The sequence below is a fragment of the Pezoporus occidentalis genome, unplaced genomic scaffold, assembly GCF_034315485.1.
Source record: "Pezoporus occidentalis ecotype Australia unplaced genomic scaffold, CSIRO_AGI_Poc_V1 ctg196, whole genome shotgun sequence".
Taxonomy (NCBI): domain Eukaryota; kingdom Metazoa; phylum Chordata; class Aves; order Psittaciformes; family Psittacidae; genus Pezoporus; species Pezoporus occidentalis.
In genome coordinates, this window is record NW_026913811.1 from 1,332,270 (window position 1) to 1,404,007 (window position 71,738).

At 41.5% G+C, this 71,738-nt stretch overlaps 2 protein-coding genes across 3 annotated transcripts; one reads left to right on the top strand and one right to left on the bottom strand.

Annotated features, from left to right (window-relative positions):
• Positions 1-4,076: 4,076 nt before the first annotated feature.
• On the top strand, positions 4,077-21,499 carry LMNB1 (lamin B1). The gene is made up of 11 exons (XM_062617435.1): positions 4,077-4,512; positions 8,843-8,999; positions 9,828-9,953; positions 10,937-11,107; positions 12,320-12,445; positions 15,855-16,075; positions 17,030-17,255; positions 17,819-17,923; positions 18,272-18,391; positions 19,104-19,217; positions 20,515-21,499. Exons 1-11 carry the CDS (start codon positions 4,160-4,162, stop codon positions 20,554-20,556), a joined length of 1,761 nt encoding a protein of 586 aa, XP_062473419.1. The 5' UTR covers positions 4,077-4,159; the 3' UTR covers positions 20,557-21,499.
• A 13,412-nt stretch (positions 21,500-34,911) lies between these two features.
• Positions 34,912-58,470, bottom strand: MARCHF3 (membrane associated ring-CH-type finger 3). Of its 2 annotated transcripts, none has more exons than XM_062617438.1 (4): positions 58,180-58,470; positions 55,934-56,141; positions 40,370-40,579; positions 34,912-35,689 (listed from the first exon to the last, which is right to left on the bottom strand). In XM_062617438.1, exons 1-4 carry the CDS (start codon positions 58,350-58,352, stop codon positions 35,531-35,533), a joined length of 750 nt encoding a protein of 249 aa, XP_062473422.1. In that variant the 5' UTR covers positions 58,353-58,470; the 3' UTR covers positions 34,912-35,530. The 2 variants fall into 2 exon arrangements, with proteins under 2 accessions (XP_062473422.1, XP_062473421.1); XM_062617437.1 differs by having other exon boundaries at positions 34,914-35,689; positions 55,934-56,304; positions 58,180-58,259.
• Positions 58,471-71,738: the final 13,268 nt, after the last annotated feature.

Here is a 71,738-nt window from a genome sequence, read left to right on the forward strand (position 1 = left end):
TATTACTATTTAGAGCAGCAATTAGAAACACATGTATCATGCTGCACCTACAGCTGTCTAACTGGCTTTGGTTTGGTATTTCTGAAGATAAAAAAAAGGGAGGGGTATTGCTGTTATCCTATGTGCTCATATGACGAGACTCCAGATTTTACTATCTTTCTGAACAGCTGCAGACACTCCCATACTCCCCCCTACTGCTGCAGCAACATCTCAAGGGAAAAATAAGATTCTGTTTCCTAGCTGCTCTGTCCCCAGGAATGGTCTCTAGTCAGCACTGGATGAGCAAGAAATTAACATCTTGACTTGCCAGAAGTTTTCACAGCACTGAAGTAAAAACTTAATTGGACTTTGGATTAGGCCCTGGTATGGTGTCATGGATGTACAGCTGGTTTTGTGCTCTGACATTATGAAAATGCTGAGCAAAGTTTCACTTGTTTTACATGGAATGTAGCTGTCCCGAGCAACACCCCTGCTACGCACAGCAGGACTGTAACTGTTTACTCTGTAACTCTTGCTGTTACAAAGAAACATTTCCATTCATTTTGTTTTGTTCTGCCTCTTGAAAGCAGAGGGGGCAGGATTTACTTTGATTCTTCTTTAGCAGACATTCCCCAAATGGAAATAAACAGTATTTTCTGATACTCGGATTTGTCCATTTCTTCTTTAGAAGAGTCGTGCTTAAATCCCTGATGTAACCCTCAGTGTACTGACAGATTTGCAGAATGTATTCACCATGATTCTTGTTCACTTTAAAAGTAAATAGTGTATAAATAGAATTTATTTTACATATATATATATATATATATATATATAAGAAAATGTCTTTCAGTAAATGGTTCATTTACTGGGAATTACAGTCTATGCTAATTTTCCACAAACTTTTCCAGATTCTAAAGTTTGTTTATTTAAATCAGTGTAAAAAAGCAAACCAACAAACCAAAATCAAATCGCCTTTCTGTTAAATGCTGCATGTTAGAAAGCTTTTCTTTAAACATGTCTCAGTTGGTGAAATACCTTCCATGTTTAGCAGAGGCAAGTCTAAGTGTAACATAGCCTATTGTGTCTAGAAGATGTGTGCATGCCAAATACGTACAATTTCTGTAGATTACAACGGTATTAAATTGTAGCTATGGAGGTATTTCAAAGCTGTGTTGAAGTACGTGTGATGTATTTCACAGATCAGCTCCAAGAGCTGTAAAGTGTTGTCATAGTAAACTGAAATAAGATGAAAATGTTTTGAGTCAAGTTGTTAGCTGCAGTGGTAAACATCACATTCCTTTGGTTTTCTGAGGTAGAGAAAACACTCCTGGTTCCTGTAGGCAGCAGCCTGGAGGCATGGGAATGTCAGTGCTCAGTCCTCGGTGACTGCCTGGTGCCTCAGATCAGTGAGTGACCCCTCTGCCTGACTTAATAAGGGCACTTACAGGCTTTTCTATACAAAGGAAGTATATCCCATATGCGTGCTGTATCAGGCCCAAGCTGCCAAGAGTGAAGAGGAACAATGTTGATAGTCAGTTTCACAAGTAAAGCGTCTGATATCAGCCGAGGCACTGTGTGAAGGCCAATTCTTTTCTTACTTTCTCTTTCAGACTAGTAGAGGAAGACAAATTCAATCACACAATTAGCAGGAAGAAATCTCAGTTGTAAGCAAATGGCAGAGAAATCTGATGGCATGGTTACTGAAGATTAATTTACTCCAATATGGAAGTCAATCTTGCCTTTGAAACCACACAAAAGATTTTATATTTTGATAATGAGATTTTAATAAATTCAACTGATTTTTTTTCTTTTTTATTAATGTGCATAGGAAATGCTACATCAACATTAATTTTTTGATTAGGTGGAAGTAACAACCTAAAAACACAGACTAGTGGAAAGTAAGCATGGAATTGGGGAGACAAACATTTTGGTTTTCACCAGTAATTATTACAAGACACTAATACAATATTTGTTTCCATCTATTTTTTATGCTACTAGCCAACCTAGTCTGCTAAGTAAGCCCCATCGAATGTCATCCTACGTGGTAGGCTGGGAGGCTAAAATGCAATAGTTTCAACAAAAAAGAAATTAAAGCTTGAGGCTTCTGAGGAGAAAGGAAGGCCTTCTTACACACAGTTTGGATTTTAAATACATTCTTTTGATCTAGGAGATGAACTGAAACATACCCCACCCGTAACACTTTGGGAGAGAGGAAGAAAAAAAAGCTTTGCTTCAGGCACACTAACTACAAAACGATATCGGGTGGGGTGGTGAGTGGGGGTGGGTGGGGAGGAAATAATGATCATGTATATTTCTCTAATGAAAACTCAGTGATTTAAAACCCAGCACCAAATTAAATCCTGGGAGTAGACAGAATCAGAATCAGCACTAAATACCTCAGAGGGCTCAGTTCTTACAACAATAAAATCTTCCAAATTTTGTCTGCCTCTTGTACTGCCTGTAAATACAGATCGTTTTTTTCTAGTGCCAGCTGCAGTGTAAAACTACCTTGGGCTATAATCCTACTTTGTTGACAATTTTATGTTGCAGCAGGTGCTACAGAGTTGGTTGTTTTTTGTTTTTTTTTTTTGTGGGTGTTTTTTTCCTTTTCCTCAGCTGTTGTCCCTCTTTTTAGCCAGCTTTACTATTTTCCCAAAGGGCTGGAAAACAGCAAATTGTAATAGCAGGCAGAGGAGGAAAAAGGAACAACAGATGATGGTTTGTGTCAACAAAGGCACCATGTGGGAAAAAGGCTATAGTTGTATACACCCCTGTGACAGGAGTACTTGTTTTACCTTTTTGTTTGAGGGGGTGTCTCTTATTGGTGGAAATGTGCAAAAAATGTTCTGCTAAACTAGCTGAAAGCAGAATGAATGTCCATAAACTGTGAAGGGGCACCCAGATCCCACAGGGGCGATCTCAAGTCTGGTGGAAAACTACCTGGTTTCTGGAATCTCGTAAGTGCTTCTTCTAGAAGGATCCTTACTAAAAGACTTTAAGGAAATGTAAGTAGTAGGAAACCTTAGTGTTTTCCTGCTGACAAGCCTTCTCTACAGGAATTTCTGTGAGGACAATTGGGTTTACACCTGAGATTTAGAACTCCTCACCGTGTTCCTCTTCCTGGTTTCTACTTTCTGATGTACAGCTGCAATGCACAGTGGTCCCTCACATAAATGGACCCCCAGAAGATACAGCCAACATTGTAGCTTGTGAAGGGACAGTGGTTATTTAAAAGCTATAAATCAAAAGCTTCAGTAGGCTCAGTTCCACACTTATGAATGTGGCTTTTTCACTCCTTGCTGTTGCAGCACCAAACGATTCATGTTTTTCCTGGAAAATTAATGTTTAACTTTTAATTAAGGACACAACATCTCACTCACAATAAACCCTTAGGAGCCAGACTGACATCAGATAAAGACTATTAAAATACTAACACTGAAACCTGGGTTGAGCATTTTGAATATTGCAACGAGTATTAATCTGAGGCAGCTCAAAAACGAGCGCTCAGGCACTTGCAGGACCAGGAGTTTTCAAATTACAGCCTACAGAAGAGGAAGAGTAAATGCGGGCTAGGAAACGTTTGGCGCAGCAAGATCACTTTTCTTACCGAAAGAGAACATCTCCCCCGGCCAGAGCACGGGAGGCCGGCGGGGAGGTGAGCGAGACCAGGGGTGCAGGCCCCGGGGGCTAGGGGAGTCCGCCTCGCCCTGCGGGGCGGCGGAAGGCGGCCCGGCCGCAGGGACCCGCCCGGGCCCGGCTGCCTTTGTCCTGAGCCGGGAAGAGGCAACAAAGGAAGGCGCCGCCGCGCGCGGCCCCCTCAGCAGCACCGCGGTGTGGGCGGGGCCCGCCTCGCGCGCCGGCTGACAGTTGCGGACGGTGGCGGGTTTTGAATTGAGTCTCCAGCCGGCGGCGGGACGCGGCGCGCGTCCCGCCTCGGATCGCGATTGGTCTGCGGCTGGTCACGTGGGCGCGGGGCTGGGCGACAGCCGGCCATATTGGACCGCGGCGCCGAGCGGAGCAATTGCAGGCGGGCATCGTTCGTGTTTCGCGGGAGGCGGCGGTAGCTGGGTTGCTGTTCGCTCGCCTCCCGACCGGACCTGCCGGTGTTGGTGTGCTTCTGTCACTGCTGCGGCGTCTCTCGCCCGGTCTCCCGTCTTCCCGCTCCTCTCGCCTCTCCGCCATGGCGTCCGTCACACCGCTGGGGTCGCGGAGCCGGGGCTCCGCGGCCTCCCTGCAGCTGAGTCCCACGCACCAATTACGGCTGCAGCAGAAGGAGGAGCTGCGGCAGCTGAACGACCGCTTGGCCGTCTACATCGACAAGGTGCGGAGCCTGGAGACGGAGAACAGCTCCCTGCAGCTGCAGGTCACGGAGCGGGAGGAGGTGCGCGGCCGCGAGGTCGCCAGCCTCAAGGCGGTCTACGAGACCGAGTTGGCCGACGCCCGTCAGACGCTGGACGACACTGCTCGGGAGCGGGCCAGGCTGCAGATCGAACTGAGCAAGCTCCGCGCCGATTATGAGCAGCTCCGGGGCAGGTGAGAGAGGGTACGCGTAAAGGAGATACGGGGGAGCCGGCGGCCGGGCTGAGCGGTGCCCGCCGTAGTGGCAGTTCCCGCCCGCCCGTCCCGGCTTTGAATGAATGAGCGAGCGGCAGCGCTGCCCTGCTCCGCCCCGGCGGGAAGCTTTGGCCCGGCCCCCGGAGCGCCGCCCCGCGCCTGCCGGCTTCGCCTGCGGCCGTAAGGATGGCGGTGCCTGTCGCCTGGCTGCCAGAGAGCCGCCGCCCGTGTGCCCCGCTACGGAGACCAAGCTCTCCGCGTGAACGAGTGTTGGCGGCACCCTCGGAACTTAGCCCGGGTTCATCCTGGGTTTGAATCAGGGTGACCCTTCACCACCACTCTCCTTACAGACAGATGACCCTGTCCGTTTGGTTTAAGCCGCTTCAGGAGGAAAAATGCAGAGTGATGACAGTTTGTATAGTGGTTTTCTTGGGTCTAGGCTTTCTAAATGTCCTTTCTGAAAGATGTTAATATCATAATAAAAAAATTACGCGAGTAGGTAACAAGTAGGAATTTTCTTAAACCAAAATGTAACTATAAATGTATTTTGCTAGGTATTTAAATGTAAGAAAAGGTAAATTTGCGACCAGATATTCTCAGGATTGCAAACTTTGGCACAATGCCAAGATCTCTACCCTTGCAATGAACTGATTTATGCTACTAGATTTTGCTTCTTGCACATTTGACTTGATTCAGTTGTTGATTTGCTTCCTTGCTTGTGTTTACCTTAAATTTGATTTCTGTGACTGCTGTAGCTTTCCATTAGCAAAAAAAGAATCTTCTGTTTGTTTTTTTTTCATTAGTGAAGCCCACCTGCCATTCTGGTCTTAGTCTTGAGATCACAAATGTTGTGTAAGGATTGATGTTGAAAAAAAAAACAAGTATAACTTGTTAATTTTGATTTTTCAGTTAAACACATTCTCAGCCATCATTTTTCATAATGGAAAAAGATATGTGTGAACCAGCATAATGATGTTTTCATATGTCTGCAGACAGCTCCAATATAAACTTGGGCTCTTATTATTTAAAAAGAAAACCCCAACAAAACTATTGAGTTTCTAATTAGTGAGTCTAGTTGTTCTTGTGGTTACTTCTTGGTGCCCCATGAAGGTCCTACATCAAAGAGATTATTGACAGTGACGGAGTGTTTATGGTAAATGTAATTGTGGCAAGGAACTAGTTTTATGCATTTTTAATGTTGAAGAGATTATTTCTCTGGCTCTTTTGCTTTGTATCTTCAATTGGTCTTCCTTCAATACTCTTAAATGAATTTCTTCAGTGGGATTAGACAGTGAAAGGAATATCCATAACAGTATGAGCCTGTGGCTTGAATTACTGTGCAAGTGTGAGGCATTTTGCAGCTGGTACCCTGAGCGAAGAACTCAGAAGAACAATGTTATCTTAATGCAAGCAAAGTTGTAACAGCTGTTGCAGGGTTTCCTGTGGTGCATATTTGGTGTGCATAAGAGCTCGAGGAGCTGTTTGAGGAAGCAGACGTGAAATGTTTCAAAGCATGTGTTCGTTATTGTAGGTGATTTTAGGAAGGTGAAGATTGCTGGCAAGAGAACTGCTGAGCTTTAATCTGAAACCTGACAGTCTTCTAATGTGCACTGTAAGAGAGCACCCAGAGAAATAAGGAGGAGACTGATACTCTTCATGGTAAAAATTACTAGGTGTAAGGGTGATGTATATGTTGTATACATTTAAAGTTTGGTTTTTCTAATTCACAGGGGCGTTTCTGATCTTATTTCACTTTCCCATATTCCTTTAGGGTTGGAATGACACTGCTGAATTGAGATTTCATCTGGCTGTCAGCGTTTGAAGTGTTGAGCTCCAGTTTCTGTTTCTTTCTGAGAATGAGACGGCCCATCCAAACACATAGTTAGACAAATCTTAACACTAATAGTGCTTAATTTTAATCAGTCTTCCCCTCTCTGCTTCTGTGACTTCACTTACATTAAATGTAGGATGGCTTCACAGTCATCTTGTTGCAAACAAGCCAGAAGGGTACTTTGGTCTGATGAAATTTGTAATACCGAATTTAGTGGTACAAGCAGTGTATTGGGTTTTAATCATATTGTTGTTTGTCCATATTATACATCTTTTTCTATCGTGCTCCAATTGCAAGAGCTCCTTTTCAGCTGTCTACCAGTTTGTAATTGGTAGAGGTATTTGCATTAAAAAAAAAGTAAGTTTACTTGGGGAATCTTCCTCTTTTGAAGTCCAAGATAAGGTAGTTAACTTAGGGTTGTGTGTGAAGCAGCACACTGCAGCCTCTGTGTGTGCGACTTTCTGGTTTTAGGATCCAGCTTGGTTTCAGCATGAAGTCTTGTGAGAAAGCCTGTCTGAAGCAGCGTCTCCATGTTTTGAATAAAGTTTTATCCAGGAGTGATCAAATGACAAAGGCCTGATGTGGGCCTTCATACCTCCCTAATAGGTAATGGAGATTTTATTACAGATGTACCATAGCAAGACACATTTCCTTCCCTCTTTTTTTATCCTCTGCTGCACAGCTTCCTTGCATAGTGAAGTTCGTACAGGCCTGGGTGGGAGGGAAGAGACAGGGCAGAGATCAGTGAATAATTTTTAAGAGCTAGAACTAGGAGTCCACATGATCAAAACGTAAATTCTGTGCTTTTGCCCTATCTGTGGACCTAACTGCTCTGAACGGTTGGGTCTAAGCAGGGGTATGTAAAATGCTATGGAGGGACTGGGTAGTGTTGAGCAGCAGAAATGAAAAAAGTAGTTGAGGGTAGAAGAGTATTTGTGTGTGTCTAGGTTCTTGCAGTCTACCCGTTTAGTTAAGTGTGGTGTTTACTCACCAGGAGCCGGATTAGCTGGAGCTGAGTCTGTTATGTAAAGCCTGCCATCTTCTGGCTGTAGTGCTGAAACGTTACTTTTATGTCGACAGGTGTTTTTTTGCAAGTCTCTCTTGAGGATGATGTTAATTACATATGTTGCATGTATCTTTTAAATTTGAGAATCTTTCCTTTTAAAATTGCGTGTTTATTTTTAGTACTAGTCTCATTTCACTGAGAAGCATTCCTATTTCTTATAGGCAATAGAGTGATTAAAAATAATGTATTAATGCTTTGACAGTTTTGTTAAGAGTCTTCATCCAATTTTCGGTCTTCTCAGTTTAGTGTTGTGAATTCGGGGGGGGGGGGGGTGGGTGGGTTTACTTCTGCAAAAAATGTAAAAACTGAAGAATGTGCTAGCTGTGGTCTTACTGAGCCTGAATCTGTCCTTTCCCATAAAATCAATTGTTGATTATAGACATCTAGAACTGATGTACGTTACTGCCCTTAGTAGGGAAATGTGATTATCCCAGAGAGAAAAAGAATCAGCTTCAAGGTGGAAGGACTTGTGTTACACATTTAAACACAACTGCTTGTGCCAGTATTTTGATTACTGAGTATTATTTTCCTTTTCCCCATTTTTGATAGTAGCCTGTCGTAGAATTATTTGTGAGTAATTAATAAATTCAGGCTGAAGTGTGTGGTTTTCTGTTGCAGTACTTTTCTCATTTGACTGATTTGTTTGCATGTGCTGTTTTGGGGAATAAACCTCTAGACACTGACTGCTTATATAGGAATGAAAAATAATTTGAGTATTTTGAAAATCTTGTGTGTTTGCTTTTGTAAAGGAGGACACCTGTACCTCTGCACCAGTGCAGTTTCAGTAGTTCAGCATACTGTTGTATAGGCAGGATTTGGGTTTCTTTCCTCAATGCTGTGTAACTTTGCCACTATGCATGATTAGAAAGCAATTTTCAGTGATACAGCTTCTGCTTATGAAGGACTTCTTTATAGACAGGGAACATAAAATCTTCATTGAGAAGTTGATCTGTTAATTAGAAATGGGCTTATTTGCACAAGTTCTTGAGTGGATAAAAAACTATGAAGTTAATTTACTGCTTTCCACCCTATGGAAAGAGCCTTCTGATGAGAGAGCTTATTTCTTCCTACTAAGATACTGTTGAAGGTAGGCTGTTTCAACGGTGGCTAGCTAAAGAGAAAACAAGAGAAGCCTTTAATAAACAGTTTCCCCTTTCTATGTGTCTCAGACTTGTTTGACGCTCTTGAATTTCCCCTATATTTAGATTTCTACAGCCAAGTGAAATGCTAAGCTAGTGCTTGTCAGATGAGAAAGCAGAAAGGAGTTGATTTTAATTAGGTAAATTAAGCCAAGACAAAGTGTTTTTGTTGTGTATCTCAATAAGATTCAGATTGCACCTTGTTTTATTACTTAGTAGTCTACTTTGGGAGCATTTCTAGACTTTCTTACCACTTTCTGTGATTTATTGCAGCTACGAAAAAAAAGAAACAGACCTCAATGCAGCTCAAATAAAAATCAGAGAGCTTGAAGCAGCCCTCAATTCTAAAGAAGCTGCACTGGCCACAGCACTTGGTGATAAGAGAAGCCTGGAGGAAGAAAATGATAATTTAAGAGATCAAATTGTACAGGTGAGAGGAAATATTTAACTACCGACCTTCTTTCAGCAAATGAGGTACTTTTAAATATAAAAATCTATAGTGAGAGCTGACGTTCTGGCAAAATGCAGCCTTGTAGCCAAAAAATGAATGCCAGCCTTCCATCTAGTCACAACTAGAACAAACTGGTTTACTGTCAACATTGGAGGCAGTAGTAAGTAGGTGTCTGTCCAGTACTGTTCAGCTTATTAACAACATGAATGGTGGAATAGACTGCTTTTAAGATTTTGACTCTGAAATTGCAAGGGATGTTACTTGTGTTGAAAGAAATGGGTCAAGAGTCAAAATAAACTTGGCAAATTGTGGAACTGTTTTGGGGCAGAAGCTGACTTCACAATGCAGATGCAAAAAACTGACAAATAAGTTTGTGATTCTCTCTGCCCTTCTTTTCGTTCTGCTTGTGATTCCCAATGTTCTGAGCATCTGATAAAACAAAGAGGGGGAAGTCTTGTGCAAATTTTGTTAACCCTTTGACATAAATAATTTGATCTTAAGTAACACTACCTCAAGAAGATGAGTTGAGCAGACCAGGAAACTGGTATTTGCCATGTAGAAAACCTGTTTTTGTATGGAAAGTTGTTAAGTAGCATTTTAATGCTACTTACCAATGTAAAATATCTGGAATTCACTTGTAGAAGTGATTGCAAGGGTAGAAAAGACATTAGTGGTGTAAATACTGGATTTGGTTGTCAAATTCAACCATAACATGGTTAGGTGTACTGCTAGGTGGCTGAGGTCATTGTGTTATACGAGTTCTGCTACGTAATCATTGTTGTGTTGATTCTTCTATTTTTCTTAAAGCTTGAAGCTTCTTCGGCTGCTGTCAAGGAACAGCTTGCAAATGAAACCTTACAGAAGGTTGATCTTGAAAACCGTTGTCAGAGTCTCATTGAGGACTTGGAATTCCGTAAAAATATGTATGAGGAGGTAAATGCTTTAGTCTCAAGAATTCACATCTTTAAAGGAAAGAAGACTATTGGGGGGATTATTCTTGCAATACTGAAATAGTTTAATTTGGGAGGTCTGAACTCTAACTCGGAGCATGGTTTGCCTGTATTCTAGCTGGAAGATTTCCAGATATTTTTTTCTTAGCCTTTGTCATAAAATAACTTCATATGTCATGTTTCATATTAAGTTATGCCCATGGTGCACATCATCTCATAGCAATGAGAAAGTAGGTCAATTTTCTTGCATAATCCCTTTCTGAGAAATAAAGTGGAGAGGGACACTCAAGCAGATGCTATTTTTTGCTGGTTTTTAATTTTGAAACTTCCTTGTTGGATGCTTTTGAATAATGGAAACAGTAGATTTGTCTTCTAGAGCTTCTTGACTCCCTTTCAGTTGCAGTTATTGAAGGCTTTCCAGAAGGAACCTCAGAGCAGTAACAAATGTACTTAGCCACGCTGTCCTTTGTTCTGTATGTGGTTTTGTGATTTTCCTTGCAAGGTGCATCTTCAGCTTTGCTCGTGGTGTTGGAATCTTTTTTCCAGAGGCCACAGGCAAGCATACAAATAAATGAGGAAAATGCTGATTCGTGAAAGTAACTGTTTAATTTCACCTTATTTTAGTTTTGTACAGGTGTAGAAGAGACCTGAAGAAAGGGAGGATGTCTTCCTAAAATATAACCGTATTGAGGTGTATTTGGTGAAAATACGGATAACTCTCAGGAATGTGACTTTACATGCTGATAGTATCCTAGCTCTTATTTCAGTTACTGGCTATTGCAAAGTAAAGTACCTTGGCAGATCAGAGTGAACAGATGGCTCTGTGTTGCTACTGAAAGTTTCAATGTGAAGCAAACCAATGCTGATCCACAAAGCTAGCTGAAATCTGTATCACTATCCACTCAGCAGATAGTCTTCTGAAATTTGTCTCGTATCCAATGAATCTAATTTTTCTGTTTTTCTTAGGAAATCAATGAAACAAAAAGGAAACATGAGACTCGCTTGGTTGAAGTTGATTCTGGGCGTCAAATTGAATATGAACATAAACTGGCCCAAGCCCTTAGTGAAATAAGAATGGAGCACGATGCACAAGTGAAGCTATACAAAGAAGAGCTTGAACAGACTTACTGTGCCAAAGTGAGAACATGTTTTCATGCAGTTGTCTGGTGTACTTTTTTGTTTTATTTGATGAAAAGATATGCATTTCAGAGGAGTTTATTATGGAGTTTGGTTTAAAATTACCATGCATTTGAATGTGAACTTGCATTTTCTGGTATCATTTGAGTAAGAAGCCCCATGTGAAGGCAAAGTGTGTGGAAAAGGTACTTGGTACTGGGATTGCTGTGAATTCAAAGAAAACTTATGTGTTGTTACATATCAACTGTAACATAGCCTTGATGATCAATAAGATGGCCTATATTTTTTTAATGAAACTTACTTCATAATAGGGCTTGCTGAGAAGACAGCTTCCTGAGTCCTCTGACCCTGTACATAATGTGTGGAAACTTTACCACACGCAGTGATACCTGCTTTCACTCTTCTAGAGAGGAAGCATACTCTCAAGCTGAGTTGTACTTCATAATTTCCTTCCTCTAATACAGTTCAGCACTTCTGTCAGGAGGGATCCTGATGTCTCGACTGAAACTGGTTTCTGTGGCTATACTTGTTGCAGTTTGTATGTTTTAGAGCAAGGTGGGATGTTACAGCAGAAAAGTTGATACAAGCTGAATCTGGTATCATAGTTCTGTCTTTTTAGTTCTACAGTCTTAACAGAGTGCGGATGCTTGTCTGGGGCTTACATCTGACTTGGAAAATCTTAAGTAAAATAGAGAAAAATTTTTCAATTTATATTTTAGTCTAATAGACCTTTCATAATTGAAGCTTTCTTGTTCCCTCTCTTCAGCATGATGATATTACTATGAAGCAGTAGTGACTTATGACACTGGAATTGTAATCTGAAGGCACATTACCGATTTGCTTAGGTTGTCTGAAAATTAACATAAGTTTGTTTTCTAGAGAATTAGTAATTTAATTACAGTAAATAAATATACAATGCTAAACATTAGCCAACATGAAAACTGAACTTCACAGTCCAACTTCAGTGATGTCTTCAAGGGAAACTTTTTTAATCCTAGAATAAATATTCAGAGGATTGTGATTTCAGGTGGGGCAGTCCAGCATGGTAATTGAGCCATCATACCTAAACCCTAAAAAAAACAAAACATATGTTTCATTGTGTTAGAACCGTAGAGAGGAACTTTGTGGCTTAGTGTTTCATGTGGTTTTTAGTGATTCATTCTTGTAATAAAAGTTACTTTGAAACTGATGTTTTAACTTGCTCTACTACAGCTTGAGAATGCTAAACTGTCCTCTGAAATGAACAGTTCTGCAACCAATTTGATGAGAGAAGAACTGAATGAAAGTCACATACGAATTGATACTCTGACTTCCCATCTCACCAGCCTTCAGAAAGAGGTAACAAGCTGTTTGTGACTCTTCAGTCTTGTTTATTACAGATGTCAATTTCTGTATTAAAGGACTTTCCCTTAACTTGTAAGTATGTTCAGCATCATGATTTTCATTTGTCTTCTACTGTTCTGTACTTCTTCAAATTTCTTAATGCCTGCTTTTGACAAAGCTGATTTTTTTGGGTGCAGTATTCTGCTGCAGAATGAGTACTTGAAAGGCAGTACTCTTAAGTGACTTTTGCAATAGGTGTGACAATTTTAGACAATAGCTCTATGTTCAAAGCTTTTGACATTACACGTAATTTAGTTCTTTTCCGTAGTAACTTGGGCAGTCTAGCATAGGATTCCACATTCAAAGCCAGAACTGGAATATGCAGTCTCTCTCTGGTTATCTTTTTTTAACCCTAGATTCAGTTTGCATCTAGAAGTCTTACCAAAAAAAAGTGAACTTACTGATTTTTGAAAGGGGTTAAAAACTTACAAAATGAGCAATTATGATGGTCTGTTTTGAGACTACAGAATGGGAGCACAGGAGCTGGAAGTCCTTAGAAGTAGAATGCTGTAAGTACTTCAAGCATAGCTATTTTTTAAGCAGGAGCTGCAACAGGACGTAAAGTTAGGCAAGATCTTAATGGTAGATGATGGGATGAAGATATAACCTTTAGTTACCTTAGATAATTATAATATTAAAAACCACACCTCTAGGAGGAGATTTCATATGTAAATATAAGACCAGCTTGGTATAATGACCTGTTTAAAAATCAAGACACGTGTGTTTTACATTTTTGTTATGTAAAATGTGGGTAACTGATCACTTATTTTTATGTGGTTCCTTCCTTGTTAGAATTTTGTATAAAAGGATTTTGTATGAAAAAAAATACCTGTTTCTTAGAAGGTATGCTGGTTGCACAGAATTGTAATAGGGGTGAATGTCTCAACTCAGTGTATTGATTGACTTTTGCACACTGAACTCTGCTTTAGGGGCAACAGTTTTGAAACCCCAGGTGGCACTTCCATAAAGCCTGCCCAGATTGTCTTGCCATCTCAATAGCAGAGGAATGGATTGAACAGGACTCCAGTGCACACCAACCAGTTGATTTGGGCTCCGCTGACTCCCCTCTGGTGCCAGGGCAGTAAGCATCTCAAAGGTGCAATGCCTAAGAAATATTTTTATCGAGGATGAAAGAGGGAGAACATAGGTTGGCGAGTACTACTTTTGTCTTTTCTTTATTTCTGTCCACAGAAGGTTAAAGTTTTTTTGCACATAGATGTTTGGTACCAGGGGAAAAGAGTGCACCTTTGCTGATAAATTCAGAGCTGAGTGGGAGATTGAGGTATTGGTTCTAATGGATCATTACCAGGATTAAGGTGAAGTGAGACTGAAAATGCGTCAAATAACTATACTTGAGTATTTGTAGAGCAGAGTCTTGAGCAGAAACTAATTAGACATAGTCAGATCACAGAGCATATAGATCACACCCAAAGAAGTATGATGCAACCTATGACAAACTGTATGTTCAGTGCTAGGTTATTTGATGGGAGTAACATCATGTGTATTGCAGTGGATTTCTGATTTTCATAGAACGACTTTGATTGGAAAAGACCTTTAAGATCAAGTCTGACCATTAAGTGTTAGGAGTTGGTTCTGCAATGGGGTTCTGTAATTTACTAATCAGTTGAAACTGCAACAAAAACATTTATTTTCTTGAAAAGTATAAGATATTAGTAATATTTAGCTTTGATTCTTTCTGTGATAAGGTTTGAATTGTATTACTCCTGTACAGTAGACTCTTAGGTCTTCAAAGTTCTGTGTATTTAAAGTGAAGAATATAAATTCGGGGGTATTATTTCATAATTATCAAAATAACTTGGCAGATACTTGTATGAATCTTCCAGGTTTTACCATTATATAGGCAAATTAGTCTGCAAAAGATAGGCGATGAATGCACATGAGGTTACACAAGATTTGGATGGAGACTTCTGTCCACTTACATCTTATTTCTGCTTTTAGATTACCATCACCTTTCTTTTGGGGTTTCAGGCATTTCTGATGTTGGTGGGTTTTTTTCTTTCTCAATTTAGTAATTACCTGTGTTCTATTGCTTATTTGTGACTGACAGCTGGGTTCAGAAAACTTGCTTCTGAATTTGCAGAGGTGTTGGTTGTTAACTTCAGGACTACCAAAACCAACTTCTGCCAGTTTGTCTGTAGTTGTCCACCAAAAACTATTTTGTTGATGTGAGTTTGGGTTTTTTTTTTGTGTGGTGTTTTTTTTTGGTTTGTTTTGTTGTGACTTTTTGTTTGGTGTGTTTTTTGTCTGTGTGTGTCTTGTCTTTTTTTTTTTTTTTGTTGTGTGGTGGTGGTTTGGCTGGGTTTTTGTTGTGTTTTTTTTTTTTCTTTTGTAGGGCTAGTGATGTCAACCAGTAAAGGTTTCTTTTCCATTTGCTAGCTTTAAGTTTAGCTTTGTTCTCTTGGAAGAAGACAACTCAATTAGCAGATTTGAGATGCCAGCACTGAACTTTGTAGCAGTTTTCACTGGGATCTTCCATCTGACACTCTATGACTCTAACATTGACAACCAGACACTGGGCCTGTGTGTCAGACTTCGAGTGCAGGTTTTCATTGTCCATATATAGCATTATAAAGCTTTAATAGCTGTGATTTCCTATGTAGAATGCCTGCACAGCAAACTCAGTGACTTAACCAGACAATGTGGTTCCTTTATTTGTCTTTTAATTAAAAAAAACCTCAAAGACTATCAAACAGAATAAAGCATACTTTTAAGAAACCTTAAAGATGTCATCATTTGGCCTTTCTTTGATAAGCATTCTATTTTGTATGTGTGATATTAAGTTGTACTGACTTAATGTGGTTTTAAAAATCTCATTCTTCATGGAACAGTTAGGACTGTACTTTCAGCAAGGCTTGAAGGCTTTCAGGCAGACAGGCTTTCACTGGCAACAATCCCTATTCCTTTAGAGAAGCTTCCTCCCAGAATTTGGAATTGGAAGCAGACATCTCAAAGGTAAAGAGCAATTACTTACTGCAGGATCTGAAGTACAGTGAGCTGTGCTTTGATTCTGTTACCTGTCCAGCACATTTCAAAATGGTTTGACTCTTCAGCTCAATTTTTCTCAACTTGAGTAAATTCAAGCATAGTAATGTATTTTCAGATCTCAGGAAAATGGAGCATGTGGTTGTCTTTCAAAGTGTGGCTTTCAAAGGTTTGACTCGAACTTAGGTGTTGTGTTTAGTAGATAAGGTGGAGAACATGAATATGAAAATACGAGTTTGAATTCAGAGATGGGAAGGATGCTTAACGTAATGTTCTATTTTCATCTTACCTGAACAGCAGACTGCATGGAGGTTTGGAGGGGCTTTCCTTTGCATCACTGATGGTTTTTGATGTTTTCTAGTCTCGAGCGTGGCAAGATAGAGTGCAAGAGCTTGAGGACAGCTTGGCCAAGGAACGGGAAAACTGTCACAAATTACTGTCTGAGAAAGAGAGAGAAATGGCCGAGTTAAGAAGTAAGGTGCAGGAGCAGCTGGATGACTATGAACAACTTCTGGATGTTAAACTAGCGCTTGATATGGAGATCAGTGCATACCGGAAATTGCTTGAGGGTGAAGAGGAGAGGTATGAAAGAATGTAGCAACAAATGCGGTATAAGTGCTTTCCTTGCTTGTTCCATTCTGTGTTAAAAGGTAGTTCTTACTGGTAATGTATTTATTAGGAGTTTTACTATAGGTTCGTAGGCACTGTTTGTTTTTGCACCATCCTTCTGATACTTCTAAATAAGTCTCCATGAGACCAGGCTGCTCGAGTATCGGACCAATAGCTCTCAAGGGAACAAATACCATTCTTTTATTATTTTTTTATTAAGCACTGAGGATATAATGAATTATCATTTTTATGAAATAATTTTTAGGTCTGTTTGGTGCTATGGTTAATATTATTTTTCGGAGTTAATTACGTTCTCCTTAGTTGTTCGTCAAATCTGTTTAAGTATAGAATAATTTGAGTAAAGTTTTAATAGCTATTTGATTGCCCAGCTTATCAGCTAGTTACATTTTCCACATCTGACCTCAGAGTTCAGCCATACTGAAAATTTTTGCCTGATAAGTCACAGCTGTCACTTTAAAGCATTTTGACCATTTTCTGAATGGCATCCTACTGATCCAGGCTGATTTTCCTCAAGTGTGGGGATGAAACAGAAAAAGGTTTTGCCACTGTTTTTTTGCATAAATTTTCTACAATGGCTTAAGTTCCCCTAAGAGCGTTTTCTGAACTTGTTCTATCTACCCAGGAATGCAGTCTTTTAACAGATGGATAGAGGTGCCTTTATAATCTTAATGTAGTAGGCTTTCAGAATTCTGTGCTCCAAAAGTATTAATAAGCTGACAACGTGTCATTCAATTCTCCAAAAAGTACCCAAGGCTTCACTTTTTTGTGTAACACACTTTGTTTACCATGTTCCTGTAGCATTTTGCTCTGTAATTCTGTGGAAAGAAGAGAAAGAGAGGGAAGTTTATAAAATAAAGTGTAGAAAAAGTAAAACCAAAAGGTGATGGATGTGTATTTCTTCAATAGATTGCAACTTTCTGCAAGCCCATCTTCCCGAGTGACTGTTTCACGCGCTTCGTCAAGCCGTAGTGTGCGTACAACCAGAGGGAAGAGGAAGAGGATAGATGTGGAAGAATCTGAAGCCAGCAGTAGTGTTAGCATTTCCCACTCAGCTTCTGCCACTGGAAGTGTCTCTATTGAGGAGATAGACATTGATGGAAAGTTCATCCGCTTGAAGAACAACTCTAGACAGGTTTGAAGATGCACATGTATATAGTGGGCTGATCAGAGATAGAAGGCATACTTGGCACACTTTCAGCTTTTATCCTTTGTGTGGACTGTTGGAGCTAAAGCATGCTGTATAAGAGAGGGCACTAAAATTAGTGTGTCACAAAATAAGCTTTCATACAGTATTCCTGATTGACAGTGACTCTTTCCTACTTAATTTTAATGCTTTCCATAGCACCTGCTAAGTGCTACATCACTCTTCAGAATTCTGCCTTGCAAGTGATCTACCTGTAAAGTATTACAGGTAGCATTATCACTGATAGGAAATAGTGTAAGCAGACATTACTAAGCAGTACCAAAACTGATGTAAGTTATAAATATATAACATGTTCATAACATCAGAACTGAAAAGCAGGTTGCATTAAGCTTTAAGAAGACAAACCTAATGTTATTCTAATTGGCATGTTGAAGATCAAGCGATAAGTTTTTATTGAAAGTTTTGTTTTCCTCATGGCCTTATGTAAGAAACCCTACATGTGTAACAGAAAATGACTGCTGATGGAAGTCTTTTTCTCCTTTTTTTATTAGGATCAACCTATGGGAGGTTGGGAGCTGATCCGAAAAATAGGAGACACTTCTGCTATTTACAAATATACCTCAAGATATGTACTAAAGGCAGGCCAAACTGTTACAGTAAGTTGCCAAGCTTCAGCTGTTCAGTTGAAATGGACTTCATGTCAATAAGATGCAAAATTTTCAGTTTTGTACTTTCTGTGTACATGTTCAGAAAATAATCGCCTGTATTTGTATTGGGCATTACTTGTATCCCTCACTTGGAAAAAGTTGGACAAAGCTACATTTTTCAGAAACTTCCTATATGAAGTAATCATTTTGACCATAAAGAGGTGCACTTCCATATTATTTTTTTTATAACTGGGGGAGATTCACTAGTGTCACTTAAATAGACTACATTAATTTGTTAAATAACATGGAAATACGTAAGACTAGTAATTAATGCTAAAGTGTGACTTCTTTTAACAGATCTGGGCTGCAAATGCTGGAGTAACTGCTAGCCCTCCCACTGACCTCATCTGGAAGAACCAGAATTCTTGGGGCACTGGTGAAGATGTGAAAGTTGTACTGAAAAATTCTCAGGGAGAGGTAAAGTACTTAAGCTGTGTTTAAACTTATCTTTGTGCGGTGCCATCCTTTATAAAGATGAAGGTAGAACCATTTTGAGAACTTCATGCATGGGTGCACATGAGTGCGTGCTAAAGTTTTCTCCTTTTGCTTTGCATCTAATCATACTGTAGCCCTGTCTGTCTTTACTGCAATTTAGGAATGCAGTCTTAATGAAGTGTGAGATTTTTTTCCCTTGTATTCAGTATAAGTAGTAGAATGACTTGTTCAGACACTGACTTCATACCAGGAATTGGGCAATGCCTTGGAGTATGCTTTGAAAAGAAAAGGTTTTGGTAAACTTTTCTTAAAACTGTGTTTATGGGGTGTGGAAAACACTACAGTGAAACTAACCTTAATCACCGAGGCATTAATTCTGGTAAGGTGAGGGTTAAAACTTTGGGTAGGGCAGTTGTTATGACACCTTGCAATTAAAATAAAATATTTAAATACATTAAAAAAAACACCCAGATTTTGAAAGAACTTTTGAGTGTTGTGTTAGACTTTTAAATCAGTAAGGTATTTAAAACTAAGGTGTTATAAATGCTGTTTATGCACAGCAGTACATAAGAAGTATATAGAGAAAATCAGTACAAGGAGCTTTCCCAACAGCTGGAATTCCCATTTCTCAAAATATAAGTATATTAGCACCAAATATTTAGAAGAATCAAGTCTTCAAAATAAAACTCTGCAGGAGGTTGCTCAGAGAAGCACTGTCTTTAAAACAACTGTACATGAAGAGGAAGAGGAGGGAGCTGAGGAAGAAGAAGCTGAAGCTATGGAGAAGCAAGGCCTTTATTACCAGCAGGTATGTTATTTTAGGTTAACAAGGTTATGTATCTCTTTTTTTCAACCTGAAGTCATTAATTTTATGGAAAATATCATACCTGTTAAGGTGTGGATGTTCTTTTGTTTTGGATTTGTTTTATCAGTAATTTGAAATTTGAAAGCATGAAGTTGTGTTACTAAAACCAGTATAAAAATACTACTTCACACATTCCCTTGATAGATAAGTGAATTTTTCTTAAAAAGAGCTTTTCAAGCTTAAAGATTTCAGGATTTTATTTTTTTTCCCCCTCTGTTCCTGATAAACTTCCCCAGGGCAGTTTTGGTAAAGTTTGGCTAAGCAGGAACGCCTAAATTTATCTACAGTTTTGAGAACTTGAAATATCTCATTTTCTCTGATAGAGGAAATGAGATACTGAAGACACTATCAGAAATAAATGTCTTGTGCATCCTGAAGAAATGCAGTGGTGAGTGGAAAGGTGTGAAATTGCAGTGACCACAAAATATTCTAGTAAGGGAAAATACTGAAACACAACATACTTTATTGTTCATGTTCTGAGTTTTATCCATTATCTTACTCTTTTGACTAGTTTTTCTAAAGAGGAAAAAAAGGAATGAAACACATGTTCCTGTAATGCAATGTTCACGTTTGCTGCTTTGCCTTAAAACTTGGCCACATTTCAGTTATTACATATCTTAAAGTCAGTTAGAAAAGCTAATATATAACAGTAATTAAGTGTGTATGTGTAGACAGACAAACACTGGAGAGAGCTGGCTGTGTTGGAAATAATTTTTTGGCAGTTGTAGATTTTGGCCTATAACCGAATCATAACTTTTAATAGAGTCAGGTTTTTATTGCAGTTATACAATAAAAGTCCATCTTTCTGCTCTCCTTGTTTCTGGGATTGTGTAGTTCAGCTAAACTGTGTGTCTTAGTAGCTATACTTATAAAAATGTTATGGAGAGATGAGATTTCTTTAGATTAAAACTCACAAGGTACTTGTATGTGTTCCCTGAAGTTTTCACCACCTGTCTAAACTCGCTGATGCTTCTTGACTTGAGATTCAAATAAAATAATTTAAGCTGTGTTTTTTCTGGTATATGTCATCTGTTACCTCTCACAGGAAAAGATAGATATTTATTATTCTTTTACATACAGGCTACAACAGATGTAGAATTTTTGCATGCTGACTCTTGCTTACACTGTGCCAGGCTAATAATTTCATAGGTTAAAAATGGTTATTGTTTTTGAGTTGCTCAATTTTCTGCTGCTGGATTTTTTTCTTTTTTTCAAAGATGACTCTTTCTATTCGTAACAGGCAAGCTCGAAGGCATCTAACAGAAGCTGTGTGATCATGTAAACTTCTAGTCAGCGGGGTTCCTCAAATTATGGTAAATATTATCTGCAGAACAGAGCCTGCTCATAAGCACAACGTATTTTTGTATTTTCTGTATGTGAAGTTTTATGCTGCGAGTCTGATGGCCTTAATTTTCTTTGTCAATGAAAAGGAAGTTTTGTAAAAGAAATACCTGTAACTTTCTCACAGGATGTGAATTGTTGATTCTGAACAATGTACTGTTTGAAAAGTGATGTCCCTGTCACCCAGATTTATATGCCAGTCCTTTTCTTGAAACCTTACTGGAATAGAAATATTCCAATGTTTTGGGGATCGATTTTTCTTAGATTATACCACTGTAGACTAGTCAGTTGCTGTTGATCTCTTTATTGTTAGGTGCTGTTGGGGAAGGGGATACTATGATACTATGAATACTTTTATACTAGAGACTTTTTTTCCCTACAATGCAGTCAAGCCTATAAAACTTTTTCTATAGAAAAGAACAGCTTTGTTTTAACAAACAAAAAAGAAACAAACCCAAAAAAATACAAACAAGCAAAGCAAATGAAAGCAAATACAAGAAAACATACAGAAAAAAACATAGCCCAAGTGATCATGAATGCACTCAGATGATGAAGGATGCAGTGAAACTCCTTATAGGTACTCTTTTCCTTTATTTAGATTTTCTTCTGCAAGACGGTTCATATTGAATGTGTTAGATGTGTTGTTAAGATATTGTAACCAGTTTCTCAAACTATTTTTTTAGCAAGCAGAGAACCTTTTTCGTATGGCTTGTCTTGCTTATAATTTGTATGAACAAAAGTAAGGCTTTTAGGAGTATAGTCTACATTTGTATGGAAACCCATTTCAATTTTGTCAATGTAGAAAGTTTTTATGTCTTTCCTGCATTAATCTATTGTCTGAAAAAGTTTTGAATAAAGTATTTCTGTTTAAATTGTCAAGTAAAGGTTGGGAATTTTTTTCTTCCTAGAACTGAGCTAAAAGTTGAATGAGGGTTGAATACTTAGAACAGACAGGCTTTGAAGCTGGTTAAAACGTCCATGTAAATGTAACATTGGCAATTGATGGGTTTTTCTTTTTTTTGTTTTCTTTTTTCCCCTGAACTTCATGTCTGGAAAATTCCTTATTCAAGCTCTGTTGAGTAACTGTTTCTGCATTGTCTTTGCTTGTCTTAATTCTTACTGGACTGACTTTTACCTCATATGAGTACCAGGCTGACCAGTTTAAGCATGGCACAGTAACATAAATAGAAACTTAGAAATACTGTAAATAGTTATGATTATCTTAGTCTGGAAGTATTTCTAAATGCATGGCCAGAATTTTAAAAGTTGACGTGGGCTTTTTCCTTGTATTAGTATCGTGATGAATTTAAGATTTTTTTTTTTTCAGTTTTTTTAGTATGTCTCATCTTGGAAAAGGCTCCTTTTTCTGGTGAATTATGTGGTGGCTTTTAAACTTTGTGCCAGCAGAAGGTGAGGGGAGAACGGCCAAGTGTTATACAGATGGATGAGGGGAACTACTTCTTTTGACAGTAGTGCTGGTTTAAACAACTGCATTAAACCCCAATGTAGTACTTGCTTTAATTCCCTATTTATATTTGAATATTTACATAGTATAAATATTTTCATGTCTTTTAAGCATCACTCTGTAACTCTAATATTCTGAATACTCTTCAGTTTGATCTCTAGGAATAATGGCTTTCTGTCCATTGAAGGCTTAGATATCGGTAGGCATATACTGTATAAATGAATACTATGTTGTAAGAAATGGTTAATGGGTACCTAATTCTTAATTCATAATAGGAATCTGCCAGTATAATCAAGCATTTTTGGTTACAGCATTTATACAGCCTACTCATCACCAGGGTGATAAGCAAGTGCTGTGACTCCTAGCTGAATGTGTAGTTAGAAGCTGCTACTTGAAACTAATGTTCTCCATACTGAGAGTTTTTACATGAGTCTTGTGAATAGTCAGCTAAATCGGCAGACTTCTGATGGATGAAAATAAGAGAAATCATGATTTTAGGAAAACATTAGTTTTGCTGTTGCAAGTTTTTCTGTAAACTAGAAATAAAGAGGGTTGGGGAACGCTTAACCCTTCTGAGGTGGGTGTGCGTGTATGTGTTCACGTTAACCTTTGGAGTAAAACATTCTACCACCAGGTGGCGAGCTTGCTATTCAAATACAAAAACAGGCGCCAGCCCAGAACTTAACACTTCCCTGCAAGTTACTATGGAGCTTTCGAAAGTTACTAGTTTCTTCAACGGAACAGTTTCTGTTATCCTACCTCTTCCCACACGGAAGTCCAGAAGTGCATTTTGATTACTGCAGGGTGGGCCTTTCATAGCTGTGCTGAAACAATAGCGTCAAGCTTGTAGAAGGGTATGTACTATGCAGCAAATGCAATACTTTTTTTCTCTTTCCTCTCCTCCTCTGTCACACATGTCTGTGAGTTCTTGTTCCTGTTGGTTTGGAACTGCATTCTAAATACACCACCTTGGCTGCTGTGGTTATTGGCATAATTACACCAATTTAGGTGAGAGAAGTCACACTAATGTATTTGGTAAAGGTATCTAACCACTGAAAAATGAGCTAATTGGCTGTATGCAATGCTATGTGTAATTTTTTAATGTTTTCTGGAGGTTAGATACTGAGTCGGAGAAGCAAACAATATCCTAGCTAGCTCTATCGATGTGTTCAACTTGTGATTAAAATTTTGGTAGGTCTTTTTATTACCTACTGTTAAAGTAATATGTAAAGATTATTTTTAGATACATGCAATCCTTTCTAGAGTTGGCAATGGATATGGGTGATCATTATCTGACAATGATGTTACACAGTTGACAAGAGGTACAAATTGTATCACCCTGGCAGGTGAAAACTGTTCAGTAATTTCCACTTGCAGCTGGAAAAACACTTTACCAGAAATGTATCTGATACATTTATTTCATGAAAACCAGAATAAGAATCTGTTTAGAAAACAAGTGGTTTGACTTTGTCCTGGGTTCAGCAGTAGCAGTCATTTTTTTTTTTTTTTTTCCTTCGTGGTAGCTGGTGCAGTGCTGTGTTTTGACTTCCAGCCTGAGAACAGTGTTGGTGAAGCCGATGTTTTCGGTTGTTGCTAAGTGATGTTTACCCTGACCAAGGACTTTGTGAGGCTCATGCTCTGCCAGGGAGGAGGGGAAGCCGGGAGGAAGCAGGGACGGGGCGCCTGACCCGGGCTAGCCAGGGAGGTATTCCATACCACAGCACGTCATGCCCGGGGTGGGGGGTAACTGGGAGTTACCCGGAAGGACACGGGCTTCCGGGTGGAACTCATTTTCTTGGCCGGTGGTATCGTATTCTCTTCCCTTGTTATTTTCCCTTATCATTGTTGTAGTTGATAGTAGCGGTGGTGATTTGTGTTGTACATTGGTTGCTGGACTGTTCTTGTCTCAACCCGTGGGAGTTGCACTTTTTTCGATCCTCCTCCCTGTTCCTTTGGGAGTGGGGAAGGGGAGAACCCGGGGGGGGGGGGGGGGTGGAACACGGACCTCGATTGTTGTCAGCTCGGCACCACTCACTGGGAGTGAGTGAACAAGTTACCTGACTGGGTTTAAACCACAACAGTCCTTTTTGGCGCCCAACGTGGGGCACGAGGGGTTGAGATAAGAACAGATCTGACTTGATTGATAGTCACTCGTCACAATGCTGATTTATTGGCTCTCAAGGTTGTTCCTCTTGATCTCACAGTTCCAGTAGATCGTATCTTACTTCCATCCGGTATTTGCTGTATTAGTGTTTTTCAAGTGTGGGGCTTGGGCTAAGGTTTTTGTCTCATTGTACTTTATGGTCATGACTTGTAATACAACAGAATCATTGATCATGAAACTGATCTGGCTTATGTTCCCAGTGCGGTCACCACCTTTATACTTTGGGAGGTACATGATGGAGGTGCTTAGCAATTACACATCTTTTTTCTCCTTCTAAGGTGCTCAACCTGTGAAGGAGACATCCTTTTACCCTCCCAGTCGTCCCCCCAGACCATTTACATTTGAGAGTTTTGAATTTTTTGAATGGCCTTTTAATGCTGTTGAGACTTGTTTGCTGATGGTGATGGGAATCACCATGCTAACATGCATACAGAGTGTGTTTTGCCCACTACTGATTTCAAGAGTTAAGCAGAGTCAGGTTTGGGTCTTGTCTGGGGTCAAACGACGATGTAGGAGGACCGAGAGATTTTCCCTGAGGCTGGACAGCCATGAGTGGCAGGGTGTGTGGGATAGTATGGGCAAGTATCTAGGTCAGTGGGCCCCTCCAGTACTTTGGAATTTCACTACCGAACAACTGCAAAATCCAGAAGAATTAGTAAAACACTTAAATGAGGTGTGTGGTCATTCTGGCCATACCAGAGATGGACAAATCATGGCAACGTGCTGGGGCTTGGCCTATGCTTACAGGGCCTTGTTCAACACTATCCAGCACCTTCAAAAGGAAAAGAATGTCAGCGGATCTGAGGGCAAAGCGACAGTCGCTACTCAAACTTTGGCTGCAATGAACAGAGCAGCTACCCCAGCGGCAAGGACAGCAGCTGCTCAAACTTCAACTGCAACAGACAGTGCAGTTACCCCAGCTCCAAGCACAGCAGCTACACCACCCCCAGCAACAAGTACAGTTGCTACTCAAACCACAGTGATAATCACTGCAGCCAAACCAGAGGACCAATTCGTACCAATATTGGTTGCCCCTGTACGCAAGAGAGCAAGCAAAAAGGAGGCAAGAAGGGTGAAGCGAGATGAAGAACCAATGAATTCACCACCCGGTCCAGAATCTGATCAGGAGTCATCATCACATGACGAAGAAGAAGAAGAGGTAACTTCTCGACCTCGGACCTCAACCGAGCTGCGGAATATGCAAAAAGATTTTACCTGTCAACCAGGGGAGCACATCATCACCTAGTTACTCCGATGCTGGGACAATGGGGCCGATGGTCACGAACTAGAAGGTACAGAAGCCAAGCAGCTGGGATCACTTGCTAGAGAAGGGGGAATTGACAAAGCAATTGCAAGAGAGAAAAAGTCCCTCAGCCTTTGGAGGCGGCTCTTGGCAGCTGTGAAAGAAAGGTTTCTGTACAAGGACGATGTTACGAGTAGTTCGGCCAAGTGGACTACTATAGACAAAGGCATCCAGTCTCAGAGGGAATCAGCCATCGTAGAGATGATCTATCACATCAAGCCGAATAACGGGGATACACCTATAGATCCAGATGAAGTTGAATGTACACGACCCATGTGGCGAAAACTTACACGAAATGCATCGTCATCATATGCCCATTCATTGGCCACAGTAACCTGGAATGACATAGTACCACTAACAGTGGATGAAATGGTTCATAAACTCCGAGTTCGAAGACAATCTCACCCCTCCCATCATCTCAGCTGTGAAAAAAACTGTCCCAGGACCTCGAACAATTGAGGGACAATCTATCTGATTTATCCAGCTCCTCACGTGTACCAACACACGTCTCAGCTATTAACAAAAGGTGTCCTATTGTTCAAGAGAGGAGATACAGGAGGTATACGCCACGGGGTACCCTATGGTTTTACCTGCTGGATCACGGAGAAGACATGACAAAGTGGGATGGAAAACCTACTTCAGCTTTGGAGGAACGGGTGAGTGAACTGAAGAGGGGAGTAAGGGCCAAGACTGATCGTCCCATGAGAGCTACGGCTTCAGTCTCTGGTGAGCAGTTTCCCAGATGGAATGGAAGAGCTGATTTTACTCCAGCTCCTGTGATAACGAAGAATAATCCCTTTCACCACGACTTAAGTGTCCAACACTGTGACGACCATTAGAGGGGCCCTGCCTCCAGCCAGGTGGAGGTAGGGGACAATCGGATTTACTGGACTGTGTGGATCAGATGGCCTGACACATCAGTCCCACAGAAGTATAAGGCTGTAGTAGATACCGGTGCACAGTGTACCCTGATGCCATCAAGCTGTCAAGGGGTGGAACCCATCTATATTTCTGGAGTGACAGGAGGATCCCAAGAGTTGACTGTGCTGGAGGCTGAAATCAGCCTGACTGGGAGGGAGTGGCAAAAGCACCCTATTGTGACTGGTCCGGAGGCTCCATGCATCCTCGGCATAGACTACCTCAAGAGAGGGTACTTCAAAGACCCAAAAGGGTACCAGTGAGCTTTTGGTATTGCTGCTTTGGAGACAGAGGAAATTGAGCAGCTGTCCACCTTGCCTGGTCTCTCAGAAGATCCCTCTGCTGTGGGGTTGCTGAAAGTTGAAGAACAACAAGTGCCAATTGCGACCACAACAGTGCACCGGCGGCAATATCGCACCAACCGAGACTCCCTGATTCCCATCCATCAGCTGATCCGTAGACTGGAGAGTCAGTGGGTGATCAGCAGGACCCGCTCACCCTTTAATAGCCCCATATGGCCAGTGCGAAAGTCTAATGGAGAATGGAGACTAACAGTAGACTATCGTGGCCTGAATGAAGTCACACCACCATTGAGTGCTGCCGTACCGGACATGCTAGAACTTCAGTATGAACTAGAGTCAAAGGCAGCCAAGTGGTATGCCACGATTGATATTGCCGATGCATTTTTCTCAATCCCTTTGGCAGCAGAGTGCAGGCCACAGTTTGCTTTTACTTGGAGGGGTGTCCAGTTCACTTGGAACCGACTGCCCCAGGGGTGGAAACACAGCCCTACCATTTGCCACGGACTGATCCAGACTGCACTGGAACAGGGGCAAGCTCCAGAACACCTGCAATACATTGATGACATTATTGTGTGGGGCGATACAGCGGAAGAAGTCTTTGAGAAAGGGAGGAAAATAATCCAAATCCTGCTGAAAGCCGGTTTTGCCATAAAACGGAGTAAGGTCAAGGGACCTGCACAGGAGATTCAATTTTTGGGAATAAAATGGCAAGATGGACGTAGACAGATCCCCACAGATGTGATCAACAGGATAACAGCAATGTCTCCACCAACTAACAAGAAAGAAACGCAAGCTTTCTTGGGTGCTGTGGGGCTCTGGACAATGCACATCCCAAATTACAATTTGATTGTAAGCCCTCTCTATCATGTGACCCGGAAGAAGAATGATTTTAAATGGGCCCTCAGCAGCAACAAGCCTTTGAGCAAATTAAATGCCAGATAGTTCATGCAGTAGCCCTTGGACCTGTCCGGACCGGGCCAGATGTAAAAAATGTACTGTACACTGCAGCTGGGGAGAACGGTCCTACCTGGAGCCTCTGGCAGAAAGCTCCAGGGGAGACTCGAGGTCGACCCCTCGGCTTTTGGAGTCGGGGATATAAAGGATCTGAGGCCAGTTATACCCCAACTGAGAAAGAGATACTGGCAGCCTATGAAGGGGTTCGAGCTGCTTCGGAAGTGATTGGCACTGAAGCACAGCTCCTCCTGGCACCCCGGTTGCCCGTGCTGGGCTGGATGTTCAAAGGCAGGGTCTCCTCTACACATCATGCAACTGATGCTACATGGAGTAAATGGGCTGCACTAATTACACAACGAACTCGAATACGAAATCTCAGTCGTCCAGGCATTCTAGAAGTCATCATGGACTGGCCAGAGGGCAAAGATTTTGGAATGTCACCAGAGGAGGAGGTGATGCACGCTGAAGAGGCCCCACCATATAATAAACTGTCAGAAAGTGAAAAGCAGTATGCCTTGTTTACTGATGGCTCTTGCCGTATTGTGGGAAAGCATCAGAGATGGAAGGCAGCTGTATGGAGTCCTGGACGACAAGTTGCAGAACCTGCTGAAGGAGAGTGTGAATCGAGTCAGTTTGCAGAGGTGAAAGCCATCCAGCTGGCCCTGGACATTGCTGAATGAGAAAAGTGGGCAGTACTTAGACTGACTCATGGATGGAGGCAAATACCCTGTGGGGGTGGTTGAAGCAATGGAAGCAGAGCAACTGGCAACGCAGAGGTGAAACCCATCTGGGCTGCTGCACTGTGGAAAGATATTGCTGCCAGGGTGCAGAACCTGGTGGTGAAGGTACGTCATGTAGATGCCCATGTACCCAAGAGTCGGGCCACTGAGGAACAGCAGAACAACCAACAAGTGGATAAAGCTGCTAAGATTGAAATGGCTCAGATGGACTTAGATTGGCAACATAAAGGTGAATTATTTTTGGCCCGGTGGGCCCATGAACACTTCAGGCCATCAAGGCAGAAATGCAACATACAGATGGGCCCGTGATCGAGGGGCGGACTTAACAATGGACACTATTGCCCAGGTTATTCATGAGTGTGAAACATGTGCTGCAATTAAACAAGCCAAGCGGTTAAAGCCTCTTTGGTATGGAGGACGATGGTTGAAGTATAAATATGGGGAGGCCTGGCAGATTGACTATATCACACTGCCACCAACCCGCCAAGGCAAGCGCCATGTGCTTACCATGGTGGAAGCAACCACCGGGTGGCTGGAAACATACACTGTGCCCCATGCCACTGCCCGGAACACTATCCTGGGCCTTGAGAAACAGATTTTGTGGCGACACGGCACCCCAGAGAGAATTGAGTCAGACAATGGGGCTCATTTCCGGAATAACCTTATAGATATTTGGGCCAAAGAGCATGGCATTGAGTGGGTATATCACATCCCCTACCTTGCACCAGCCTCTGGGAAAATCGAACGGTACAATGGGCTGTTAAAAACTACACTGAGAGCAACGGGTGGGGGAACTTTCAAGCATTGGGATACACACTTACCAAAGGCCACCTGGTTGGTCAACACCAGAGGATCTGCCAACAGGGCTGGCTCAGCCCAGTCAGAACTTTTACATATTGTAGAGGGGGACAAAGTTCCTGTGGTGCATATGAAGAATTTGCTGGGGAAGACAGTCTGGGTAATTCCTGCTTCAGGTAAAGGCAAACCCACTCATGGGATTGCTTTTGCTCAGGGACCTGGATATACTTGGTGGGTAATGCGGGAAGATGGGGAAGTCCGATGTATACCTCAAGGGGATTTGATTTTAGGGGAAAACAGCCAGTGAACTCAATTGTATGCTGTTGCCTGCTGTGTAATGCTTTTATAGCCCATCAACTAGATGTCTCCAGGTCACCAGCGACTGGCCCTGACTTCCCTCCAGCCATCATCCCAACAGAGAATGAACTTTGAACATCATGGACCGAATGGACTCGGCAGCATTATAGGGATTGGTCCATGCACTAAGAAAATGATCTTTTCCTCTTGGTCTGTATGTATATGGATGTATATATGTGGGAGAGCGATGGTGTATTGAAAATGTGGGATCTGAGCACGACGTGAATGGTATGGAATAAGGGGTGGATAATGTCTTGGGTTCAGCAGTAGCAGTCATGTTTTTTCCTTTGTGGTAGCTGGTGCAGTGCTGTGCTTTGACTTCCAGCCTGAGAACAGTGTTGGTGAAACCAATGTTTTCGGTTGCTGCTAAGTGATGTTTACCCTGACCAAGGACTTTGTGAGGCTCATGCTCTGCCAGGGAGGAGGGGAAGCTGTGAGGAAGCAGAGACGGGGCGCCTGACCCGGGCTAGCCGGGGAGGTATTCCATACCACAGCACGTCATGCCCGGGGTGAGGGGTGACTGGGAGTTACCCAGAAGGACACGGGCTTCCGGGTGGGACTCGTTTCTTGGCCGGTGGTATTGTATTCTCTTCCCTTGTTATTTTCCCTTATCATTGTTGTCATTGGTGGTAGCGGTGGTGATTTGTGTTGTACATTGGTTGCTGGGCTGTTCTTGTCTCAACCCGTGGGAGTTGCACTTTTTTCGATCCTCCTCCCCGTTCCTCCGGGAGCGGGGAAGGGGAGAACCCCGGTGGGGGGGGGACACGGACCTCGATTGTTGTCAGCTCAGCACCACTCACTGGGGGTGAGTGAGCAAGTTACCTGACTGGGTTTAAACCACAACAGACTTGCACAGTACTAGTATGATGGAACACTCCCGAAGCAAGGAAGTTTGATTTTAGGGCGTGTTCATAGCAAAAGCAGCAAATCTGTGAAATCCACACTGTTTATAGTGGACAAGTTTATTAATAATCCCCAATATAATCACTGTAGCTCTATGGTATTAATTATTTTACACAGTGTAGTCAGTTGTAGCCCTGTGCTACAAATTGTCTTGTGCCTTTGACTTCTTTATCTCTGCTGCATCACATTTGTCCAGGCAGACAGCAAAATATAGGAAGGGAAATGAATGTGGAAGTAATGTAGATACTTTGTCTGTTCAACAGATGTTAATTATTCATTTGCCTGCTTATGTAAAGGATGCAATCTAAAATGCTGGTCTTGCATTTTCATAGAGAAATGTAACCGTCTTGAGTATACAATTTTTATACTAATTCAAATGTTTTATGGGGAAACTCCAAATCTGAGAGACTGTGCTTTTTATGTTCATACTGTCCTGTAAGCAGAATAGGTTTTTCTAGTAGGAAAAAGAAAAAAAAAAAAGGCAGGAAAAATTCTGCTGCTTTTGCAGAAATGGCTATGTGTAATTTGACTATGTAGCATTTTTCTCCAGGCAAAGAAACTAAGCAGTTGATGGGGAATAAAACTTCTAAAGCTGTTGTCCCAGACAGGACAACTAGGACTAATGGGTGATTTTTATTTTTTTTTTTTTTAATATAAAGTGAATGGAGGCTATGTATGATGGATGTGAATACATATTTAGCCTCTCCTAATATGACAGTTAACCTCAAGGAAGCACTGGAACACTTACTAGGTGCATCATAGGCTTATAACAAAAATAAACTCTTTTATCTCAGGTTTTGCTTAGTGTGCATTAATTTCCTCGAGTTCTCTGTCCTCTGTGCCTTTTATGGGTTTGTGTAAATACAGGATGTGTCTGATTAACCCCAAAGAAATAAAGAGTTGCATGTGGTGGCATCAATAGAGGCATGTTTCAGCTTAAACTGATTATTTGATAGGATTTTTGTATGGTTACGAATTAACTCCTGGAAGTGAATTTTCATAGCTGGCTGGGCTGTTGCATTTTGTGAACAGAGAAAATGATAGGCAAGCAAATGTAACCTTCTCCATAATGTAAGTCATGGAATGAATCTAATGTTGGTTTTCTCTGCAATGGCAGCATTTGGTTTCTGAAGGTAGCGTGTTTTGTTGGTTGTAATGAGATGTTGACAGAATGTCAACATTGATTCTGGTTTTTAACAAGTTTTACTGGGAAGATATTTTCTACACTTATGACAGAGCTAAAGAAAAAAATCACGATCAGTTCTATAACCTCTCAACATCAAAGGTGGGGGGAAATGTTTTGTAACATTGACGCAATGAAGTGTAAGAAGCTGTCAGTAAAAAATCTTAAATGAAAGCGCTCACAGGTACTGACAAACTTGGCAGCTGTTGAGAGATGCAACTCTTAATTTTTGAGAAAGCTTTTTATGTGGCAGCGCATGCGGAAATTAAATTTGAGAGGTGGAATAACAGCAATGTATTAGTATGCAGTGTGGTGTCATCATCAGTAATATCCTACATACCAGTATTGTAGGCTTGCTCGTTTTATGGGCCTTCTAGGTATGTATAAAGCTGGGGGACTCTTGTACATTTTGTGTTGTCTAATAGTTTTTAAAGATACTTTTGAATACCCCAAACCAGTATTTGGCGGTAAAGAGGCAATACTGAATTCTGCTTGCAAAGCAAATGGTTGTTTAATTAACCAGCCGTATGTTAGAGGTTGGTCTCATAAACAATAACAGATTAAGAGCTTCATTTTTAACAGTTGTTTTTATTTAAACTTACCTTCATTTGAAAGGAAGTGGTTTTGGGCTTTCTCAGTACCTGTTTTTCCCAATAGCTCTTAATTTCTCTTCCTGATGGTGTCCATCACATCAAAGGCCTCTTGCATATATTGGCCCTGGTTCTCTTTATGTACTGAGTTCATGCATTGCCCTGTGTGACTTCACACTGTGAAACTGATGAAAAGTTATTTTTAATAGATGAAATGTAAATGACAGTTTGAAGTCTTAGTCTGGGAGAATCAATACAGTTGAGTTAAAAAAAATAAAAATAAAAAAAAAGCACCAAACACAAAAAACAAACCTAAAGTATCTTTAATCTTGCTCATGTTGTGACTTCAGTTGAACAGAAGGCTGTGGTATTTCTAAATCGTCAATTACATCCTTCTGTATCAGTTTATCCATTGAATGTGCTTTTTCCCCCTTCTTCCTAAGTGGTTTACAGTGCTGCTTCTGCCATTTTATTCTTCCGAATACAATAGCAAGTAAGGAGTAGCCCAGCATCCTGCTGTTGGATCTTTTACCTTTTCAGCATCAGCATTTTTTAAAATACCACTGCTTAACCTTTGTTTTATGTAATGTGATAGCCTTTTCCCTCCAAGACTAGTCTATGTAGCAGAAGTAGAATTTCCTTTCTTCGCATTGTACTCGTCCCTAATACTGAATTGTAGTGGACTGTGTGCAGGTTTATACACTTAGCATGGCATTTCTGTTGTCAGCAAGCAGGATGTGAAAGGAAGGAACAAAACTGTATTGTATCTGCAGCTTCTAGGAGATTTCTTTGGCTGGCTTATGTTGCTGCTTTTAACGATTGCTGCTTAAAATACTGATTTGAATACTACCTCTGTAGAACTTGCGTGGAAGAGGAATATGAATGACAAGGCCAGCTGCATGAGAGGAAAGCATAATGTTGCTGAGAAGAAAATCAAATTGTATCATTAAAAAAAGAAACACCCTTTCATTAGTTAAGTTATTCCTGCTTAACTGGAGCTCTTTAAGGATAGCATAACAGATGTCATTGTACTGCCAGGAGCTTTGCTAGCTGTAGCTACTGATGCAGTTAATTTTGTCTTTCACATCTAATCAGATAAAAATGAATATTGCTGCTGATGTAGAATATTGGCTGAAATGATCCAGGTCTAAATTTTTTAATCAAAATTTGGACTTTGGCAACAACAGCTTCAACTAGTGGAAGAAAAGGTAATCCTTGTCAGGATGAGCTTTCTATCTGCAAGTCTTCAGTTCAGAACAGAAATAGGAATAAGGATTAATATCACCTACCTTCCTGTTATGTTCTAGGAAAAACAAGAAAGAATATGAAGTATGTTTTCTTCCATGGCTTTAATGCAAAATGATAAATGTATGACTAGATAATTTTTGGATTTTTTTTTTTCTCCCACTCTCCCATCATACCCCCAAAAAAGTAAATGCATGGGAGACTATTCCTAGTGATGATCTTGTCTTTTTGCTGTACTTGTACACAAAGCTGAGAAACTGGAGTAGTGAAGTATGTACTAAATTAGACCATGCTTTCTCTCTGTTGGCTTCAGTATACATTCTTCAGAATAAATAAACTATCTTTAAACAAAAAAGTGATACTTGAAATAAAACACAGGCAGGCATGACCAAGTTGTGCTGATCTGTGTACCTTGCAGCTTGATTTAAATAATTGTTTTCTTAGTTGCTACTTAATTCTGTATCATCCTAATTTAAGATCAAGAACAGTACTTAGGAATAACACTTCTTTCATGGGCCAACTTGCTCCCAAGGAAGCAAAAGTAGTACCATAATTTTGAAGAATACTTACCTAAAGCAAATGTGTAGGAATTGAAGTACTGTCTGTGTCCTGACCCAGCTAGACTTGCTTTATTTTTATGCTCCTGGCTAGCAGGCTTACTTTTAACCTGGAACTCTCTGCTTATGTGAATGTTCAGTCTTCTATCCAGACAGTTATTTGCATTTGCAAAGCAGGTTTAAGGAAAAAGTGCTACAGGATTTAGGCCATCAGAGTTTGTGGTATTGAGGTCTTAAGAATCCTCTATAGTTTCCTCTGGAAGAGAAACAGGTATTTGCTGCCAAACATGACCACCCCCCCACCTAAGTGTGTGTGTCTTATCAGAGAGCAGAATTGCTGAATTAATTGGGAGTAAAACCAGCAGGAAACAGTTAATGCCACCTAGGAGCAGAGTCTAGTCTTTATGCTGCAAATTCAGATTGGTCACCATAGGCAGGCTATTACATTCTTTTTAAGAAAGTGCTTTAGTCTGAGTGTTGCAACAAGAGGCCAAGGCTTACATATACTCATATCTATGTGCCAAGCTGAGAACTCTGCAGCTTTAAAATAGTGCTAATTTCTATGCACTTCCCAAAATATGTCGAATGACCTCATTTATTATGTATGCAGACCTTTCTTTACAAAAGTAAGTCTTACAATTAGGGTTAAATGCAGCTTGGTGTAAATGCAGAGAAAACCACTTAGGTTTGAATTTGCAGGAGCAAAATGTGTGTTTCAGTGCAGAATGAGTTGCCCAATTTGTTGCTTCTAAGTGGAAAAAGTGCAATTATTTTTTTCCGAGTGTTAAGTACTAAAGTACTTGAGTTGGAAGATTACTGCAATTTGTGTCATTTCTTTCTTTTGCACATGCTAAATTTGTTACCTAGAATTTTCTTTCCCTGCCAAATAAGAAACAGCAGATCATTTTCTGATCACTTTGTAGCTTCTAAATAATATGCCAATTTGTGGAACTTATAACGCAAAAGTTTTAATAATCCAGAATATTGCCCTAAAGGATCTTCAAATAAAATCAACTGGGCGAGTGCCATTGCTGTGCTTTAGAAAACTAAAACCAGCAGTGGTTACTGTTGATCTACCTAAATAATACTGTAGGAACAGGAAATGATAAAGACAGAACACCTCTTAAACCTGTTTTTCATTGATAATTACCACAGTTTAATATTTTAAACAATAAAAAAGTTTGCATCATGATGTAATTATTAACACAAGTTTGTACAATACCACACAGTATCTGCTAATAAAGCAAGTTTGGCAGCTTAGCAAAAATCATGTGATTGTAGCATCCATGATTTGAATTCAAACAAACAGTGACTTATTCCTCTGTGAAGAGTTGGTAAATCGAAGTAGCACACTTAAGTGTTCTGGACAGTGCTTGATGCCAGTGAGTTTGATGGATATATTTTTAGTGCATGGTCCCTATGCGTAACTGCCCAAATCAAACTATTGTCTCCTTTGAGTTCCTCTTGACGGACTGCAGGCCCAGTGGAGACTGCCGGTTGGAGGGAATGTTGGCAGAATTCGGCAGTACGAGTATCACACGTTGATTGGTCCGACGCCATTCACTGTATAACTTACAGTGATACCTAAAGGATACCTGAGGAGAGAACAGAGATGCTCTTTGTTTAGAGTCAAAGTGGTCATCCAAGGAATCACTTGGGGTTTGGGGGAAATGCCTTGAAGTGGAACAAAAAGCAGCCTAGTTGGGTGGGATAAAAACGAGCAAAAAGTAGCAGGCAAAGATGGGACCTATCAGGTAGATGGCTTGTTCCTCAAGTTGCTACAGCAGAGAAGAAAAGCTGTCGGTGCCCTACTTTCTGCTGTTGCTTCCCTCTTCTTCCTTTATAATATGAAAAATCAGACAAGACTGTCTTTCCCGAGAACTAGAATTCCTGGCAGCTACTTGGAATGAGAAAGATTTTAGGGTCCTATAGTGCTGCAAGTTGTTAAACTGACAGTGTAGCTGTCTGGATGGTGAAGGCTTGCCACTAGCTAAACTGTGTGCAGTGACAGGGTCATATTACAGGTTCTACCCTTTAATGCTTTATTGCTAGGTGCATCACATTAAGATTGCACAGATGCAACAGGGTGAGTGTGAGCCATCAGCCAACACACGTACCTCAGTTTAGTCTTTTTTTGTTGTTGTTGTTTTTATTGTTAATAGTCAACAGATTTCAACCTTAATATAATTCTGCTAGTAGTGGAAGAGAAATGACCAATACAAGATAACTTGGCCCTATATTTTTTTTAAATAGCTTACTGCTTATTTTAGTGACAGCTGAGTGTAGTGAGAATTATGTTTAAGAAGATGTGCAGTTAAAAAAAAACAACAAACAAATGACAACCCTGTAAACTGCCTTGGGACCTTTTATGTTTCAATTACTGTGTTCTTAGCTGTGAGCAGGAGGGACCCATGCAGTGATCACAGGAAGAACCTTGTTGGCTGTTCTGTCTTCATATGCAGCTGGTCATTTGTCACTGATTTTTATGCACCTGAGCCACTTCTGTAGGTCTGTGCTATGCAGAGGGTGCCATGAAGGCTGGAGGGTAGCATGCTTGGTTTGCACGGCTGGGTGGAAGATGCTGCTGACTGCTTGCAGAGAAGTGGCTCTGTGTGCTGCTTGCTTTCCTGCCCTTACAGCAGTGATAGGATGGATGCTGGTGAGGTATGGAGGGAGATTATGCAATATACATGCCTATGATTGTATCCTTCAAAACCCTTTCCTCCTTGCAAAAAGGTGTTTTTAACTAAGTAAATTATTTACCTTCTATAAAACCCTACTAGGGACAAAAAAAAAAAAAAAGACTTGGCTTTTATTAGATATTTATTCAGCTGTCTGCTGGTTAATGAGGGAAACTGATAGAGCTTTTGTTGACTACACAGTTGCAGAAAGACAGCTCTTCCAACAGATCGATTCCCCATCTTTCAATCTCCTCTGCTGTCCCAGAAGGCAAAGCAGTCTACACCTTCATTTCTGTGGAACATCATTATATGAATGAACATGAGAAATCTCTCTTTAAAAAGCACTGCAGTTATCAGCAGGAGCCATGGGGACAAGGAGGGGGAGGGAGCGGAAATGACTGGACACCTGGAAAGATAAATACTTTGCAAAATGCAGTGACTGCTTCAGAGGAGTGAGCTACAGTTTAGCATCATGTGAGCTCTTTGAGGAAGGGCTGCATGTTTAAGCCGTGCTTTAACTCCTCATTTGTTTAAGGCATTTTCACAGGATAATCTAGTTAAGTTTGACAGCTTGTTTACAAGGGGTTCTTGCCTGGAGGCAGTTTCCAAGTGATGTCAGCTACTGAATTTCAGCAGAGCCAATGTTACTCACCCTAAGCTGTTACACTGGATGCAAAACTTGAGATGCTGAGCAAAGGCCAGATTTACACTGGTCCTTGGCACACTATTTGTTGACCTCTTCAACAGGACAGCAAGCAGTGTCTTTCTAACTTACCCTGAATTAATTCAGGTGGGCCTGTTTTAAACCAGCAGTTACGTTACACTGGAAGCTATAGGGCAAATCTTGTACTGCAACATGCTACTTCATCTTAAAGGAGTCAAGATTCTTTGTGAGCAAGAAAGCAGAGTGTGGCCCTGAATTCTCAGTTTAAATAGCAATCTCTGTTTTATGTCTGAAGCTTTCTTCTTGGGAGTAGGTTGGGTTGTCTGGGGGTATGTGTTATCAGGTACAGTGAATAAACTCAGAGAAAAAGCAGCATTGTATGGAGAGCGTGGCTGTTTAAGGGGAGTGGATAAAACAGCTTATTGGATGCTAAAAATAGAATCTCTCCCATTCACTGCTCATTCAGCTAATTATGGTATGTAAATAATCTATATGCCAACTTTTGCCTCATGTTCTGTGTAATTTGCCCCACAGCTCTCAATATACACCCTGCACAGCAATAACTAAGCAAGCAGTGCAGGATTCCCCTATTTCCAAAAATGAAAGGGCAGGTGCTGCTGAAGCATTTCATGGGGCTAGCTTCTGTGTGTGGCCCCATTCCTTGTTATGGGGCAAGCGGAGGAGATGTATCCCCTGTGCAAATGCAAGCTGGGACTTTCCTGTGTTGACTGATGGGTCTCAGCTGCTGAGCAGAGCGGACAAGTCTCCCTCATGTAGGGGATGTTAAGTAGTTGCTTGAAGTCTCTACCTTGATATTGCAAATCTGCCCTCCAAGAATGTGTGTAAACACTGTCACTCAAGCCTGTTGACTTAATCTGCAGATATACTTAAGTCTGCTCCAAACTCTTCTGAGTTTTAATGCTCTTAGGGCAATGAGGGCACCTTCTTACTGTGAAGAGAGCCCCAGCTCCATCCCCATCTGCCCACTGAGTTAACCCCATGCTGAACCAGAGGGTTGCTGTGCACTGAAAGGCATCCTACCTTGCCCTTTCCTGATGAACACAGTGCTTCATTAGCCCATCCACCTCCTGCTGGTCTGAATAATAGATCAGAATGGATTTGCATCTTCCACAATTCAGTGCACATTAAAGATACAGTATTTCAATTAAATTAGCCAAGGAATACATTTACATCAGGCTCACTATCACCACATTCTCCAGCTCCTATAACACATTTCTCTGTATGCTTCTGAAGAGGTAAGACTTAGAAAGTGAATAGAAGGGATTTTGCCACTTATGATGTAAATACAACAGATGATGTTGGGGCTACACTTGAGATGCTGCAGAAGTCTTAATGAGCAGGGTCAGGCATGTCCATGTGTCATGGGTAATTAAATCCAACTTCTTGGCCAGGCTCTCCTTTCTAACTTCCAGCCATTCTGGTGCTTGTGAATTACGTATCTTACATAAATCGGGCAGCATTTGGGGTTCTAAGACAGTCATACACGAAGGAGGTTTGAAAAAGCTTTGCTTGAACACCTGACTGACAGTGCTGCCGGAAGTACAAGTGCTGCTTCACTACTGGAGTGAATGGCTGTCCCGTCAAAGGGGAGTGCTGCTGGTGCTGCTTCACAGAAAATGGAAGCAGAAACAACACAAAGAGAAACTGCAAGGAGGCCGAGGGAAAACTGTCAGCTTTCCCTACTATTGTGTGCTGCTAAGATTCACTTGCAGTCTTCTATGGATGAAACAGGGTGTCACTGTTACAAACGAAGTAAATGAGATGCTACCTTTCAGAGCTTTCTTGGAGATAGCTGTTACGTAGCATGGAGGTTTTATGTTTTTTACCCTCACCATCTCTCCTTTTGCAAGCTTACTGTGGGCTCATGTTTCTTACTGTGTTTTTACCTCTATTAATGTCACCTCCTCAGCAGCTTACACTGATCAAAAACTGCTGGATGGGTTCAGCTATACAGCATGTGGCCATACACAGTGTGCATGAGAGCTGCATGCTAGCCCCGCAGGGTCAGTTGCTGTGCTGGCACCATGGGCAGGGTGGTCTTCCCCCCATCAGGGCAGCACAGGCTCATATGGGTTTTTCTTCTCACAGCAGCACAGCCTTGCATGTGAATGCTCCCTGCATCTGCTGTTCTGTTCTCCTTGCCCGAGAGCTAAAGGCGTAGAATGTCAAACTGAACAGTAACCTGGGATTTTCAGTGAACTGCTAGACCACAACTTGATGAACACTTGTTTTGGCAGCTATCCTCTGGGTTTGCTTCATTAATGCCAAGCCAAGTGTTCCTTGGTGCACTGGGGCCAGGAACTGATCTCAGTTTAACAATTTGACACAAATCAAGTCGCTTTTAGGATGGGTCAGCATGCAAGTGACAGCTGCAAAGGCAGCTGTATTTCTACAGACTTGGGTGTAAGGTGTGTTCTGCTATGGACTTCCCATAGCGCCGCAAGCACAAGTAATGAGGAAAGCATTGGGTGCGCCCACATGCAAGGCTTTTGAATAGTTAAATTAGCCAAATGTTGGATTAAAATAAAATCTGAATCCTCTAGCTTCCACGTTGTTCATCTAAAGCTATTTTGTCCACTGTGCTTTCACCTATTGCACATTAACTTTGATGTAACTCCCTCCCATAGCATGTGTCTTGGAACTCCATGTTGTCTCCCTCTTGCTACCTCCTCTGGTGTTTGGGATTTGAGAATGACTGACCCAAAACCAAACTGTCTTTCTGGATTTCCAGAGAACTTGGGGTGAAACCCAGAGGTTTCTTGCAGATGTAAATTAAATTTATCAGTGCAGAAGGCATATATACGCAAAGCTTTGTGCAGTGGTGCACATGCTCTTCAGCACTCCATCATTAATTTTCTGGTTTGTTCTTTCCCTTATTCCTATGAGTTAAAGAGAAAACTAATACTTACTAGAGTCCAAAACAGGTAAATAGTGAAGAGTGCGACAGTAAGTGCAATAAGGCCAACGGCTTCTAGTCTGCTACTAAAGTGCAGATGGTTCACTGCTCCTCGCAGACACAACCAGCCAGAGATGCTCGCCAGTGGAGTGATAAAAAAGAAGCACAGCAAGTCTCCAAAGAGAGTCCGTTTCTCATGCTGGGGGCCTGGGTTCCTCAGCCACTGCAGGCAAAATGCAGATAAAGCAAGCGTCAGCACAGGGAGGATGTTTTACGAGAGTCAAGCAGCTCGCTTACAAAATGCAGATCTGTTCCTCTGAGGAGGGAACATGGACCATATGCAGGGCAGGGCTTTGGCTGTCCCTAGAGAGGTCATACCTGAACTTTCTCACCTCTCTGCCTGCTGATGTGCACATATACCTACTGCATTGTTTATTCAACTGTAGTTAGAGCTGCCTTGATAAGGGAGAGTGTTTTGCATAGCGCAGCCCCTGGCATTTGTCTGCTCAGCTGTTTGAGGAGCTCCCTTAATGTGGAAGGAATCACACTCTTCTCAAGAAGAGTGCAGAAAGTGTTTGGCCATGGTATTTTAAGTTGGGGTTTGGTTGGTATTCCTTTTCCTTTCTTTTTTTTTTTTTTACATTCTGCTTGTAATACCAGCAAAGCCATTTTCAACTTGCTTTCAGATATGTGCAAGCACTTGAATGCACACAACGTTACATTTATTAAGAGGAAAACCTTGCATGGAGACCTCATGGCAGCCTTCCAGTATCTGAAGGGGGCCTACAAGGGTGCCAGAGAGGGACTCTTCATCAGTGACTGGAATGATAGTACAAGGGGTAATGGGTTTAAAGTTAAACAGGGGAAGTTCAGGTTAGATGTGAGGAAGAAGTTCTTTGCTGTGAGGGTGGTGAGGCATTGGAACAGGTTGCCCAAAGAAGTGATAACTGCCCCATCCCTGGCAGTGTTCAAGGCCAGGTTGGACAGAGGTGTGAGGTGTCCCTGAGCATGGCAGGGGAATTGGAACTAGATGTTCTTAAGGCCCTTTCTCACTCTTGATTATTCTATCATTCTATGAAAACAGAGTGCCTGATAATCAACTGCTGAAGTGAAGGCTGATTGAACAGCTATCAAGCCCACATGCCCATGCTTCTATAAACAGGATTTTAGATGGCAGAGGTGAAAGAAGTTCAGCCTACAACAGTACACTAAGACCTTTTAATAAGGAAACCTCATCACTCAAGTCAATCTTTGAATAGGAAGACTACCAAGCCCTGCAATTTTTTGCTAATGTAAGCTGCAGGCTTTGGTCAGAAGCGCTCTGCAACAATTTTAAATTCTTTGAGCATGTACATGGTGCTACCAAGGATAGAAAATATTTCTTACTGGGGACCCTAACCAGCCTGGGAGCTGTACATGTTACCCTAGCCACCAAGGGCAAACACGTTATGTACTGCACAGGACTGTTTGTACCCCAGAGCCCCTGATCTAAGCAGGAGCCAAAGCTGGGAACAGCCAGCAGAGGTGGAAGGAGCTACCATAACCCCAGCTGCCTGTGCAGCCAGAGCTGGGTTCAAGACAAGCTATCGATTCCCAGTCTATCATGTCCCTCCCAGGCTCTTGCTCCGAGACTAAGGCTATGCTGAAGGCAAGGAAAGTCATGCTCCAACAGGGAGCTATGGCATTATCTGTGACCAGTACAAGAAACCAAAGCTGCTGCAGCTCTGTGCCAGCAGATGTGGATAAGGCTCATGTATCCTTAAACTGTTTGGCCCCTCATTACTCACAGCACATTATAAGTGGCAGTAGAAGTCCAGTCTCCTTAGGTTCATGAAACTAAGGTTAAAACTTCATCCCTTCATCAGTTAATGCCCTTTATTCCCAGTCACCTTGAGGTTTTTTCTTCTTGTGCTACAGCAATTTCCAAGAGGAACAGCAGGACTCAAGAGGTTTGATGAGAGAATAAGGCTAAAGAGTGTTGTGGAAGATAATGAATATTCCTCATCTAGGTATTCTACCCCTCTATTCGGACCCTGTTTCATCTTTTCCTGCTTTACACACACCGTGAAAACAAACAGCAGCATTTATCTCTCCATTGTCATATGGGGTGTAACAACAGTCAAGGAATTAAGTCCAGCCAGGAGCTAATTTGACACTAGCAGAAAGACACAAATCAGTAGACAAGTTTGCCTCAGCCTTACCATCTTCTCAGATGGAAATAATAAATTATCTACTTAATGGGATTTTTTGTGCGGTTTAATTACAACACAGTAACTCAGCAGCCTAAGATCTATTTTCATGTTTGACTCGGGAATTTAAGAGAACACAAAAATACATTCATAAACATTTTTTGCAGGATACAGTCTTTTATTAATCTGAATACTTTTAAAATTCGAAGGATGGGGGAAGTACTTTATAACCGCTATGTACTACTATAAACAAGAAGTTGTAAGGGAAGATGCTAATCAAAGAGGGAGGCTTAATGTTGTTTTTTCACTTTCCAAACAGTGTCTTAAGCTCAAGATTATTTAAGACACCAGAATACCATGTGTGGTAGGTTCACCCCATCCTGCAGCTAAGCACCACACAGCCACTCACTCACCTACCCACCACATCAGTGTGGAGGAGGGAACAGGAAGACGCTGCAGATAGAGCTTGTACAACGTAAGGAGGCATATGTTTACATCTGACCAACTTCATAGAGAAAGCTATAGTTCTTTGTGAGATGCTCACACCACTTTCCTTGGAGCTTTTATTTCATTTACTTAAAAATACTCCAAAGGAATGTGTCCATAACAGTTCCAGGTTTTATTTTGTTGCTGCTAGATAGGACTGATTTCAACTCTCACCTTTGCAGTTGCCAGGAATCCCTATAATCTGAAATTGCCAAGAAAATGAAAAGAACTGAAAGCATCTGGTGGTAAAGGTTCTGCTTTTAAAGGTGACTATGATGATGTTTTTTGAAAAGTATTTCTTTATAAACTGTGACCCACAAGAGAATTGCTGAGCAGCTGCACTAGTGATCTCAATGGGAACTGCAGGTGTTCACCACTTTCTTAGGGTAGACCTTAAAATGCCAACATCTCCTTATGTCAGTGCTATGGCGACTGCCCCTCCTGTAACTGAGCAGTGAAGAATACAATGAAACCTTTCAGAGTCCATTTAGTGGAGGCTGCATCCTCAAATCACAGCCTGTTTTGATTCTTTCGTCCTCCATGCAGCTCAGCTAGTACATGAAATACTTTTTATTGATCAGAGTGAGAAAGAAGATCAGCAACAACACATGCATGTGAAGAAGCACACACATAAAGGCATGTGTTGTCATCTCTGCCCTGTGGCTTTCATGAACACAAGACATGCACTTGAATTAAGACAGCATTTTATGGTGTGCCACCTAATGTGATTGAAATTTTGGGCAGGCAAAAAATGGTGTGAGGCTGCTTACAGGCTGCCTGCACTCCTTATGTCTTATCTGACCCATATGAACAAAGAATCAAATAGAAAAAATTCAAATATTAGACGAGGCTGGGACAGACAAGAGCAGTATTATACAATAATAACTCCTCTCCCGCAATTCTACAGTCTAACCTTAAAAGCTAGTTCTGAGGTTGAAGTCAAAAGCAATGAGTAAGTAATTCAAGTGGCTGTATGGATTTCAGTTGCAGCACGTATTTATCTGTTGAAGTACTTCTGTTTAGATTCTAGGTTTCAGTCTTTTCTTTTGGAAATGTGCACTGTCAAGTTACTTTGAAGCTAAAAAGGCAAGTCAGCAAATCCTTTCCTGAAACTGAAACCCACACAATGGTCTCAACAAAGTGTTGAGCTGATTAATTAGTGTGGCAGTACAGGAGGGCAAAGAAGGAGATCTAAGGCCAGATGCAACTGTCGTATCTGCACTACGACATTCTGAAATCTGTTCTATTAAAATGTGTCAATGCACTCAATTATTTCTGCCATAAATTGAGACTCTTACAGTAATAATTTCCATTTTTGGGGAAAAAAAAAGTCATAAGAAGGGTTATGTTTGAAGTAAAATGCTAGCTTGCCTGGCAAAGCACTATTCTATTGAGTGAAATCTTAAAGTGAACAGTGATTCCAGTTCCTGATACGCAGGTGGAGACCCAGAGTAATACAACATGAATTGACATTAGTAATAGCAGCAAGCCCAAATTCAATAACAGGTAAGCGCAGCACCTGATGCACAACCCTGGCTCATAACTGACACAAACGAAGAAACCCTGGAGAATCCAGCCCCTTGAAGAAACGTGAGGTCCTACCTCATCCCTCACAGTGACACATAGCAAATGGGGTCTGCTCAGATGCAAACACCCTCCAAACCCTTGTCTGCTCCCCCCACTGTCCATGCCATCACTTTGGCAGTGGGTGCTGTGATGGTTGCATGGTCCATGCACACTGCTCCAGCACAAGAGGTCTGTGCTCAGCCACATTCTGCTAAACAGGGCAGGTGCTTCTGAAATAACCTAGACTGGGCACTCTGCAAAAGGGCAGCCACAGCCACCAGTTGGGGCAGGACAGCATCCTCAGCCACATATCTCTTTACCCAGCAGATGTGTGCCTAAGCCTGCAGGCAGTGGCAAAAGCTTTGTTGAGACATACTGGTGATCTACTGCACTCAGACAGGACTGCTTCAACTGGAAAACAGAAGGGGTGTCAGGAAAACAGCCCACACCACTAGAGGTGACTTAAAAAAATCTAGTTATTGCAGCAAAGTCACACTCTAAATGCATCTTGGGGCTGGGCAAAAGAAGGGAGAAATGAAGGGGGACATCAGTAACTGAGAAGTGCTACTTGAGTTCATAAACTCTTTAAAGTAGGAATCCTTTATAGGAGAGAGACGAAACACAGAATTTCATTTGTGAGGACAGTTCACCTCTGGGAACAGCAATACTTTGGGACATAATGGGACAAGGACAACACTGCTCTTATTCAGAGACCAGGGGAGAGGGAGCAGAAATGCTGATGTCAAAAATGGGAAACATAGGAATGGGAGTTCAGTTTCCTTCTCAAGCTTTAGACACCATGGGTCTCATGGACTGGACGAAAAACAAGTCTCCCAAACACAGTGTTGGCTTAAGAACAGCTAACATTGTGAGGCAGAACACAGTGTTGTGCATTCTCCCGAATGCACAATGTTGGCTTAAGAACAAAAGGGTAACAGTTGGCCATAAATACATTTAGATTAAGAATCAAAAAATTTCCCAGCTTTCATACAATCCAGCTCTGGTGAAGAAAAGACTCAGAGGGGACCTTACTGATCTCTACAACTACCTGAAGGAGGCTGTAGTGAGGTGGGAGTTGGTCTCTTCTCCCAGGTAACAAGCGATAAGACAAGAGGAAACAGCCCCAAGCTGCACTAGGGGAGGTTTAGATTGGATGTTAGGAAAAATTTCTTCTAAGAGAGGGTGCTCAGGCATTGGAACAGGCTGCCCAGGGCAGTGGTGGAATCACTGTCCCTGGAAGTGTTCAAAAACCGTGTAGATGAGGCCCTTAGCGACATAGTACAGTGGTAGACATGGCAGGCCCAGGGAAATGGTTGGGCTTTTTGACCTCAAAGGTCTTTTCCAGCCTAGTTGATTCTATGGATCTATAATTCTACTTCACAAAGCAGAGCTGAATTTAAATTATTACCTGCCCTAGAAGGATTAGACTGAGCTCTTGATCTTCATCAGAGGATCTCCACACCTTCTTCAACTGAATGCACACCCTGGTGCTTGGAAATTTAATGTGAGTTTATAACAGTCCTATGGAGACTTTTGGTCTGTGAGCCTACTATTGGCTTCCAAAATTTTACCTTATGTTTTACACTGCACATGAAACCAGTTCTGTGAAACTGTCTAAAATCCCCTCCAGTACAAACATACAGAGATGTTTGTTTGACATTGTCAGCTAATCTGAAACTTCAGACTCCTGCAATGAGCAAATGGGCTCAGTTTCTTTTTAACAGGTTTATTCATCCTGCCCAAGAAAACATAACTGAAGACTGAAGAGCTGCTCATCTGAAGGGATGGACAGGCAGAGGCATGCACAAGACATGCCAGCAAAGCAAAGCCTGACATTTTGGGAAGGAAATCATCATAACAAGCAGCAACTAAGGACCAGAACACCCTAGAGGAGCTCAGACTGGGAATTTATCTAACCTAACCAAACTGAGCTGCCAGCAGAAAACTGCTGTAAAATACCTCCACAAGTATGAGCTGCTTCACCATTGCCAAAGGCCAAATCCTGGAAGCACTCACCTTCCTGGGTCTAGCTACACAAATGCTAAGTACATGCATAGTGTTTTCCAGACTAGATCCTAAGTCTACAACCCGTTTCTACTGGGGAGCCCTTTTTAGTTCACTACATTTTCCTTGGAAAATTGATTTTACATAAATGTTACTGGGGTTATACCAGCAGCAAAGAAGATTCTGCAGAATGAAGAAAATCTATCACACTGCTTTTTAGTTAAAGGTATTTAAATAGCTATCGCAAATAAAGCTGGGGGGGAGGGGAAAGACAGAAAAGAATTGTCTTCCCTAAATACATTTCCCTTTGAACTAAAAATAGCTTATTAGACATCAAACATATCAGTTCATTTTGTTCTTTTCACAGTGATAGCTCTGCAGTGAATCTTGGTGAAAACTGTCTATACACAAGCAAAACTAGAAATTATTGTCATCTCTGGTTTCATGCCAGCAATGACCAATGGCAGCAGCTTGCCTTGGGCTTTAGGCAAAGAAAGACTGGTGTTGCCTGGGTGTTTTTAGTGTGTTTCACCTGAATGAAGGACCATTTTCTAAGACCAGGCTGACCATTTATTGGCCAAAAACCCTCCCCCCAAAAACTCCAATCAACCATCTGAATATTTTTGTTCAAATACTTCTTAACTTGAAAACTTTCTTTTAACCTTTTCCAGTGGAGTTTTCTGAAATGAAGCTTAACTACCTATAACTCAAAATAAAGTCTTCCAGACCAGCATGGTATGTATGTTTGTATTCAGTGCAATGAAACATCTGGTGTAACTTGAAACTTTTCTAGGTTAATGTTTTGCCAAGGAAAAGAAATATTTGACAGTTACTTTTCAATTGAAAAAAAAATCTGTATTTCAGTTTTGGGGTTTCCTGCTTAGGTCAACCATTCAGTTACTGGCACAGTATTATTGTCTTCAGTGGGTGCTTTTAGAAAGGCCATGGTGACAGCTCACAGACGTATTCCTTTGGTCCCAAAGAGAGTCGTGCCTGTCTGACAGCTAGAAACCAAACAATTTGATCTTTAATTTTATTATGCGAATGTTACAGCCTCTTTGTAACTCAGTCTGCTCTTATTTAAGTTTAGCCCTTATTTTAAGTTCCAGGGAATATTTCAATTGTGGATGTCTGAATGAGCTGAGGCTACTTTCTGAAATATCAAATTAATTTTATTTGCATCTTTTAGTAAGTGGAAAGAATATCTTATTTATTGTAAGGTGGTGGTGTATAGTAAACTTTTACTTTTTGTTTGTTTTGTAAAAATAAAAAAACACAGTGCAGATAGGAACCAACCCTAGGTGGTAGCTAAGTGTGTAAGAAGAGTGCTGTTGGCTGTTGCTATCACACCATAACTGAATTTGCAATCTAGATCCTGGGTAGTTTGCCAGCTGAAAAACAGGAGTCTGATACACAATGCTCCACCAAGTAGCAATAATACAGTGGCAGGTACAGTGGTCAGTATAGAAACTGTATAATTCAGTTTCTAGGTTATACATCTTCAATGTCTATAAACAGGATTACTGATTCTCTGATAGTGAAGAAAAAAAAAAACCAAAACCCACAACAAAACAAAAACCACCACCAAACCAACAGTTTGCTAAGTTGCACAATAAAAACTTATGAAATTTCTTGTAGGTCAAATGAAACAGTATTATACTGTTTAATATTAGTCTGGCTTACTGCTATTCTGTTTTCCTACTATCTATCTTAGTTTGCATTTCAGATGATGCTTGTAATAGGTAAAAGATTTCAAGATGTGTCAAGAAAAAAGATTTTGTGAAACTGTGGGAGAAATAGTATTCCCTTTCACCTGTAAGTCTTTCATATTTCCCATTCTATTTTGGGTGAATGTATTCCCAATTAGGCAGACAAATGTATGCATTCAAGAAAATCAACAAAATCACATTTTGCATTTCAAATCAAAAGCAAAGCAGATTGGCTATTGGCAACACATATTTCTACACACTGTAAATGTCCTGATCTATAAGCCCAAGTATATGGAAACTAAAGACATGATAGATAATGAACTAAAAGGTCAGATGCAATAAAACTTTTCATCTTAGCACTTGCTTTTTCCTAGAAAAAGCAAACTTTGGCTCATATTAATGGTAGGAAATGCTACTAGCAGGGCAGAAATAATAAACTGGCACTTCAGAACTGTACTACAGAATCATGATGTCCAAAGAAAAGTCACAAAACCCACAGCATCTTGTCTTATCTTGCTAGTCCTTAAAGAACAGCATTTGGCCTCTTCCAAAGCAGCTGTTTCCTCTCTGCTCACTTATTTTCTCCTGGGAACTCTCCTCAACATTTTTTTGCCCTTGATTGCTAGACCTTTACTTTTAGAAGAGATCAGTTACAGATGTGATGGGTGATGGTCTGAAGGCACAACCTGTTCACTGGCAAGTAATTTTTGCTCTTCTTTATTTTTAATTTTTTATTTTTTAAATTTTTTATTTTTTTCCACGGGTGGTTTGGTCTTGTTTTTGTTCTTGCTGTCAGTACTATGAGAAAGATTTCTGCTTGGAAAAAGTCAAGCACTTTAGCAAAACTTTTCTGTAATGAACATAATGAACATTTAATTTCTCTGTAAAGGAGAGAGAACAGCTTGTTCTGGTCTCTGGATTTTTCCCTGTTATGTGTGAGTAGAGTATAGTATTCAAGGTGTAAAAGTGTCTTGAAGAGGTTATGTTTTTAAAACTTTATGTGTTGGGGAGTTTATTTTTGTTATACTTCCTTTCACTGAGACATACTTCTACTGGAAATCTACATGACTGCTTCAAATTCTCCCTGTGTGACTTGGGCCTCAGGGTGGTAGTTTGCAGTTGAAAACAACTAGGTACAAAAGCTTCTGCATCACCTTGCCCTTCTTATTTTGCCCTTTGGCTCAGGAAGGGAGGGAGGATGTACATACTTAACGTATCTGCTCCCAGCCCCAATGTGCTGTACTGACAGCTGCACTTCCTCCAAACTTAGACTCAAGAAAGTTTTCCTAGTTGGTGACTATCCTGAGTCACCATTTTCCTCCGGCTTTAAGAGTGATCCTTCTACAAACTTCGTGCAGCCCATCTGGTGTTTCTTCATTACAGTAATTTAATGCTGATGACTTGCTTCACTGAGCAGTGGAGAGGAAAAATAAGTAGAAAGAATCCCAACAGATAAAACCAGATGATTCAAAGTCTCGCAAAAAGTAAATTAGTATTTCAGTATAAGACTTCTGGAAGTTTTAAATTCTAATGTAAGCTCACCTTAACTACTTCATGCATAGATGTAGGTTTTAGGGGGGTTAAAATTTATTTTTCTTTATCAGCATGAGCTCCACACCCAGCAATAGATTGGGAAAAAGGGAATTTAATATCTGCCCAATATTGTGATGATTATCCTGGCTTTGTTTTATTCCTAGTCATGCTGTTTTGCTTATGAGTTTTATATTGTTAATTGGGTGCTTTCTTTTTGTTTGTTTGAAAAAAATGAACCAATAAATACCAAATCCTGGTTGGTTTAAAACATGTAAATAGCCTTCAAGCAATACAATGGTGACTTATATGGTCACATAATGTTCTTATACATATTTATGTTGTAGCTGGCTGGTTTCTAAGTATTTTATTGCACGTAAGTACATTTTCTCTGCCATGTTTTGTGTCTGTTTCTGTACTAAGCCAAGTGGAAGCAACATAGATGCAATATGGAAATTGAAATGAAGATGATATATAATACTCATATAAAGCTTGCCTAATCTTCACTCTGAAACATAGCAAAAGCATCTATGTGAATAATGTCACAAATTTCTACAGTGCATTTCTTCCTGTGGATTGGCTGCGTTAAAAAAGCAGCTTATATACAAGTGGAAGGTCTATAAAAGTGACTAACGGAAACTGCTGCAGTTTGCAGTTTGTTTTGAGATTCTCCCATGTTTGTCACGGGAAACATCGTATCTCCACACATACCAACCACCATACTATAGAATTTTCTCTCCTCCGGTGTCTAGAATTTCTACTGCTTCAGCTTGGGTCCTCTGTGTCAAATGTAGCCAGGCTGTCACTGGCAGTGTGGTCACCAAGACATGGGAGAGAGAAGCAGGTCTACTCAGCAGCGGCTGCTCTTTTCCTTGAGGTGTGTCATGCCTAGGTAAATTCATAATGAGAAATCCGTGTGCCCATGCACAAGTCCCGCACACCTCTAATTTCCAGTAGACTATACAGGGCTGCTGTGCATTTAGCCTACAGTAGAAGAGGTGGGTTCAGACCTTGTCTGCTCTTCCTGAACTGAATTTTGTAGTATCACGAGGCTTAGGACATTGGGGAATGTGCATATACTGGTAATGTGTAAATGGACAACATCTTTTGGATTATTGGCAAACAGCTTTAACTGACTGTAGGGCTGTGAATGTCTCTAAACAATGCCTTTGCCTGAAGGAGGAGCCCTGAAATCAAGTGAAATGGTTAGGCTTGCTCTGCTCATGCCTGCCAAGTACCTCAATAGCAACACGTTATCTGCAAATACGTGACTCTAAATGGCAGCTCCAAAGATGATACAGGGAGCTTATGCTCCAGTAGCTTATGTCTGATTGATGTTGGTGGTCTCCATTTTCTGTGCCAGGGCCTGTCAGGTGCCCTCCAGAGGGGAGATAAACAGACTCATTGATCTTCAGTATGAAAATACTTTATCACAATCCATCTCTTGCTCCTTTATAATACATCACGTTCTCTCTAGTGCAGTTGTTATAACTTTACAAGTGACTCAGAAATAACAAGTTCTAGGTCCCAATGGAGAACTGAGGAGCTTGAGCCCAACCTCACAGCAGAAATCCCACCAGAAGCAGGGATTTCCTGTTTAGCTCAGTCCATAAGCAAGGCAGCATAAGTGCTGAAAGCCAGGCAGGGCACTATACCCACCTGCAGGGCATCCATTTACAAATGCCTATGAAGGCTCAACAGAAAGCAGTCCTTATGAATAACTGTAAAATCACACAGGACACATTTGACGCATGTAGGCCAACAGTATGGAGATAAGGAACTGTAAAGGAGACCACTCATTTTGGCTGACCAGCCTTTGACAAATACCTGTGGAGGAGGTGAAATGTGTGTATGCTCTGGTGTGTGCTTCTTTGACTTGAGGCAGGACAAGCCACAGAGCTCTCCCACCCAATGTAGCAGGAGGCAAAAGATGTAGGGAAGTGGTGGATAGCAATGAACAAATCACTTTCCATTGAATGCTGAAGGAGAGGTTAATCACCATAATGCCTGATTCACGAAACACAATTCTTCTGGGGAAAATAATCTGAGTGAGTTAAAAAAAAAAGAATGCCTGAAACTTCACAACTGCAATGTTGAGAGGATTAATCTGCCTGACAGACTACCCTACCATTTCCTGCCTCTGTGGTTGGGTTTGGGGCATCAGTTAGCAGATTGTACATTTCTTAGGAGATGTTTCTCCCCCAGACAACAAAGACATGTCCTGTGGCACAGATAAAGGAATGTCTCCCTTGAGAAGAACATAGTTTGAAACTCAGTTGACCAGAGAGAAGCTTATGATGGAGAAAAGACATGAAGGATAAAAGAGAAAATCAAGGTCAAAATAAATGCTATTTTTCCTTTGCTTCTTTTCACAAAAGAAATCCAGGGAAAGACTAGACTGCTGTGCATAAGATAAGTTGGGAAAAGAAAGCAAAGGTGAGCTGCTTGCACTTTTGTATCCTTTGCATGATGCACGCAGGAGGCAGGATATAATTCCTAGAATCACCAAATACCAGGTTGGAAGGGACCTCAAGGATTATCTGACACAGCCTTTTTTAGCTGTAGATACGCCCCATGTGTCTGACCTAAAGATCTCCTTTTCAAGTGCATGGGCCCACATTCTTAGTGTGAACACAGGTGATGCCTTAAAAGAAGGCAAAAAGCCATCCTGCAACAAATTTTTATTGCTTTAATTTCCTCATGAACTGATGGAAAGGTAGCAACATGGTAAAAGAGGAGGAGTGCAGGTGAAATGTGATAGGTTCACTAGCCTGTTCTGATCAAATCATGAAGAACGGCACAAAATCCTTTGCTGCTTCCATCATAATGTACACAGGGGAGGAAGGAATATGGCTGGACAACCAGCCAAGCCACTTACTGCTTCATTTCACTTACTTCATTTCAAGCCCACTACTGCTGCAGCCTCTCCTGGGTGCTACCAGCAGCAATTAAGTCAGATGTGACATTTCTATATAAAGCAAGTGAAGTATCTCAATTTGATTTTCCACTGAGATTTCCTTTACACCCATGGCTAAACTGCTAAGAAGCAGTGACCAATGCAACGAAGGAATGAGGACAAAACATAATACTGTGTTCTCTTCTTTTTTTTTTTTTTTCCTTTAAGAAAGTGAATAGTCAGAAATACCATTTCTTTTCCTGATGGAAAACCTCTAGGAGAAAAGATGGACAAGATGATTGAGATCGCTTCAAGCATGTTTATACTACCTGTCACTCACCAATGGATGAGATGTATTCTGTACATGAGATAGGGCCTGCTGAGGAGTTACTGGATCAGCTTCTATAGACAATACTTTACAAATGACTTTATAAGTACAATAGTCCTTCTTGACCTCCTAAAATGCAGTGGTAAACTCATTGCCTCCACTGAAAGGACCGCTTACCACTTCCATTATCTAGTTCAGAAGAATCTTTGGAGAACTAATTCTCTCACTAAATGAAGAGAACTCTGACTCCACACACATACACACACATGCTGGAGTTAAAAGCAGGTGGCTGCTCTGGCTTGTCATTTGACCAAACATTATGGCAGGTTCTTGTGAAAGATTGTCCTAACATACCTGATGATAAACTTCCCTCCATGCCCTAATGCTCTAAGTAATGCAGGGAGACAGATAGGACAGTACTTTTAGGACACTAAAAGCTTAGTGCTTTTTAGGATGTGGGAATCTGGAAACTTGCATCTGCTTTTGTCATCCTTTGGGAAATTTTATATTTGCTGTTATTATTTGCAGGAGGTTCTTTTTATTTCAAAGCACTGTCTATTAAATAAATACAAATTTTAGGGCAAGCATAAATTATACTAACAGAAATAAAAACTTTGACTCGTGCCCTTCTGCTTAATTTTTCTCCTTGTGTACAAGTCATCTTAGTTACTCTTTGTCTCTGATGCTCTCAACTTCAAAAGTACAGCTTCAATTCCCTTCTAAACTGAAAACATACTTGTGTAAGATCACAACGGACCTGCTTTTTCTTTTATGACTTTTTGTGCAACTGCATATAATAGTTGATTACGGTACTAAAATATTGTGGGTATAGTAGCTAAGAAGCAGGAAAAGATTTAATTGCTTGAAAGAGTCCAGCGCAGAGCTACAAAGATGATTAAGGGAATGGAACATCTCTCTTATGAGAGGCTGAGGGAGCTGGGACTCTTTAGCTTGGAGAAGAGGAGACTGAGGGGTGACCTCATCAATGTTTACAAATATGTAAAGGGTGAGTGTCAGTATGATGGAGCTAGGTTTTTTTCAGTGATGTCCAGTGATAGGACAAGGGGCAATGGGTGTAAACTGGAGCATAGGAGGTTCCACGTGAACATCAGGAAAAATTTCTTTACTGTGAAAGTGACAGATCACTGGAACAGGTTGCCCAGGGGGGTTGTGGAGTTTCCTACGTTGGAGATATTCAAGGCCCACCTGGACAAGTTCCTGTGTGATGTACTCTAGGTTACCCTGCTCTTGCAGGAGGGTTGGACTAGATGATCTTTTGAGGTCCCTTCCAACCCTTAGGATTCTGTGATTCCGTGATTACGTAATAAAAAGAAAAACATCAATTAACAATGTGTACTATGTTTCAGAAATATTATTGAACCTGGTTCTTATTAGTCCAGCTGAGAAAAAAAAGCTTTATCGTTACTATTGTTATTATTGTTGTTGTTGTTGCTACTATTTATTAATTCTTTTGTCAAAACTAAGCCACACTTTATCAGGGAATGATCAAGAAACCAGACTTGCCCAGCCTCAGCAGGGTTAGCTTTGCATTCAAGTTCTTCAGTGATCATTAGCTCTGAACACTATCATGCCCCATCTCTCTAAAGCAAGCCTATGAGCAGCTATTGCAAGGGAACAGCTTGGAGAAGCTGGACTCTAAAATCAAACTGTGATAAAGAATCAGCCACAAAGATTTTGCTGCTTAGTCCCTAACTACCTGAGAATACTCAACAAACAGCAGCATTTCTGAAACCAGGACCAGCTTCCCGGCGGAGTCTGGAGTCCTGCTAGAAGGACCAAACAACAAGCAAGCAAACATAGCTGGCCTAGGCTTGCTCTGGCTAGATTACAGCTTTTGTGCTAAATACACATTCCTTAACCCAGCATAAGCAGTTTTGGTAATCCTTAGTGAGAACTGCTCACCCCCTTTCTGTGTGGGCCTCTGACCCACTACCCAGCAGTTTTATGCTGTATCCTCTCATCTGTGAATAAAAGCAATAAAAAAAATCTGTGAATAAAAACTTATTTTTAATACCATATCTCCTTCTACCAGTTTGCTACAGTTCACAGGAGCAATGAGGATACACAGGAAAGACACACAGTCCCGAACCTAAACTTAGCATTTAAGTGATTGTGTCACCAGCTGATAAAAAAAAGATGCTTCTCATTACTTCTGAAAAATGTTATTATTTGTAATTCGCTTTGAATTGCAATATAAGCCACTATTTTTACAGTTTTGTTTTGGGTTTTTTTTTTTCTAATTAGGAGAGGCAAAAGGTCATCAAGAGTGTAAAGATAGTGACCACCAAACCTGGCAAACTTTATGTGTATGCAGCCACAGAGCATCTATGGCTATCACAAACGGCATCACAAATGGCTAAACATGCCAGACACCAACTAAGAACTACTCCTTCTTGTGGGCTTAACATGGAAACTACCTTTCTAAGGTTCCTTGGTTTGTTACTGCTCCCTCAGAAGCAAGGTGAAAATATAATCTTGACCTATATTTAATACTGATGCTTGTCTCACTTTCCACAGAAATTACTACTTGCCTCTTCCATCTTCTACCAGCCAGCTTACCAAGCTGGCTGGTAGACCAGGAATACACTGCACACTGTTTCCCACACCTTCACTCAAGTTTACAATGAAGCAAACCCATCGATCCTATTCTTCTCACTTGATTTGATTCACTTCAAAATAAGAGCTTTGTTATTTCTGCCCTTTCCCTGACCTCTTGCCCTCATCATGCCAATCCCAAAACTCACAGCTTGCTTTGGCTTCGGCCAAAGGACTTTGTGATGCCTGTATCGAAACAAACATGATTTGCACATTAAAGGTAAGGTTTTGGGGACATGCCCCAAGTACTGACCTCCACCAATGGTCTGTATTTGTGCTCCACTGCAAACCTGAAGTGGCAGAGTTCACAGCAGCTGGTGTTTGAAGACGTCAGCCAGTGCTCCAGGCAGCTGCGGTGAATGGTCCCCAATGTTCCTGTACATTTGCAAGGGGAAAGCAGGTCTTCCTGGCTGCTGCCCTCATGGCAGATCCTGCATATCGGCTGGCCATTAAAGGGGCTGCTGAAGGAGGAGGGAAAATTGTTGTGATCTACCCTCTCTCTCTGCATGTCACAAATTAACAATCGGGACATGTGCAGCTTGCGAACTTTGTTCTGCAGTTGGTACACCAAGCTGCTGGCTGATGGTTGCTGGCACTTCAATATTCTTGTTTAAAATATCTCTTCTGTTGTGGGGGGAAAGTAGAGAGGGAGAGTGAAAAACATCAGAGTGTCACGTTAAAGACAGATGACCAAGGGTTTCTGTACCTTTGTATTTTCCACCTCTTCACAGTGCAGCCACTTCAAGAAATCTCTAAATACATCACGGAAGTTTTAAACCTGCCTCAGCTGTTCCCATATGCCACTGATGACCTGTGCCATCTCTTCTGAGCTACAGGATATCAATCTCTGATGCTAGTGATGATCCCCTGACCTACAGGGTAAACTTTTTTCAATAATCAACAGCAAAGGACTACTGGACTTGAAACAACAGCACAACTTGCACTGCTGTGGTCTGAAAGCAGGGACACAAGTTTGGGCAGGTGTTTGCAGGCATGAAGCTCGTGTCCCTGGGGGAAGTTTTCCCTCTCTTTGGAACAACATCTCACAAGCAGCCTCAGAAGCACTGAAAAAGAGGACTGTGCCAAACACATCTCTCCCTCATTGCTGCCTGTGCCTATTTCTCCTGCACTGCCTCCCCCAAAGCACCCACTTTCCTGGTGGTGGGATGCTAATGTTCAAAGGAGATGGGTGCTCCTCCTGACGGTGAAAACATAAGGACTGTGATGATTCTCAAATTTACAGAGGAATTTTTTCTGAAAGGAAGGCAGCACATGGCTTCTCAGGGTGCTCAGACTTAGGGCATCAGGACGAAAGCAGGAGCAGGCTGCAAGCACCGGTGCTGCTGGGCCATGGACTTCACTGCAGCTTCAACTCAGCCCCGACTGCCAAGGCTGAGACTGAGATCTTAGAAACAACCCTCCCTACCACATACACCAGATAAGGTGATCTCCTCAGAGAAACAGGTTTTATCACTGGCACTGACAAAACCTCATTAGCAAGTAGTGTATGGTGGCACACAGCTGTTCCCTCTGTCCCTCTTCTGGCTCTTTGCAGGATGCCCCAGATAGACCTCACTCAGGTGTAACTGCAGGAAAGTCCAAAGAAGCCAGCCTGTTCCTTTCAACCTGCCTGCTAAAACAGTAAGAAGTTGTGCCTGATACTCTGCACACACATCTGAGCTGTCAAAATGCACAAGTTTTAAAAGAGTTGCTACAAGTCACGGGGAAAAGACAGCCTTTCAGGTGTTACATCACACATGCAGCAGCAGTTACTAATTTCACTCTTCACAAGAGTGCAGTGAACTGAATTGTATTATTATTTGTTGTTTTGTGAAAATCGAGGGCTACTTTAAGACCCATGCAGTCTTTCCAGCCTCCTACCAGTGAAATGGAACTTAATTCTGACCCAAGTATCAAGTCTGCATACAGCCAGACCCTTAAGCATCCTCTTTCTTGCTTCTGATGAAAACAAAGCCAACCCAAAGCAGGCTTTTGAAGGGTATAGTTTCAGTGTATATTTTACCACTGAAATCTGCCATTCTAAATTGACAGAGAAAGCCGCTCTCAGTCACTTGCAATGGCTGAAGAAGCAACAGTTGTGTGTGCACCTCTGCTAGAAATAGCTTGTCTATCTGCTAAACACACTGGCTTAGGAAGTGTGAAGGAAACTTGCCACGGAAATGCTGCCAGCATCACACAGGCTAAACACAGCATCCATGCCAGCAAGCACCTGATGGAGCCTTCCACTATCTATCAGGGCAAATTACTGCAGCTGGCACACTTGAGAGCAGCATCCCTAGACACCTTGCTTCCTTAGTCTTCACCAAGTGTAATGGTGAGGATTTAATTATATATGCAGAACAATCATTACAAAGTTAGGATAAGGATTTAATTACAAGTGCACCATGGTAAGCCCCCATGAAGCACATCACCACATCTCCCCCTCAAGCGCCTGTATGAGCCCATGAAGGAAAGGGTTTCATGGCACCCCCCACATACCTCTGTGTGGTGAGGGTCTGCATGACAGAGAGCAGCTGCCCATCCTTGGTGGACACCGGTGTGACATGTTCCGGGCAGCCACCGCCGCTGGCTCTGGTCTTGCTGGTGGGTGCTGGAGAGTACAGGTGCTCTGGTGGGACTCCTGGCAGGTATCTGCTGCAGTTCGTTCTCATGGTGGTGGGCAGTGGGTCCCCATTTACAAAAGAGAGAGTAGAGGGCAGTAAGGCAGAGGAAGGGGGTACGTCCTTCCCTGTCTGCGACTCTGCTACACTGATCGATACCAGGTGTGAGATGTAACATGTCCCCTCCCTGGCCCAGCCCTCCAAATCGCCACAGGGAAGCTTACAGCATTACATGTCGTGGAAAAACAGCAACCTGGGTCTCTGTGCTCCTTTTTTTTTTTGTTCTCTGCTGACTCCTGAAGTTATGAGTGATAAATGGAAAGACTGAACCTCTTTGTCTCTTCCTCCTCCAAATACTACAAAGGAATATACAATCTTCACATTGTGTGCTTTTAAACTTAAAGACTGTCCCTGTCCATCAATGTTATCACAGGAGAAAATGACCGGTGAGCTCCAAATCTCCTGAGAAAACACTCCACTGTTGTTAAGTGCCTTCCTCTGCCCTCACGCAGAGCACAGACCTGACAAATAATCCCGTATAGGGCTTTTGTCACATAGACCTGCTTAATGACAGCCTGTGTGCAGTAATAATTTATGACACAAGGTGAGGTAGAAATCATAGCTTCCCTGTGTCTTTCCTCTCTTCTTCGGTTTTTCTTCCATCACTTAAAGTGTATTTTGTATGATGCTTTTAACTGTGGTAATTGGAAAGCAAGGGTTATGCTGACAACCTGAAAGAGCCTGGAAATGTAAATTCCTGATACCTTTGTGCGATGCTCCTTGGTGGGCGCACTTGTTGATGAAAGGAGGCTGTGTGGCTCAACAGGCAGCACGCCGGCCCATGTGCCTGTAAGCTTTTCTCCAGGTTTGTTACTGACGGCATACATACAGGCTGGATTAATCCCTCTGCAAAAGGGGGAAAGACTTCCTAGCATGACTTGAGACACTTGCCTACAGTCACGTGTAAATGTTACAGGTTACTACTGTGATATTCACAAGTTGAAATCAGGCATATTTGTCTGCCCTGCATTTAACCCTCAAGAAAAAGCATTTTGCATCAGACACCACTGTTACTTGTGTAGTACCAGTACAGTAGCAGAAATCTTGTAATTTGATTTCACTGGATTTCAGCAAATGGCAGTGCTAACTTTCAGAAGTATCCTGAATGGATGGATGTCTTTCTTTGGCAGTAAGGTTTTGTAGCATGTGAAGATGCAATGAGGATGCTGTACCTCAAACATGCAAGTTTTCACATAGGGACTTTTACATTCTTAGAGAGGCATCTAAAATAGGAAAATGCTTGCAAAATGTTTGTTTTACAGGATTACTTAAGCTATGTCAGACCACACACACCCCAGAGAGGAAACTGGAGGCTCATAATACAGCTTACAGCTGAAATCAGACTGGCCTTCATTGACAATGAAAATGAAGCAAATGGCTGGTTTAAAAACCATTAACACATAAAAGATGCAGGGTTTCTAAGACAGTAAGAGCCACGGACTCTCTAAGGAGATCATGGTATCAGCAATATTTTAGTTTTAAAATCCATGCTGAGACTGTTTAATATGAATATTCAGCAGTACAGTAGCTGCTTCATTAAACTTAAAAAGCTTAGGCAATACCATGCTTGCAGACTCATGCTACAGAATTATATATTTCTTTTATGGCTGTTTCACTGACCTCATTAAGTACAACAGCGGGTTTATTGTTGTGTATAAAGTGACCATCCAAGCCTTTTACAAACAGATGCATCAGCCACTTGATGAGTTCAGAGCATTTGCTGAAGCACCAGATGATGCAACTAAATGTAACTTTAACTGTAAAGCTTTAAAGCACATCAGAAATAATGTAGCTATATCCCAACAATTATGTTAATTCAAAATTCTGCATACAGTACTGCATTGATATCCCACTTTGGCATACCACCAGCATATTTTCCTGATTTCAGAACAAGCATTTTCATGCTAAACCAGTGTATGTGTATGAAAATAATACAATTATAGAATTAAATAATACACGCATTAACACTGACCCCTGTGGTGAATAGTGAAGGTTAATTGTTCTGAGAAGCACAGAGATCCTATGCATATCTGAAGTCAAAGCTGACAATATGGAACTGTAAATCTTAATATTTATAAAACCCCAAAGTCAGTATTTACCCAAATGCATCTATTATTTTTTGTCAGAATGTTTTTCACCTGAAAGATGTAGAAATCCACCACAAATGTCTTAACAGAAGAGGAAAAAATGAAGACGAAAACCAAGAAGATGTGTTTACACAGTATTTAGGGAGAGATACAATACTTAATGGCAGAAGCCGGAATATCAACATTCATTATGGGCGCTAGAAAATTCAGACAAAAGTGGCTGAAATTGGCATGCCGGACATATGTTTGAAGAAATCTAGTAATTAGCAAATTAGCACTCTTTTTTCTTTGCTGTATTACTACACCCACTCCTCTTAACACATCTCTTGTCTATCCAAAATGTACTTTAAGACTGCCTTACTACTGTAATATTTAACCAGATATTTCCCTGTTCTAGCTTTTTTTGTTTTGTTTTGGTTTGGTTGGTTTTTTTTTTGCTTTGCCTTTGGTACTCTGACTCCCTTTTCTCATCTCCATGACGTGAGATCTTGTGATGGCAGGTGGCAAAGTCTGTCTTTTAAAGTGACTCTCCAATTTCAACACTGATATGTGTAAGAACTCCAGCAGTCACTGATCAGGATATAGTTCTTGGTATATTTCTTCTATTTCCTTGTGCAATTACTTCAATCAGCTATACAAAAAAATCTCATTTTCAAGGTTGCTTAATGATCCTAAATTGAAAAATCCTGAAATAAGTGAAAATCTTTTTTAGTGTGCTATATATATATGCCAGTTTATATATCTATCTATATATAAATAAATATGGGTTTATGGGTACCAGAGTAAAAATAAAGACACTGCATGTATTCTTTCTGTACCATAAGTTTGGGGGAGAGGGGGAAGTTGTTAAATTCTCAAAGCTGTTCTCTGTCCTCAGAAATTTCAAATTCCTGGCTGGAAAGAGGTCAGTACAGGTTTTCCTGGTGGGAAGAACACAATTTTATTAGTCACTGATTAGATTGTGCTGGTTGTGATTTACTCCTTCCACTTCATCCACTGGCTTATGGAGTAAATATCCCTCGGTGAGCACTGAAAAGTCTCACATATGTTCCTGTTACTCTTGTATTCAGTACGCTGGCTTACAGACATGAAAAGCATAAGTCTCAAAATAACAACTCTACTCCCTTGTTCAATTTATACAGTTACAAATGCAGATGATCACAGTAGTTTGTGGATATTTATGCTATTTCCTCAAAAACCCCACAGGCATTATACACAGAGTTAGTAAATTCAACCTAGCTGTCACTGTGAAGCATGAAACTACAGGACAGAAAGAGATGCAGTGTGCTCAAGCAAATTATTTGAGGCCATAGTAGTGCTGTGCAAGTGCAACCTATATCCTTTGCTACATAACAGTATATAGAATATATATATATAGAATATATAGAATAGCTAGATGCTATTCTAGCACACGTTAGAGATAATTTACACTCCTTTTTCTCTCCTGATCTAATGGCTGCTACCCCCAGTGTTAAAATCTAAGCGTCATCTGATTGTTTTGCCTCTCTCTGCCATCTCCTCTGCTTCATTTTTTAAATAATTCCGAAGTCCAAACTGCTTTATAGGGCTTCTCTAGTTATTAAAAGGTATCTGAAAGTATTTCTTTTATTCTTGACATTATATGAGTGAATGCACATATTTTTGAAAAGGAGCTTAGCCCCACAAACACATGCCTCCAAACGCAATCTTTGTTTCAAAGACAAGCTACTTCTTGACTTAGTCAACTGCTGATTATTACTAACAATACATCCCCACTCAGCTCAAAAAACATTACTCTGTATGTTGCAAGGCATTTATAGCACATCTTCTTTCCCATGTTTGTATTTCTTTTTAAAAGATATTTTTTAAAGGTAACTTCTGTATCAACAGAAACCATGAGACTCAACAAATGCAGTGAGCAAGGCACTGCTATTCTTGTTGAATTACACTCAAATATGAGATGTTAAAAACTAGCATTACTGTCCTGAAAAGGAATTTAATGAAGAAATCTTCTATCTACATTTACAACAAGAACCTACAACTGGAATCCTTGTTGAAGTCTCTCCTATTGTGCAAGAACTGACCTTGTTTCTTAAACCCATAAAGCATCATCAAGCTGATGAGTTACCTTATCACAGTGGACTTTTTTAATCAGTGGCACTTTTCTGATGAAGCTGTGAGTGGCTTAGATCTAATGCTTCAAGCAGCGGACTGGAAAAGTTAAACAAATATTCATGGAGAGATTGCCTGTGAATTGCTTCCTTTTCCTCCTTTTTTTTTAGCATCTTTTCTAAGAATAGCACATACTGTATCTCTCATAGTCATGTAGTTTCAAACTTGAAATCCATTCACCTTTCTTACTCAATGTTCCCATGAGTCAACCTGTTACTTTCAAGAAATGCAACTCAAGCATGGATCAATCAGCTTCATGACTTACAAAAAAACATGAAAAAACACCACCTTCCCATCTGGAGACATTTTCCTAAGAAATACCATATTAAAAAAAAAACCCAGCCATTATATAAAAAACAATTTTTGGAGAGTACTTTTGTTTCCTATTTACGTACTTTCATATGCCAGAAAAATATTTCACTTTCCACTCTTAACCACAACCCACTGGCCAAGCTTAAAATTACAATCCAGTATCAAGATCAAGTAGAAATGGCAAACTAGTTTCCCCTGACACTTTGTTTATTACTTTAGGAGTTTGGCCCCAGTGACTTGTGTTCACAGACAGAGCTTTACTTCAGGACAGGTCAGCAGATTTAGAGCACAGATAATAGATCTGCATCATGCTGTAATTTGGAAGAATAGTAGTACCCCTCATGGAGGAATGCCTTTATTTCTTCTATCAATCCTAGTTAATTACCCAGAATGCAAATTGTTGCATTCTAAGTAATGAACAAATTGCTAGTTTCAAAAGCTGTAATACAGTTATCAGAGGCTATATTGAAAAGGTGTTCTTACTGCCTTCAAACCCATCAGACAAGAATTATAGTGTATATTATGCTTTGTTTTTTAAAATGGAGATCAGGAACTCATCTTTCTCTCATTGAGATTTAGACAGTATTTTTATGCCATCCTGACTCTTAAGACTGTATTTTTTTTAGTAGTTTCTCAATATACAAGTTATTTGTCTTCCAGTTATCCTGACTTCATGATCCTCAGAGAGATAAACCACCATGCTCAGAAGGCCTCTGCTTTAACTAAACTACTATTTGGGGTTTAGATACAGCAGGACAGGAGTCAGGACTGGCTGGCAAACCTCTATGAGAAGCTATATACTTAGGCAGTTAAGTTGGTTAAGCTAGTTGTAACTAAGTTCCTCCTACTGCAGCTATGTTAAGATGCTCCAGAGACTAAAACAGACATTGCAGTGACTGGACGGCTTGCTGCTTTGTCTCTCAGCTTATCTTTCCACTGAAAAATGCAAAAGAAGAACCAAAATTCTCAATTCCAGAGGACTGGGAAACTTGCAGATTTTTTTTACCTATTAAGAAATGATGCAGGGTATGGAAAAGATGGAATGGCCGGATTTCTCAAAAAGTTTTCAAAAATTTCTCAAAAAGAGACAGACACTCTGGGGTGCATGAAACTCTTATTTTAATAACTCTTATTACACCCATGAAGAAGTTTTCTGTGCATCATTTCCAAGGCATTCATGGCTGGGACTGTTTTAAATGTTTCTTGACTTCTGCCTCCACACTCAGCCACACAGAGCTGTATGGGTCTCCTTCTGGTGACCATACTCCATCCCTTCTGCATCTGTCTCCCCATGAGAAGGGAGCTCTCAGCTCATCAGGTACTCTTACTTTTTTCTATGGATTTTTTTTCATGAACCTGTGTGGACCGGGGTTTTTCTTTGAAGCTAGACCTTACAGCAGCTAAGCCCAGAAATTATAATAGGAAATGCCATCCCTCCTGCAGTCTTAGCAGACATAAGGATGAGTACAGTTAGTACACGTGCTCTGTTTGTTGAAAAAATAAAGAAAATGAAAGGTATGATAGCTTTCAGAAAAAAGTAACTCCAAAAGCAGCGCATGTAAGTCCCTTAAGTACTCCATAGTAAAAACATAATTTCTGGAATCTGAGAAGATTAAATTCCTACGTCTGATATTCACATGTGGCTTAGTATATAGGAGGACATAAGATGCTGCCTAACTTCTTGTTGTGGTTTAAAACCACGCAGAGCTCCTTCACTCACTCCCCCCCTTCTTGCCCTCCCCTACTCACAGAGGGACGGAGAAGAGAATTAAAAAGAATGCAACTCCCACAGGTTGAGATAAGAACAGTTTAGTAACTAAGGTATAAAACAAATCACTACTGCTACCACCAATAATAACGGAAATAACAAGGGAAGAGAATACAACATCTCACCACCAGCTGACCGGTAACTCCCCACCCCAGCCCGACCAAGCACCGACCCATACCTCCTCCAACCCTGCTGTCTCAGCCCTTCCGGCTAACTCCCAGTTACATCCTGGGCATGACGTGCTGTGGTATGGAATACTTCTTTGGTCAGTTTGGGTCAGGTGTCCTGTCTCTGCTTCCTCCTGGCTTCCCCTCCTCCCTGGCAGAGCATGAGGCTCACAAAGTCCTTGGTCAAACCAGAACATCGCTATCAGCTCTGTTCCCGAGCTGAAAGTCAAAACACTGCACTGCACCAGCTACCAAGAAGGAGAAAAATGACTGCTACTGCTGAACCCAGGACAGTATCCACCCCTTATTCCATACCATTCACATCATGCTCAGATCCCACATTTTCAATATACCATCACTCTTATCTAGGTGCATGGACCAGTCGCTATAAAGCTGCTGTGTCCATCTGGTCCATGATGCCAGGTTCCATCTCTTGTAACAGTCTTCCAGAGCAGGAGAGACTGTGTGCAGTGTTCACACTCGTGAATAACCTGGGCAATAGTGTCCATTGTTAAGTCCACCACTCAATCATAAGTCCATCTCTATGTTGCATCTCTGCTCTGATGGCCTGAAGTGCCATGGGCCCACCAGGCTCAAAATAATTCACTGTCCCCTTCAGCATTTTCTGCAGCTTGTTGCTGGGGACTCCATACAGCTGCCTTCCATCTCCGACGCTTCCAAAGCACTGGAGGGGCCCAGTGGACTAGATACTTGCCCATACTGTCCCACACACCCTGCCACTCATGACTGTCCAGCCTTGGGGAAAATCTCCTGGTCCTCCTATATCCTCGTCTAACCCCAGACAAGACCCGAAACCGACTCTGCTTAACTTTTGAGATCAGGCAAAATGGTTGTGGGTAGAACACAGCCTGTGTGTGTGCCAACATGCTGATCCCCATCACAATCAGCAGGCAGGTCCCAAGGACACCCAAAGGCCACTCAAAACCTTCAGAACTCTCAGTTGATGCTGCTGTGCTTGTCACTGGGGCTGGTGTAGCCGCTGTGCTTGCCGGCTCTCCCACCGCCAGCTTCTCTTTTCCTGAGTCCAGCACTTCCTCCTCTGCCTTGCTGGGAAATGCTGCGTGGCCTCCTGCATCCTCCTGAGGCTCGGCGGGCGGCTTCCGGGAAATGCTCTCGGCCGTCGCGGGGCTCGGCTCGGCCGCGGGGCTCGGCTCCTTTGCCGCCTTCTCCCGCTGCTCGGCAGCCGCCTCCTTCCTCTCCTCGACCGCCCCGACCTCCTCCACCGGCAGCCGTCCCCTCGCGGCCTCCGGCCCCGCTCCCGCCGCCGCTTGGTCCCCGGGGCCGCTCTCCCGGGCCGGTTCGGCTGCCGCCGGCTCCCGGGGCCGCTCCCCCTCAGCTCCCCGCAGCCTCATGAAGATGGAGAGTAGGGTGAGGGCCAGGACGGTGAAGAGCAGCCGGACGGCCAGGTACAAGTCCACGGCCACGTCCCTCCCGCCCTGCTGCTGGAGCCTGCCCGTATTACAAGCCATTGCCATAAAGCACAGTGAGACAAGAACCTTAGCCCAGGCCCCACACTTGATAAACACTAACACAGCAAATACCGGCTCTAAGTAATGTACTGCATTCTGAAACTGTGAGATCGAGACGAACAACTCTGAGAGCCAATAAATCAGCATTGTGACGAATTACTATTGATCAGGTCAGATCTGTCGTTATCTCAACCCCTCTTGCCCCACGTTGGGCGCCAAAAAGAACTGTCGTGGTTTAAAACCAGGCAGAGCTCCTTCACTCACTCCCCCCCCCCCCCCCCCCCCCCCCCCTTGCCCTCCCCCTACTCCCAGAGGGACGGAGAGGAGAATTGAAAAGAATGCAACTCCCACGGGTTGAGATAAGAACAGTTTAGTAACTAAGGTATAACACAAATCACTACTGCTACCACCAATAATAACAATGATAAAGGAAATAACAAGAGAAGAGAATACAACACCTCACCACCAGCTGACCAAAATAACTCCCTCCTCCCCCCAGCTCGACCAAGCACCGACCCATACCTCCTCCAACCCTGCAGTCTCCCAGCCCTTCCAGGTTACCCTCAGTTACCTCCTGGGCATGACGTGCTGTGGTATGGAATACCTCTTTGTCTAGCTCGGGTCAGGTGTCCTGTCTCTGCTTCCTCCTGGCTTTTCCTCCTCCCTGGCAGAGCATGAGGCTCACAAAGTCCTTGGCCAAACCAAAACGTCCTTGTTATCAACTCTGTTCCCAGGCCGAAAGTCAAAACACTGCACTGCACCAGCTACCAAGGAGGAGAAAAATGACTGCTACTGCTGAACCCAGGACACTTGTTCACTATGGAAATGCAAAGCGCTCACTGGCATCAAGCCATCAGTGAGAAAGGCAGAGGGGAACCACCACCAGGTCACAGCAGTTCTGGGATACGATGACAAGAAAAAGATGTTCAACATTCTTGCAAAAAAAAATCCCTACAACCTGGTCACAGAATCGTAGAATCACTGAATGTTTTGTTGGAAGGCACCTTAAAGGTCATCTAGTTCCAACCCCCTGCCATGGGCAGGGACATCTTCCACTAGACCAGGTTGCTCAAAGGCCCATTCAGCCTGGCCTTGAACACTGCCAGAGATGGGGCAGACACAACTTCCCTGGGCAACCTGTTCCCAAAGGTGCTTCAGTACCTTTACAGTGAAGAACTTCCTAGTATCTGATTTAAATCTACTCTCTGTCAGTTTAAAACCATTACCCCTTGTCCTATCACTACTTGCCTTTATAAAAAGTCCTTCTTCAGGTATTTTTTACATCCCTTCTAGGTAATGGAAGGCTGCTGTAAGGTCTCCCCTGAGCCTTCTCTTCTCCAGGCTGACCAAGCCCAAAGGTCAGCAAATGGGTGCCTCTACTTCTCAGGAGAAAGCCTCCTGCTACTATCATAGAATCATAGGATCATAGGATAGTTAGGGTTGGAAAAGACCTTAAGATCATTTAGTTCCAACCCCCCTGCCATGGGCAGGGATGCCTCACACTAGACCATGTCGCTTAAGGCTCTGTCCAACCTGGCCTTCCAACTGCCAGGCTCGGAGAATTTACCACTTCAGGCAAACCCAAACCCATTGCCTTTTTCGGTTGTTCTGGTTGATACACAGGGAGCATATCGGGCTGCCTTGGCTCCAGCATCTCTCCTGATGTGACAGGTCTTTCTTCTTTGGTCTGCAGAGCAATGAAGTGGATCTGCAAAGGCACCTCAGGCACTGTGGGGAAGTCACTTTCTCCTGCAGGTCCTTGCTGTCGCAAGCTTCCATGCTTCTGTGCTATTAGTCCGCTCCCTTCTGTGTGTGTCAGCAGGGGAGATTTTGGCTGTTTGGCTGTGGGTTCACTGAAGCCTGCACTACAAACCAGCTGTCTAACTCCTCAGCTTCCCTGATGTTACACAGTCACCTCACTGCCTCCCGCAACTTTCCCAGCAGCCACTGCATACAGTCCTCCACCTGGGCACGCCGTGTACAGGCAGGTCTGCTGCCTGTCCCTGCCCCAGGAAAAAGGTCCAGGCACTGATCAACAGCATTCAGTTTGTAACAACTACCCCCCCACCACCATCAAACCCTTCCAAGGAGCTGTGAGGACAACAGAATGCTGAAAGAAACAGATGTAATACTTGTTTGCCAGTTGAGGAGAGTGGTAACTTTACACTCTTTGGAAGATTTCGCTTTAAAGCATGTCAGTGTACAGAAAGTAGTGCATTACCAAACCTCAGTGATAATAGGCAATTTTAGTTCTGCTGTTTCAGTCCACAGTTTCATAATTTTTCATGCTGTGGATGACATTTTCTGCTTCAGCTGCTCTGACTGCAGAGAGCTCTGGGGCTTCTTAAAAATTACCATGCAGTAGGCTGTATGTAAAGTGTAATTCTATAAACATGCACATCAAAGAATTGAGTGCTAGTCTGAGGCAGTAGCACAAAGCAGGTCAGCATGAATAGTACTGAAGAGTTTCCCACGCCTTTAAAAAAATCACTGCCCACCCATAAATCAATGCATTTTTTTCGTTATGTACTGAACCTTGAACCTCTTTTCTTGAGAGCAACAGCCTATTTTTCGGTACCACGGACTTTACTAAATTGCTTTATATGTCTGCACAGACACTAACTTAAGTATTTTGCTTAGATTTTTCTTCTTGTGTTGGTTGTCAAAGTGGAAGATGTCACATGATAACATATACCACAAGTACTTTTGTTGGTATCATTAAAGTCTTGCATAATAATAAAAATCACAAGATGCAAATACAGTTTACAAGTGAACTGGAATGTAATGATAGTTTATTTCAAAGTATAAAGAAAGACATAAATATTCTCTTCTAGTTTTAGTCTTTTCTAGTGGAAATGTCTTTCCTCATAGAATCAAAAAGTGGTTTGGGTTGGAAGCGACTTTAAAGATCATTTAGTTCCAAACCCTTTGCCATAGCAGTTTAGAATTCAAGACCCGTTTTTCCTAGAAAACGTTTTGGATTACTAGACAAACAGGAGGAAGTCATGATTCAGCATACGAATGGTGCTGCCAACAGACTTCTCCTGAGCTGAACAAGGTACCCTGGAGTAACGTGGGCTGCAGAAAACCAGTATGTCCACAACTGCCCTTTGTGTGAACAGGCTCCTTGCACCTACAGAACCTGGTAGAACACAGGCATGAATAAAACAGCCTAATGTGCTTAATTGCACCCTTAGCAAGCATAATCTGGTAAATAAATGAATGTTTCTGTATATGCTGTGAATTTTGTATTTGCAAATTCCTGGCAATGGGTTGGTATTGTGAGCCAGACTCCCAGAATAGCCACTTAATCTACACTTACTTATATCATGAACTGGACATACACACAAGATCTGCTCAAGCATGTCTTTCTCTCTGCTTATCCAGGACTCCTTTTACTCTGTTCCTATTACACCCAGCCATTGTGTCTTCAACTCCAGATGCTATTTGCTGACAGAGTCTCTTCTGGTCTAAGGGTCCCATGAATGCACAGCTCCCTGGGACAGACATACCCCAGCTTCCCAATGCTGGGCAACATACTGTGCATTGTGCCTGATGCATCAGGGAAGGAGGACAGGAGTGAGAGTGGCAGAGGTTAGTTCAGAATGGGGTACCAAAGATATGCTGCTCCAAAATAACCACCCTCAGTGCAGAAGGATGTAGGTGTTTTGCTGGCAGTCGTGAGTGGAGTCGTCAAAATTACTAGGTATTTTCCAGCTTCTTTCTCCTTCTATGGTCTGAAGAGTGGCAATCTTTTTTTACACAATACGTATTACTGATACTGCACTTCCTTCACACAGGACTATAAAACTTTTAGAAATCCCCTTCTCTGCAGGTATCTAGGATTTTATCGGAAATCCTGGCTTTTGCTATTTCCAATAGCAGCAATTTTAACCGAACCACTCAGTGCCTCTTCACTCTGTATGACCTGTCTTTTATTTAGATCCTTCATTTCTGGTGCTTGTTTTATTAGAAAAAGCATAATCTAAGAGTTTGGTATGCTTCTTCCACACAGCACATCTCATTGTGCCCTCTGGGATTCACACTACATCTGCACACTTTGAGGCAGCTAAGTGCACCAAAGAAATGTAACAGAAATTACGCTTACTACACCCTGATGTTTTATAGCCAACTGCCTTTTCAGCGTACAGTAAGGACCAAGACCAAGCAAAGGCCAATGTCTTTGTTAAATGCAAATTCTTAAGTCTTTCTTAAACACAAATTCTAAAGAGAACAAGTCAGACCCAATCCAGATGTACTGCATTTGGCAGAAATGTCATTATTGACCTCCTGCAGCTTTACATTGGACTCAAAGTCACTGTTCAACTGTAGGATGAAGCTCAGGAGAAAATGCACAAACTTAAATCTTTATGTGCTCCCAAGGCTGTATTTTCCCCAGGGGCCATTCAAAAATAGCTCTCACCATTTCCATTGCAAGGCTAAAAGGAGGGCTGCTGACATCATATGAATTATAGTCCTTGTCCCACAAAATAAATCCCTAACTGTGCATCATTTTCTACTCACAGAGGCAAACATCAGCTGAATTCAACTGTTTGATTATTCCTGAACAGGTAAAGTGAAGCTAAAAATTATTTGCTTAAACTGCAAATGGTGTAAATAACTTACTGTCTTGGGTTTTGTAATGAATTCCTATTTGTGTAAAACTTGTGTAACTGAATTCTTTGACAAACAGGAGCAGTTTGTAAACCTGTGGTTTTACATGGCTTATGGTCGTCCAGCCCGCATACATCTTGAGCAGAACTAGGACTGTGCAACTTCTCTGTGCAATTGCATGACAGAGAATACAGGCAGCACTGGTTGGTGATGGAGGCAAATTCTGAAAACTGCAGGGCAAAGAGAGCCAGGGATGAAAACCAAAATGTTTTTCATTATTAAAAGGAAATATTTGGAGAAATGCGGTCACACCATTTCCTCACATACCTTAACTAAAATGCTAATTCTTCTGTTCATTGTTGCTAAGTTAATTATTTGCCTACTTTTAGTGTATTTGATTCTTCCAGCCTTCGCAATCAAGACTCAAATATGCTCATTTCTAGTCAAATATCTTCAAATATCTCATTAAAAACATTTATAGTCCTCACCACTTATGGAAAAATAGGTGGATATATGAAAGTTAAAAAATACACTAAAACCACTTTTGAATTAAAATAAGTAGAAAATTAAAAATATTTCTGGATTTGACAGCTTTAAGTTCTGGAGTTTAGCAATATTGGCTATGTCAGTCTTACACTTACTAACAAAAACTTCATTACATGCTCAGTGAGTATGACTTCTCTTTAAGATTTCAGTTTTGAAATAGAGAAACAAAGATTATCTTACCCTGAATATCTCTTTTTCATGCAAAGTAATTTAAACTTAAATCATTCAGATACCTACACTTT

Coding starts and splice junctions, on each gene's coding strand:
- LMNB1 (XM_062617435.1), top strand. CDS start 4,160: ATGGCGTCCGTCACACCGCTGGGGTCGCGGAGCCGGGGCTCCGCGGCC. Junction 4,513..8,842: donor TATGAGCAGCTCCGGGGCAG/GTGAGAGAGGGT, acceptor GATTTATTGCAG/CTACGAAAAAAAAGAAACAG. Junction 9,954..10,936: donor GTAAAAATATGTATGAGGAG/GTAAATGCTTTA, acceptor TGTTTTTCTTAG/GAAATCAATGAAACAAAAAG.
- MARCHF3 (XM_062617438.1), bottom strand. CDS start 58,352: ATGAGAACGAACTGCAGCAGATACCTGCCAGGAGTCCCACCAGAGCAC. Junction 56,142..58,179: donor CAGACCCTCACCACACAGAG/GTATGTGGGGGG, acceptor CTCCTCCTTCAG/CAGCCCCTTTAATGGCCAGC. Junction 35,690..40,369: donor TTTACCTGTTTTGGACTCTA/GTAAGTATTAGT, acceptor TTCTCTCCTCAG/GTATCCTTTAGGTATCACTG.